At 40.5% G+C, this 72,089-nt stretch overlaps 1 protein-coding gene and 1 long non-coding RNA gene across 3 annotated transcripts in view; one reads left to right on the top strand and one right to left on the bottom strand.

The window, feature by feature from the left end:
* Window positions 1-45,609: 45,609 nt before the first annotated feature.
* LOC116057664 lies at window positions 45,610-68,828 on the bottom strand. Its single transcript, XR_004106863.1, has 3 exons — window positions 68,818-68,828; window positions 56,702-56,706; window positions 45,610-45,706 (listed from the first exon to the last, which is right to left on the bottom strand). It is a non-coding gene; the product is annotated as an uncharacterized LOC116057664 (long non-coding RNA).
* A 3,160-nt stretch (window positions 68,829-71,988) lies between these two features.
* hs6st1a (heparan sulfate 6-O-sulfotransferase 1a) overlaps window positions 71,989-72,089 on the top strand; it is a 61,431-nt gene continuing 61,330 nt past the window's right edge. For both annotated transcript variants that reach the window (XR_004895702.1, XM_031309814.2), the window contains exon 1: window positions 71,989-72,089. This exon is cut by the window's right edge and continues 722 nt beyond it. The gene's annotated coding sequence lies outside the window, so the exon portion shown is untranslated.

Below are 72,089 nucleotides of genomic sequence, written 5' to 3'. Positions count from 1 at the left end.
CGCATAGCTTTTTTTCCCATGGCATAACACTTTCCCACACTTGTATAGGAATGAAAAACGTCTCTTTTAACCAGACTCAATGGCTTGTTTCACTCTTATCAGCCTCCTGCGTCTCTGTGGTTTCTTTGCTGTGAAAGCTCGCCGCTGTTCTGCTTCGCTGAGAGCGCCGAGAGGGCGGGGAGGGGGGGGAGTTCCCAGGTCCTGTGTGCCGGTCTCCCTTCACTGCCCTGGGGGTAAACACTAGCCACTCGACCAGCGGACCTCTATGGCTTTTTACCACCCAGGCCTCCAAACAACGCCTGCAAACATCCAAGGCGAGAATGGGCCCTTTTTACAAGGTCGCTTTGGTGCTCCATCAAAAAAAAGTATATCAATAAATCTCTTTTCGAGTGGGAGAATGAACAGCGTTTTTCTGTTTTTAGTCTGTGTGATTGACTGATCTTCAGAGAGTGGAAATGAGGGTAGAATGCCCTCTAATGATAAGGGTGGGGGGAGTGTGTGGTGGTGGGGATGATGAAGCTGATTAGTTGATTACGTGGTGAGGGCTTCTTCTGAGCAGACTTTAATTTGCACGACTGGAGAAGAAAAGTAATTCATTTCAAACTTCCAAGACCTCTTGGGGCCTTCAAAAGCTCACCAAGAGCAGTAAACAACAAAAACGGCAAGCCTTATTGTGAAAATTAGTTTATTAACTAAATTGGTTGATTGTCTGAGAGGCTTAAATCTGGGATTTCTCGAGCGAGACAATCTTGCAGATTTTTTTTTCTTCCTCGGAAGCTTGTATTCGCGTCCGCTTCTGCTTCTGACGCACCACCAAAGACGGAGCTGTGTTGTAATTTTACAAACATCTGTTTGACATTTCCACAGAGGTTGATAACTTGTCCACGAAAATAAGTCTTTTAAGCGGCTGAAAGGAGGAAAAAAGGGCAGCGCGGAATTGCACAAGATGAGGTGAAAGAGATAAAAAAAAAAGCAGGTGTCTTTTGCTGCTTTTCATCCTCGGTTTCCCTGCTGGTTACTAAACAGTGTCACTGAAAATGAATTCATTTCATTCAAAATTGAAAAAAGCAAGAAGAGGGATGGAAAAGTAAGAAAAAGATGAGGGAAGAGGAAAAATGGTGTGACGAATGGGAGGATAAGATGAAGAAAGAGGAAATGAAAAAAAACGAGATGATGATGGGAGAAGGTTAGGAGAAGGATGAGAGAGATAAAGAGAGGAGACGAGGATATGGAAAGGTTACGAGAGGGAGGGATGCGGGGATGGAGGACAAAAAGTACGAGAAAGAGGAAGGATGTCCCCCGTTGTTTCTGACCAGTAAAGGTTTCATTACGCTGCTGTGCGATAACAGCAGCTGGAGATCGTCTGTGAAATCTAGACCACTCCGTTATCCCTCTGCTTCCCGTATAACAATGCTGTTTACTGCTGTATCGCTTTACCCTAACAGTAACCTACCTCTTCAAATTACACTCAGGAGCACACAAGCACAACAGCAGCTCCACAATGGAACTGATAAGGAAACGGTACACACCGACAAGCACACACATACAGATAGAAACAAGCACGTGTAAAGAAACCTGTATAGTCAAGCCAAGGTATCATTCAAGCTTCTGAGTTGCTAAGTGAGAGCAGTGCAGGAAATTTCTAAATTACTTTTCTTTACTTTTCTCTGCACTGTTACTGCAGTTTGGGCTTTTTAGGCAGTTTAATCAGTCCCTCCAGGATTTCGCGCTAGCAACAATTCACGCGAATTCTTTTCCGCAAATTTGACCAATAACCGGAGCTTCCCGTGACTTCAACCAATCACAGCAGTCCCACGTGCCAAACTTTGCGTCAGTATGTGACGCTGAGAGCCACTGACCAAGCGGGAGTGAGAACGGGTTGATGTAACACACGCACGTCGCCAAATTAATTTCCTTGTTTCTGATATGAAGACGAGACGTGTGTGACTGGAACATCTCACATTTACCAACGAAATGTACAGCAAAAGACATTTCAGACCGTCCTGCCAACCTGTATACATTTTAACATCAATGTACGCCGTAACGGTTTTTCACTCTAAAGTCGCTGAAAGCTACTGCTGTTTCAATCCTGTCGGCTCTCTGCAGTGGGCGGGGCTGCTGCTCAGTTTCTCCCACGACTGACGCACGCACACACACAGACGCACACGGTGGATGCAGGAAAAACCGGAGCTGAGACGTACACGATGACCTAAATTGAGGACAGCTACGCTCGTTATTGTAAGTGCAATGATAAGTTAAAGTCTAATAAGTACTTTATCAAACCGTATGAACGTGTGTCCCAGCCCAGGCCAGGATAGGGAAGTAACTAACAATGTAAAGATCAACAAGCCACTGACAGATATGTTCAAATTTGATTAATTAAATAAATCGTTATTTTTTGTCTTAAATCCAACAGCCAATTTCATATTATACCAATATTTACTGTCTCTCGCAACTTCATTGCAACAAAAATACAAAAGACAAAAAAAAATCAGGCATTTTGGGCCGCAACAATCTCAAAAAAAGGTTGTGAAATCCTGGAGGGACTGATTAATATAATTAAATTGGACTCTTGTGGAAGGCTTGTGGATATTATTAAAATAAATCTTTCAAATGGGAACAATGGAATAAAAAAATACACATTGAGAAGCAGCATTTTCCCCCACTTTGCAGCTGTATTACTGTGTGTTGGCTGGTTTCTGCAGCTATGTGTTGGAGCTACAGATCCTGAGCTCAGGAGCTTTGGCTTTCACAGTCTAACCACCATCACCTCACGGCCCATTCACAGCAATGATGATCTCTGCTTAAGACTTCAATAGATATCCATCTCCTCCTCATTCACCACACATACATGCACCCGATGCCTGGAAGATTTGTTTGTGCCGGTGAGAATATTGTGAGTACATTTATGCAGATGCGTGTGCGTGTGCGTGTGTGTGCGTGTGCGTGTGTGTGTGTGTGTGGATGAAATGGCTTTGACTGCATTTTCCACACAGCAGATAAGGATCAGAGGCGCCCTGATAGTAGGAATTAGGAGCGGGGATCCCATTGATCTCTAATGGACCGCTACAAGCCGTCTGAGAGCCCATCAGTGTATCCAAGGAAACATGACCCCACGCACACACATACAGAAGCACACACACACTCACACAAAACAAATAAGACGGACAAACTCGCTTGTGTTATAAATGCAAGAAATATTACTGCTGGTATTAGGTTACACGGTCAAAATGCCCCCAGAATCAATGATGAAAGCTTAATTACAGAGGGTGAGATATGAGACTATGTGTGTGTGTGTGTGTGTGTGTGTGTGTGTGTTTAAGTGTATATGCATAAGTGTTCATGCACCAATATTGTTTTGCTGCAGAAAAAGAGAAACAGAGGGATAGCTTGTGTTTCAAGGCTGAAAGTTTAAGTGAAACTGGAAGCTCAGTGGACTAGTGGTTGTCCCGAACCTTTGCCAGAAGATAAGGGACAGAAAATCAAATTACCTTTTTCCCACACACACAGTCATGCACAAAACCAGAGTAAAGAGACGATGAAAAATGGCCTCCCAAACGTCTTGATATTGTGTCCCTTGTCTTTCATCGCAAATGAAATGAATGCATCCCTCTTGCCTCTCTTCTCCTCTTCGCTCCTCGCTTTCTCTTGTTTTCTGGCCTACTGGGCACATCTATTACCCTCTGATGAATGACACTGAGAATCGTATCTGTGCTTACAACGCTCACTGTACAGTGTCAGCAATTCATCCTGCGTCTGAAGAAAAACTGTCAGCTGGGCCAGATGTCCTCAGGTCTGCCTCACTACTTCTTAACTTAATTCAAGCAAGCACAGTCTAATAGTCTGTAATAATCAAATAAACACACCGGATTTGGTATAGTTCAATGCAATAATAATTTCACTGTACTGTTAGCACAAATACAGCAAAAGTCAGGGCTGTTTCCCCAGGGAAAGGTGCACTGCATCAACTCTGTTTCTGCTTTCTCTTTTATGCTAGTCAAAAGCCACACCTTTTTGGGGAGTTATGGTGCGTTCATGCCACCTGGGAATATTGGGGACCGCCCCCCGTGATTACGTAGTTTTTCCGACTGCCAGCATTCACATGGTCGGGATGCGTGTTCTTCTTCTTCTGTTATATTGGCATTTGGTATAACAACTTGTTGCATGACTGCCAGCAACTGTTGGGCGTAGCCTAGAGCATCAGGTGTGTGAAAACATGAGAGAACAAAAGATTTGCTGCTGTTTTCTTATGCAAGCATACAAACAGCACATCGCAGGTGTTTGTGTTATCTGCAGGACAACGAACGGCAAAGGACACGGATAAGGTGTTGTTTTTTTATACATAGGCCTATTTATGAATAATTTGAAACATGTTGTCTGTGTATGTTTCTTGGCAGAGGCGTTTGTTCACAATAAACAGTTTATTGTCATTGAAATATTTTCAGTGAACCAAAGTCGCCTACATCAAACGTCAGTTGTCAACAACGCGTGCGTCACCAACTGGGAAAATTAGTTAGCAAAATCTAGCCCCAGTTTCCCACCTCTGATTCCCACATGAAGTGACGTGAATGATGACGTTTTCACTGGGAAAAATGTTTTTCCGATGCCCATGAACGCACGGTTAGCTGTGTCCCTCCCCATCTCCCAAAATGTGAGCTATGTTCCACCATTATATTTTCTTTAACCAATACATAACCTTGGTTTATCATTAACCATATATCATTATAACGTTATGTAACGTTATGTAAGGCGTTAGGTAACGTCATGTACTGTAGACCCCTCAACAGCCTTGACTTCTAAAAAACAGATACCCTTATGTTTGCTTTTCATAGTGGACTCTACCAGATTAGCCTCAAGGAGGCTTTTACTTCATTGTTGGATTAAAACATGGTTTACAACATTGTGTGATTAGATATTGATACAATACAAGCTTTAGGGTTGTATGATCTGCTTCAATAGGACTCTGTTCATCTCTGCAGGGCCAATTAAAAAAAAAAAAAAAAAACATTATCGAAAGGCTTTTCATGGAAATGTTGCAGTGTCCATGAGTTCTGCTGGTTTCAATGGCCAGAGCATGTACAGTTTCAAATGATATTCACTTTTTCATGAGGGTGATATTATGAAATGTCTGAGGCGAGAAAATCAACCTCTCAAGGATAGTGAAAAACCTTTCAAGTTTATATTTAATTAGAGCTTCAGTTTTATCTTCTTGAGATTGAGTTTCTGGAAGGATCTGTAAACAAAAACACTAATTAATATAAAAGAGTAGTACTAGTATGACATTTTGGGAAATGTGCTTCATTCTGTTGCGGAAAGTTAGATGAGAAGATTGATACCACTCTCATGTCAGTATGTTAAATATGAAGCTACCGCCAGCCGCCGACTATCTTAGATTAGCATAAAGACTAGAAACAGCTAGCCTGGCTCTGTATGGTAACACTAATGAGAACACTACATTTTGTTTGTTTAATCTGTACAGAAACCAAACCAGTTTTCAGGGGGGTTATGTGTCAGACTATATCTTGGCTGGGAGCAGTTTCCAGGCTTTTTCTTGTCAGTGTAAATTGAAAATCTTGGGATTTTAGACTGCAGGTCAGACTAAACAAGCAATTTGAAGGCGTAACCTCGGGCTTTGGGAAACTGTGATGGCCATTTCTTCTACAGTTTTCATGTTTTTTATACCAGATGATAAATCATTAAGAAAATAATTGTTAAATGCAGCCTCTAAATGACTACAACAATCTTTATTCCAAAGATAATATCATGATTCTTCATCCTTTTGTTAAATAGTTGCTAAATTGTGCTATGGGACCCAAGTTGGTCTAACTTCAACAAAAGGAATTTACCGGCTGACAAATCAACTCGCTGGTTTCTCATTTGAAATTATAACATCCATGTGTGTATTACGTCAGTGCAGTATAATGGCTGGTAAAACCACGGGTGGGGACCAAATGCGTCTGAACAATCCGAGTGGATTCCCAGCTGAGCCTCTAAGTGCTACTTTTCAATTCTAACTCCACTTTCTTTCCATATTTTCTCCACTTCCCTCTAAAATTACATTGACATGACATTGTGATAACCCAATACTACAATAGAAAAGGCTAATTAGGAGTGTTTAAGCTCCTTTTGTAATTAGCTAACTTGGAGTTTTTTTTCTTCTTACATTTCATCCTCAGAAGTTTCTTTCTTACTCCCATGACACAAGTGGCAGCAGCTGAACCAAGATGAACTTAAAATGATCTTCACATGTTCCTTTCAGGCTTGGCTCTCACAGTCTCTCTTTCGCACTGAGGCTGATTTGACTTCTGAAATTGAGCGTTAAAATGGTTCTGATGGAGGAGTCAAAGGATACTTTGAGTTAATTACAACTTGGGTCTTATTTACTCGTGTAGTTCTGGACATCTTTACTGTCAGTAAAAAAAAAGAAAGAAAAAAAAAGATTACACTTGATTGGAAATAAAGTCGTCTGATGGGACAAAATGAATGAAAACAATGTATTTTAAAATGAGAAAACAAAGCCAGACAGTGAAATTGTTAATCTGTTGCAAACATCCACAGACTGAGTTATTGGTTCAAATATGACCTTCTGCACTTGGCCTAGTTGTACATAGGTTTCCAGCCAGGTATCCCTTGGAATTATTGGATGATTCTGCACCTCTTGAACAATCAGTGCCAATGCATGCAGGGAGTAGCATGCCATTTGGGTAGAGAGCTAAAAAGTAAGGTTAGTGTGGTAATATATGTTTGTTTTTATTTATTTTAGCCATTATGACAGCATGGCCAAAAGGGCTCTAGGGATGATAATGCGGGTCTGTTGATCATTCCACCACTTTGTACCTGATTGAAATATTTCAATAATTTTTAGATGTTTCACCATGAAATTTTGTACGGACAGTCATAGTTCCTAGAAAATGAATCCTACCGACTTAGCTGATTCTCTGGCTCATTCAACTCAAAGCACCGCTGTGCCGCCTCACAGAGTCGCTGACATGACTGATGAAGACTCATAGTATTGTTTAAACAATAATCACAATTATTCCCTCATCCCTAAAGTCTTTTAGTTGTCAAAACTTAAAGGTGCTCTAAGCGATATCATATGTTTTTTAGGCTACAACATTTTTTGTCACATACAGCAAACATCTCCTCACTATCCGTTAGCTGCCTGTTCCCTGAACACACTGTAAAAAAACGCACCCTCAGTAGACAGCCCAGGCTCCACAAACGCCAACAAAAATAAAGTGCACCAACCTGCACCACAAAACATAACCAACAGTGTTCCAGCCAATAACCGACAAGAAGGATTTGGGGGTGGGGGTTGGGGGGTTAGGGGACGGAATGAGGAGGAGGGAGGGGCGAGCTAGCATCCGTTTTGTTTGACAATACTTCGAACGTTAACAAGAAGTGACATCAACCAACATCGCTTAGAGCACCTTTAACAATAGTTTATTTGCCATGACTGAGTTTTCTTGTGCAAATAGTTTTTGCCCTGTCAGACTTTGTTGTAGCAATGTCACCAAGTTACCAGATCACAGCAATCACTTTGGTGAGTACAGCGTTATCATAAGTGACAGAGAAGTTGCCCGAAACATAAAAATAACACCCAATGTTGCAATAAAATATAATTATCCTTAAAGGTATGCGTCTGGTGGCGTATGTTATTTAAATACAGTATCTGTCTTTATTGTAGAGGTGCTTAGATGCTTTAACAATAATGACTCTATGCTCGTTTATATTCAACCTCCACAAGTTAGCTTTGTAAGTAACTTGGGTCATTGCCTGCATTTCTCTGTGATATTGCATATATTTATTACACTGGGATTTATATAGCAAAGTTATTTTAGGCATATCCTTCAGCCACCCTGAGCAACTCTTTTTCATTCTGTTGGACTTTGATTATCATCACACCATCCATCTACTCCTTTATCTACGCCTCACTCACTCTCTTTCATTTTCAGTCTTTTTCACCACCACTTTTTCTCTGTGAGTGCTGGCTTAATTAAACGCGGCAGTTGTCTCCTTTTAATTTCAGAGTTTGCTAATGTCATTAATAATGTATGGATATTCTAATTAGAATCTGCCCCAGTCGCTTTACAGTGTAAACACTATTGATCATCTGTTAATTAAGTTTTGAATATCATTGACGGGACGTGGAATCGCAGGCAAATATGAACATTCTCAACAAGCCTTTCCCATGCATGCGTTCAATGCTCAAAATCTTGCACTAATTAAAAAACACTGCTGATCCATTCACTCAGATAATTTTAGTCTTGAAGTAGTGCTCTTACTGCATGTCCCCAAAGAGATCCAAGCACACACAACACTTAATACAGAGTGCATAACAAAATAGTCCTGATCGGTTATTCAACTGTACATGCATACTACCATTTACTTTCTATGATAAAATACATCTAGGCAAATTTACACACTTGGCCGGGAGACATATGAAGCTTTTAAGATGAGCTCACTGTCGTGCATAACAGCTGGTCTCCCATCACTGAAGGATTAGACCCTGACGCTACAAGAAAGTCAGCGCCATACTCTAGGATCCAGCTTAACAAAACACGCACACCCTGACAAAACCTCACCCACACAAGAATACAAAGATCAAAAACCACTCAAACAAAACATGCATGCACAGACAAAAGCAAAATGATCCCACATATGTACACAGTTATATATATATAACTTAAACAGACATGCTAAGTGGAGGCAGGTAGAGCCACTAACAGCTAAGAGGGAATAGGCTTCACTGGGATTGGGGGCAGAGCCCACTGCATACCAAACAGGCAGGTACAGATGGTAACCTCAAGGCTAAACACACCCCAAGGGCCTGCGTGTATGTGTATGTGTGTGTGTGTGTGTGTGTGTGTGTGTGTGTGTGTGTGTGTGTGTGTGTGTGTGTGTGTGTGTGTGTGTGTGTGTGCCTGCTGTGTGTTGCTAAAGTGAGCTGGAGCAGCATTTGGTGAAAAAAAGGAAGAGGAAAAGGTCAAGTGCTTGTCCTATTGCTAACAGCCACTCCCTGCTCCCTGTCTCCCTGTCTTTATCTACATTCTTCTAACCATCCTCACCCTACAGCTCACACTTTCTCTCTATGGAAAGAGTACATGTGGCAGACATAAACATCTACTGTAGATGTGTCCTGATGTGGCTCAAACTCACACTAATACACACAACAAACAAAAGGGAGTGGAAAACACGATTGAGGTAGATAGGCACATGTACTATCTTTCACAGTTCAAAGGGCAGTTTTGGTTAGATAAATTAGACAAAATAAATAATTCAAGACATGGAGCACAATGCCAAAGTACACTACAAAGCACACACCTCAAATGTACTAAAATCACCCCAAAGACAGTTGGAGCTGGAGAGTTTATTATCGCGCTTGTCAAAACATTCCTAAATTCAAACTCTTCAAGAGTTTTCATCCGCCTCCTGTTGCCTTTAAGTATAAAATCTTATTCAGGTGATGACAAGGGGGTGTGCATACAGGTCGTTGTCTCTTTTCAAATAGAATAGGTAAGTACATTTCTGAATGAACACAAAGTTTCTATGTCAACACTAACTGTTGCCATCCCTTTTATAATGACAACATTAGTTACCTTTTATGCCTTTCTATTGCTTTCTAATGCAAATACATTGATATCCATGCAAACATATGACCCAATACTTTGTGGTTTTCTTGCACAATTACCTTGCACACCAATGAGCCATCATGACCAAGGGCTGGAGGAATGTAAGAGGAGAAGATGCAGCCACAAATGAACTGGTTTAATGAAGAAGTGAAGCGCAACATCCTTTGCCGTGAAAACCCACCATGTGGAAACAATTTAGTGTCATGCCTGCACTCCTGTTACTACCTGTTATGGAAAGGTGACGTTGGATGATGCTCACATGTGATATATGACACCTTGCCGCAGTAAATGTTTTTGATAAAGAACTCATTTGTGTCATCCTACCGGAGATTAAAGCTTGCATATCCTGTTTTTTTCTTGAAAGTATGGAGAATGGCTCTTAATCCTGAATAGACTTTGAAAGTATACAGACAGGAAATTCAATTCAATTCAATTTTATTTATAGTATCAAATCATAACAAGAGTTATCTCGAGACACTTTACAGATAGAGTAGGTCTAGACCACACTCTATAAAGCCCCAACAATTCCAATAGTTCCCCCAAGAGCAAGCATTAGCAGTGGCTATTGCGACAGTGGCGAGGAAAAACTCCCTTTTAGGAAGAAACCTCGGCAGACCCAGACTCTTGGTGGGCGGTGTCTGAAATGCAACTGTTGTCATTGATAAGGCGTTGGTACTAAAACACTACTATCACAGAGTCAATTGACACCCCTAGCACCCAATGGAGTTAATGCACGTAGAAGCTATTTCAACACTTCCGGCTACTGTACCTACTTCTGTCTGTATGATGCATCCAGTGTGTGCAACAGACCTCAAATGACCTGATGGATCTTAATGTGATTCGCTTCTTCAGTAGTGGATCATCTGTTAGATGCCTGCTGTTACGTTGACAGGTTGCAGATGTGGATAAGCACTTCCAGAGGAATGCTCTCCTGACCTGCCATTGTGTTGCCAAATGTTACCACTTTACTTCTCTGAGTCACAGTAGAAGTGAGTAATTGCACTCTTCACCCTCCATACGAGTAAGATTCACTTCCACACAGACATTTCTTAATTTCTGTGTCATGACGATATGTTCCCTCTCAAGTTTGCATCTGAGGGAAGTGAGTTCAGAACCTTATTTTCGTTGCCAGGGAGACGGCACTTTGGCAAAGTGAACGGAAACAGTTGGTGCTACTTCATGTACAGTGAGTGTTTGAGTCAGAGTTCCTGCAGTTACCGTGTTCCCCGTGAGGCCTGAAGGTGGCATTTTGATGGAGACTTTTTTATTATCGTCTCTTGTGTGCTCTGGAATCCTGTTCAGCCCTAATGAACATCGTTTCTTCAGCAGATAATGCTTACTCGAGATCACTGCAAGATGATGTGGAGAATATATATGAATATGTCTTTCTTTGAAAGAGATTTCAGCAGGGTTTTCTTTTACTGTGTTCACAGTAAACACTTAGCTTATTTTAAAAGAAGAGGATGGACCAGACTGCTCGTGGAAGTGGAACAACAGGCATTGTTCGGCACTTGCAAACCCGCCACTGATGTATTATGTTCATTTTGTACAACAAGGCAGTTAAATGTCACTGATTATTCCTTTAAGAGAGTTGCAGCCTTGGGCACCAAAGACATCAAAGGACTCAGAAACAAGCCAATGATCTGTTGACTGCTTATTTGAGGACCACACACACTTCAGTCCTCTGGTTCCAGTCTTTTTTTTTGACAAATCTTTGCCAAAGGCATCTTCACATTCTGTACATTTAACACTGAATTTGCAATTGTTTTGGTACCACACTCATAAGGCATACAATATACATATTACAAGTTATAACTTATGGCTACATCACTAGGTAATTAATCATTTCTAAATGCTTTAAAGGTGAGGAATAAACCATTATAAGAACAAGAGTTATGGAAAAATCCCTTTGGCTTTGGTATTATTCCTCTTCTAGTGTTATGTAAAAAACTTCAGCAGCAGTTTTTTTTATTCATCTGCAGAAGGGCCCCTGCAGACAATTTGACCACCTGCAGAGCTGCAGAGCATCTGGACCACAATCCACTTGCTTATAATTGCAAGCCTGAGGAGAAGAGAACGTCATGACCATTTAGAAGTGGCTTACTCACTTTCAAGCCATCCGGTCTGCAGTGATAAATAAGTCATCATTAGAGGTTGTTTGGGTTTCTCACGTCGTGATAATATTTCAAGGTTAATAAGAGAGCAAGTCACTCTAGAGATATAAGGGGATATACAGTATATATAAATATTGTTCTTATTAATGGCTAATGATCATACATTTAGTTCCCATAAATAGATATTTTTCACAGAAAACATTTTACATGTCGCAATAAGAAAAGCACAGGTGGTAAATCATAGAATGAATGAATGAATAAATGAATGTCTGGTGTTGTGCATGCTGGCTCACTGTCACATTGTTGTGGCTTAGTGGGACAAGTGAATACAATGGATCGTTCATTTTATTAGAAACCCCTGTGCTCTTACTATGACAAGTCAAAATGTGTTAAAAAAAAAGGCCTTTTTGTTAGAAATTATAAACCCTTTGCAGAGTATCATTGGTGGCCTTATTGGTGGTTCATAAATGCACAACACAGACATGTTATCTTATTAAAGCAAATTCCATTCTCTTGTAATAATGCTTATGGAGTGCAAGTAACCATAAGAGGCTACTTGTTGGGTCGATTTCGCCCATGTCTGGAGTTTTTCTGTGACTTGCTGTGTTGCCTCTAAGCTGCATTAACTGGAACATCTGCTTAACCGGACAGATTGAAACTTTGCTCGTTCCTGAGTTCTGTTGGATGACAAAATCAATAACGGTGAAGGGAGGGGGAAAGAAACGCATGGCAGTTGTAGCGGTGAGTGAAGAGATAACAGTTTTCCATGATGGTGTGTTGGACTAAGGTATGAGTGTCTTATTGATTGGTGATGTCATTTATTGTAGCCGCCACTGCTTTTCCCGATGGGCTGGTTTTTATTTCTTATATATTTCTACTGAGGTCACACTGGCATTGGTGGTAGCTCATCAGACTAGTATGTGTCTTTACTTTTAATAAGTGAAGTCAATATAAGCCCTGCCTTTTTCCTCAGTGGCTGTTTTTTTGTTTTCTTTATTCAACCTAAATTGAACAGTGTCTGGTTAGATTGTCTGCCCTATGTTAATTTCATTTAGACCCTTACCCTTTCAGAATTGTCTTTTCTAATATATACCTTAATTACATTATATTAATGGGAATATCAATGAAATTGTAAGATAAATAATTAAGGGATTCAGGAAATATTGAATGGTTCTCACACAAAAACAGTTAAATTTTACTGTTTTTGCTCTGGCCCTCAGCCTTATCATAACACAACATCACACCCCTACACCTGTGGATTCATTTGAAGTCTTACACCCATAACACAGCAACATTGTGTCCTGTTCCACCCAGGTAATCTGTCCACAAGCTCACCTGCTGTTTTATTGCCCACCAGTAGGAGGGGCTGTTGTTGTGGTAACAGTGAAATGCACCTTAGATATCTAAGTCATTCCCCCTGCTGCATGTAGTAGAGGAAAGTTAATGCTGATAAGACCTTTCTCTGCAATCCACACACTCAAACCCCATCTTATCTGTCCGGTAAATCATAATGTATTTGTTGTTCTCTCTCTCTCTCTCTCTCTCTCTCTCTCTCTCTCTCTCTCTCTCTCTCTCTCCCCTGCTGGATCACAAACACTCGTAGTAAGCAATCCCAACTTCTAGGTTTTGTTGCTGCATAAGAAGTGTGTTGATTTGGGAAAAGCTGCTGGTGTTGCAGTTTCCGCCGTGTCTGTTTGTGTGGGCACATGTGTGTGTTTGTCTGTCAGTGTGTGCAAGCCTCTCAGTGAGTGTTATCCTTTGTGCGAACAGGGTTGTTGATGGGGCTGGGACGGTGCAGGTTGAAATAGCGCTGAGTTGCATGGGAAAAGAGAGTGGCGTGCTGTGTTTGTGGACTCAGACAAGCGTGGGGGCAAACCGAGTTCGACAGGAGACATCATAGGCAGAACAACAACAAGATTAGGAATCACCCCTCCCACTTTTTACCCGCTCTTCCCCTCTCCCTTCACCAGCCAGCTGTCCATGAACTCGTCTTTTAACTTCACCCCGTTCTTTCTTTTCAATTCTCTTCACCTCTCTTCCTATCCACCTTTCTTTAGCTCTCCACCTTTGTCCTCTTATTCAACACCACCTCCTCACTGTCTACCTGACAGACCAATTATCCATCTAACTTACCGTCTGCTCTGATCTCACAGACCTTTCTTAATTAATTTAATTTTTACATCATCATGTTCACTATTTACCTGGTATGTATTTGGCGTTTTCTCAAACAGATGGTAATGGTTACGCAACACATTTATCCATGTAAGCGTGAATATGTTTTTGCACATGTCGGGGCTGAATTCAACATTCTCTCTCTCAAGGGAGTCACACTGATCCTCTTTATAGAGGAGGCGATGAAAAGTTTTATTTGCGAGCAGAATCTGCCGCTGTTGACGTTCCAACGAGCCAGGGGCATTTCATTCCATTTTCAATGAGGATTTTTATTTGAGGGATGATACAGAACAAATATGTGACATCACCCATACACTTGCACACATTTTTCTGCCATAAACAATGATTGAAAGTGTTCTTGTACTTCTCCGACCTAGACAGTAAGAAGTTTCCCTCCATGTGTTCTTAATGCAATTTGTGCATTAAGAAGCTGAGTTGAAAATCCAGGAATTTGAAATACCGCAAAAAAAGATTTTCCTGAGGTGGAAAAGGTGGTAAAAAAATCTTGATATCTCGATGCATTTAACTCCTAATATTCACATAACTGTAGTGAATTGAAATGCTCATACAGTACATTTGCATTTTCTTTTGCAGATTTTCTGAAATGCAAGTCAAAGTTTGTATAGAAAGAAACGTGACAAGAAATCTTTCAATTTTCCAAAGCCATTCCTGAATTTCAGAAATTCTATTATGCTGTTGTAGTCTATATTCTAGTTGGAAACTATGCCAATATGAGAGTTAAGGAATCGCATACTGATGTACTTTGGTTACTTTTTTTACAGTTATTTACTAATTATCTGATGTGCATGGACTAATACCGGTACAGTACAACACAACAATCCTGTTTTAATGTGTTATGTATCTACATCGGCGATTTATTGTTCTTTAAATAGGATAGTTGTCCTTTTCCTTAAAAAGACAAATATACAGCTTTAATTTGCCTTTGCATATTATGCACACGACTCGGGAGGGAGGGGGCCAGCGATTGTATCCGGGTGGCCGTGGCCCCCTCCCTGGCTACCCCTTGGCGGTGCCACTGGTGTTGTGGCTCAGACAACCATACAGAAACAGTTTATAATTAAAAGTTCTTTCTCTCATATTATGTTGGTGTCTATTATGAGCCTAGGTTACAAGTTCACAGATAGCCTTTGGCCAGCCATCCATTTCTCAGAGATCACTTTTAAGACTTCTTGTCCATTGTTGCTTTCAGACTAAGGGTTACAGTTAATAATTGTCCTTTGAAACTGGAGCTCCCAGAAAGTATCACGACATTGACATAATTTCTATGTAAAATTTGATAACTTGAGCCTGATATTCAATTAACTTGGTACTAAACTAAAACTTTAAACAGATAATAAAGCATTATTTTCTGCTGAAACCCTTCATTATCTCAAATATAAATTAATCTTGAAGAAAATGAAGATGTTGGAGGATTCTTATTATAATGATCAAGGCAATATTTTGAAGTAAAAACTTTTTTTTTAAAGCTGATGTGTGCCTGGTAACTTAATAATTACCTTGAGGTGTCCTTCCTTCCGTCCTGCCCTCTCCCCCTCACTGGCTAATGACCTTTTACTATGACAGACAGACAGATGACTCCATTTTACCCCCTCTGTGCAAGTGTCAAAGGGATGATGAAATAGAAGAAAGAAAGATGCGATGAAGAGATGAGGAGCTTAGCGGGATTTGACAGAACACTGTTGAAGAGGAGCGGAAGCTGAGAGGATGGATGGATCAGCAAAAAAGCAGACAGGAAGGATAGCAGTTTTTGTTTGTCTCTCTGAACTGGTCTCAATAGCTTCTTTCACACACAGGAAAAACAACCTTTGCCAGATTAAGTTATTGCTTGTTTTCACCTCTGACACCTGTAGCTCAACTCGACTGGTGGAGCTGAAAATAGGTACGGTGGACATTATTTAAAAAAATAACTTTAAAGCGAGGTTTTTCAGTTTAGTATCTAGCACAGATTTTTTCCAATTCAGGGTTACACCAATAAGTCCAGCCCTCTTGTCATGAACACATATTCTAACATCATTTCTGCACACATACAATCTGTATTTATGTATTTATGTTATTGTCAACAAATTGACCAAAACCAAAAATGAATTGATCCTAATAACAAGTGTTGCTTTTATAACCAAAGCTATATAACTCATTCCTCATAGAGATCCAAAACACACCAATGAGCCACACTGTTGCACTAGTTGACATACTTCTTGAATTTCAATAAATCTGGGCACTATAGTTTATTTTGGGTCAATCCCATATACACAATCCTGCTGCCGTAAAACACTCACTAAAGCACCGAATGCACAGCTGAAAGTAGTCCCCAGCAAATACACCATTTACTCCCATTTGAGTTACATTGGCTAAACTACAGTATCCAACTGTTTTAGGAGATTGTTTAGTCTTTCTTAATCATGGAAGTATATATATATTTAAATTTGTGATATATTTTTAAGATTTCAATAGGAATTGATGATGCAGACAGGCAGGGAAAGCTGAAAAGTGTTGAGAGATGGACTTACAGGTTTTGGATTTGTTGACGATAAAAACATAGAATACCGCCAGCCTTATCCTGTTGAATTTTTTTTGACAGGTATGCTACTTTCTTTATACATTTTAAGTATAAGGACATTTTCATCACATTATCACCAATACTTGATTTCATTTTTCCTTCCAATTTGGTAGCGGTGCAGGAACATAACAGGAGGCTGAATAACTTATAGGACACCTGCACTTATTACACACCTGCATACAAGCTCATCAAATGTAGCCTGAATGTAGACAGGATATGGCAACATCTCTGTCTTGGGTCTTTACAATAAAGACATTCAGAAAGAAATGTCAGTGCACACCTTATACTCTATCCCTATACCCCATGGATGCAGAAAAGAACCTTAACCTAACAAATGAATAACTGATAAATAAAGTATTATCGATTTTATGAAAAGAAAAAAAAGTATATGGAAATGGTTATCAAATTAAAAAACAATTTTGGGCTCTATTTCACATTCAGATATGATATTTTTACAGGTAATTTCCATAATATTTACCACAAAGGTTACAGGTGTAAAGGGGGTTGTTGTATGGCTGTCATTTAATGTAATATTAACTGAAAGGTGCCCTCTGTTTTTAGATTGTAGAATCAATATCCACATCTCATTTTCTGGTTTTCCATTTCGCAAGATCCCCAGACCCTGATGGAGGCTGGAGCAACTTAATCAGCAGTTTAAGGAAAACACTTTTGCTCCTCTGGCTGACAATGAAGGACAATGAAGACAGCTGCTGTACCTTTAGTTGTGTGATAGGAGCCCAGTAGGAGCCTGTATTTACATTTCAGTCAATAGAGTATTCACTCATCTGTTTGAATGACCTTGTAACGTCAGTAATCCCTGCTTCACAATGAATAAATACATAAACAATGACATTTCATCTGCTCCTAGTTGCTCATTTTGAAAGAAAGTGAGACAAGGAAAAAAGAGGGAGGTGTGTGTGACTCGGATTTCACAGTAATTCACCGACTGCTAAGTAATTTCACTCTCATATAGAGTAGGGGTGGGCGATACTGGGAATTTTGGTATCGATCTGATACCAAGTAAATACAGGGCTAGTATCGCCGATACCGATACCGATACTTTTTACTTGTAGCGTCACGATCATTGAATAATTGTGATTTTGCCTTAGTTAGTTGATTATGATTATGATAAAACATAGGTCAAAGATTTTAGGCAAATCTAAATGTTTTTATTTACTAACTAGAACAATATAAAACAATGTAACGGTATAAAAATAATAACATAATATAACAAAATATAAATATTACAAAGTCAACAACACAACCAAAAATACCTTCCATTACACACAGATATCTGTGAAAAATAAAGTCAGTTGTGCAAAATAAGTAAACAAAAGTTTGTGAATTTACTTAGGCTTAAGCCACAATGTATAAATATGAACATAACTGTTCTGACTCTCCGCTCTCTGCCTCCGGTAGAGCAGGGAGGGGGAAGAGAAGAGAGAGAGAGAGAGAGAGAGAGAGAGGTGCGCTGTTTGCACACTGCGCACAGACTTGGAGAGACGCTGTGCTTGCATGAACTCGGGAGAGAAACTGCAACAAAAGTATCGATCTCATCACGACAGTATCGATCCGATACCAATACTCATCGATACGCCCAGCCCTAATATAGAGTGCAGATACTATTGTTTGTTACAACGGGGTAGTGACCGTAATAGGCCAATCCATAATGTAGCTTGTACAGCAAACAGAAAGGCAATCAATGTGTCTGACCAATTACCATGCAGCCCCTTATTGCATGTAGTATATGTTGCATTTTCTTAAAGGACAATTCCGGCGCAAATTGAACCTAGGGGTTAATAACATATGTGTACCGAGTCAAACGTTCTCTGGGATCTGTTTTCATGCTAATCGAATGTGTCTCTAGCTTGAAACAAGCAACCGCAAACTGGAGGTTTGCTGCTAACGCTAGCTTTCGGGGCACAGGGTAAATCACTATTTGATACCACTAACAAGGCTCAAAATAGCACCACACTTAAACGGTAGCATAATGATGGTCCCTACATGTAAACCGAAGCATTGAGAACTTTGTAAGTGTACAGTTTATTACAAAGATAGATTATAAAGATAGTAGCGTTAATGTTTACATGCGGCCGCCATCTTGGATAACAGCTTTTCAGTCGAAAAAGCGCCGTGCAACCAGTAACCAGTAACATAGCTCAAACACAGCGTTCGTGATTTGACTGCTCATGACTGTTATCCAAGATGGCAGCCACATGTAAACATTAACGCTACTGTCTTTATAATCTATCTTTGTAATAAACTGTCTGTACACTTACAAAGTTCTCAATGCTTCGGTTTGCATGTAGGGACCATCATTATGCTACTGTTTAAGTGTGGTGCTATTTTGAGCCTTGTTAGTGGTATCAAATAGTGATTTACCCTGTGCCCCGAAAGCTAGCGTTAGCAGCTAACCCCCGGTTTGCGGTAGCTTGTTTCAAGCTAGAGACACATTCGATTAGCATGAAAACAGATCCCAGAGAACGTTTGACTCGGTACACATGTTATCAACCCCTAGGTTCATTTTCCGCCGGAATTGTCCTTTAACAATGAGTTACAGTTTTTCTCAATTGCTTAAACACATTTGCCCACTCTGACATCACATTTTCAAAACAGTTAACACACAGGATAAAACTGAAGCTCAATGGCCAAAATGACTCATTTTGTTAGCAAAATGCTCTAACACTCACAAAACATTAAAAGCATGCAACATAAGCAAATATTTCCATCAAACACCACAACTTGTGGTCAAATTAATTTATTATTTCAATCAATCATTACACAATGGACAACAAAATACAAAATACAGCCATCAATATGAAATATGACACTTTACAAACTCAAATGGATACTGAAAAAAAGAAAAAAAGCTATCAAAGGAAACTTATGGGTGGTAATACCTTTAAAAAAAAAAAAAGATATATTTTATCTTTCACATTTAGTCCATTTGTTCTTGACGATTATGCCACAGGTTCTCATCAACATCGCATTGAATGTTTTCCCTTGCAATGCACCGAGGGAAATACCTCCTTGCATGGCGCATCCATCCCTGGCAGTCCTCTGCACCTATTGCCAGGCAACCAGCATTCATTGCCTCCAGGAGGGGCATCTGCTCATATGGCCGGTGATCATACACCTTCCACCTCCAAGCAGAGAAGAACTCCTCGATTGGGTTCAGAAAAGGGGAGTATGCAGGAAGGAAGTGCATCATAATACGAGGCTGTGCTGCAAACCATTCGTTCACAAGGCGAGAGTGATGGAAAGCCACATTGTCCCAAATTATGACATACAGAGTCATGCCAGGCCTCAACAGCCCTCTCTCTTCGGGTGGAATCAGTATTTCTTTCAATGAATCAAGAAATGTGATGAGGCGTTCTGTATTGTATGGGCCAATGGTTGGTATGTGGCAAAGGACCCCATCATTGGAGATGGCAGCACACATGGTGAGATTGGCACCCCTCTGACCTGGCACTGTGACAGCGGCCCTCTGCCCAATGAGGTTCCTCCCGCGTCTCCTCACTTTACAGAGGTTGAAGCCGGCTTCATCCACAAAAATGAATTTGTGATGTGCCCCCTCAGCTTCAAGCTCCATTATTCTCTAAGAAAAAGTACAAATTCATAAAGCAAATTACAGTATTCCAGTCGCATGTAACTATGGTAAACAAGGTATTACAATAACAAAATCTGTACCTGCACATCCTGGAATCGTGCCTCCTTTACGATGTCAGAGTTTCTTTGAAATGGAACTCGGTACAGCTGCTTCATTCTGACATGGTGTCGTTTAAGGACTCGATCTATAGTTGCCAAACTCACACTGTTTATATTTCTAAATGCTCCCTGATCTGCAATTACTGCTGCCTGGATTTCACGCAGTCTGATTGCATTGTTTGCCACTACCATATCTACCATATCTACAATGGCAGACTCCTGTTCAATACTAAACATCTTTCCTCTGCCACCAGTGTGTGGTAATGTGTGGATCCTATAAAGTAAAAGCAAAAAGCATGTCAAAATTGACATTACTGTATGACAGTCACATAAATGGGATTGATAAAACATCTGCATTACTGTAGACACAGTTTGTTCTGCTAACAGGGCAATACAGTAAAGCTGAAATACACAGTGGTATACATTGGTGGTACACTCTCTAAAGGACCAGCCATGATTGATGACATGGTCAATAATTGTTGCCCCAATTTCATTTGAAACTTGAGCTGGATTTTGTCCTCTTGCTGCTGCAGCTCCTCCACCACGCATACGGGCTCCTCTTCCTCTGGCCCCTCTGGCTCCTCTTCCTCTGGCCCCTCTGCCATGGCCTCTTACTCTATGGCCTCTTTGATCCATGCTTGCAAATAGCAACACAGAGGTGGCATCTTTTATAGATGGATGAGGACTGTTTGCTGATTGAAGAGTTGTGCAAATTAGTTTCACACAGGTGCATAGAGTTTTCTAATTATGCAAGTACTTTCTATCAGCTGTGAATAGATGTTTTCCTTTTGTTCACCACAGTGAATCCAATAGAGTTCGGGGTCTTTCAATGAGATCTGTGGTAACTGTTTTGACAAAGGGTGTGAAAAATGTGTGAAACAAATGAAAAAGTGTTAAAACATTTGCAAGAGAAGACTTCTGCTGTGCTAATAATGTGATGATGAAGATAAAGCGGATCCCAGTTTCATTTAGTGTGTCTTAGCAAATGAGAAAAACTGTAACAGAAAACCCCTAAAACATAAGCTGTGAGTGCAATATGTGTGAGCACTGTCTTTTTTTCTCTTCAGTATTAGTTCCAGCTCTGCAGAACACAGAGGCAAAGGATACAGCAAATTTCAAAGAGCAAAGAGAGAGAGAGAGAGAGAGAGAGAGAGAGAGAGAGTGAGAGAGAGAGAGAGAGAACTGCTTCCAGTGTGCTCTGTCTGCAACCTGATGTTTTATTCAGTGATGAGTTCACTTCACTTCACTCTGCTATAGTGATTTATATATGGCCTGTTTGAACAAATGAGGATTTTTTTTCCCCCCTCCGCAACGCAAAGACAAAGACAAAAGCAGGAGAAAGCTATTTGCAATTTGGAGCATCAATACAAATGCAAATAGTTGGAAACCATTTCTCTGCTGTGACAATGGAGTTGTGGACATTGCAGCGCTCAAAGACAGCGAGACGGATAGACCCGTCCGAATCCCAAACCCAGAATTCTTCATCTTTGAACTGAAACACTCAGACTCACAAAGGAAAGCAAGTGCTGCTGTTTTGTAAAGATGGCCATGGTGGTGGCTATCTCTGCACAGGAGCAGATGTTGGACTGACATTCGTGGTGAAGGTGTGACAATCAGTATGTACAAGGTGTCCTTGAGGAAAAAATCTGGAGAGACAGGTGTTGAAAAGCTCACAGCTACAACATTTTATTGATAAATTGGCAAACTTGTCTTGGCATGTCAGAACACAAGTACTGTTCGTAAGGATGATTTTGAGGTACTTGTACTTGAGTTTTATGCTACTTTATACTTCTACTCCACCAAAATTCATTGTACTTTTCACTCCCCTGTATACCAGGACTAACTAGCGCTACACTGCCTTAAAAGATCAAAGCTGCTTCTTCATTTCCATGTCTCCTACCAACAAAGATCATCAACAGGCAAGGATGCTGGCATTTTGCCTGGGACATGCAGCTCAGGCTTTAATTTATGTGATCATCAAGTGCATAATCAACATGCCTTTTACAGGTTTATTGTTATAAAACAAGTAAGCTGCAAACCGTTTGCCCAAGACTTTTTTAACCAGCTCATATTAATTAGCTAATATTGGCTTAAATAGCTAATGTTAATAGCTGATAAAAACTGCTAGAGACAGCTGTCATTCTGCTGGAAAACAAAAAAGGTTGGTTATTTATGTAGCCCAATATCACAAATTTGCCTCAAGGGGCTATACAATTTGTACAGTATACAACAACCTCTATCCTTTGACCCTTAATTCAGATAAGGAATCCCGAAAAAAATAAATGCTTGGGAAGCTGTCTGAAATCCAGGACCCATTGTTTTAAATAAATTGTAAAGATTTTGGGTGGTAAATCTGCCGCTGCTATCATTTTAAACTGCACATGTGCTGCGCAAGAATGAGCTTAGTCTTTGAGACAAGCAAAGACTACTGGTATCAGTCAGACAATCCATCAGTCAGCGAGCTTTTGCAGGCCTTTTATTCAAAACCTTTTTTTGTTTTTTGTTTTTTAGAACAACACAAGTCCAGGAGCAAGCGTTCACATGAGCAGCGACCTGTGGCACATACGGAGAAAACCAACGCGTTACTTCACAGTACAGTCGCTGTATCGGCTTCTGATAGCAGTGGGGGCATAAACAATGAGGCAGATGCATTAGGAAGCATGTGAAGTCAATGAGAGTTTTTCTTTTCCCTGACTTGGTGTTTCCATGCTCGCTGATTCTACCTCTGTGTGGAGTAAGTGCACAGGTAAGCTTCCAGTTTATTGGTCCAGACTGAGATGGAAGAAATTCTTGATCGGCTCTGACATGCAGCCCAATGATTTTTTGTGTGTGACTGTGCAAACAGAGAAGCAAACGTGGTTGTTTTTCAAGTGTGCGTGCAGACACACACTCACTGAGATCAGAAGGAAAATTCCATCCTTGGGGTGAAAATGTTCTCCACTTATCCTGTTATTCTAAACCGCCTGTCTGCAAAGTTTTGAATATTTCTCTGAATATTATATTGGTAAGGCGCTTATCAGACAATAACAACAACAAAGTCACAACTCCTACATCACCTCTGAAATATTACGTGAAACCTACAAGTCACACTGGAGCACTCTTGACCCCCAGGGGAATTTAGGGATTAAACATAATCTCTTTCATTTCCAAAAACCTTCCTGTCCCTTTCTTATATTTTGTGTAATTTCCTTCCTCCACTCTCCGATCTGTGTGAATGCATTTATGCACATAAAATGTATTCATGCGTATACAATGTGTGCAAAGATTTCCAACGTGCATAGACTACAAACTCTGCTGTAAGCCCTACCTTTCTGTTAACTGCCTGTGTCTGTGTGCATGTGTAAGAAAGTGTGTGTCCTCACTGGCTGGCAGTAATGCACTAGAGTTTAGGCAGAGTGAATGATCACTCTGTTTATAGGGATTTGATTGCAACCCAGAAACCAGCCCACATTCTCCGTCTGTCAGCTGCCAGCGAGCAGCCTGGCGTCAACATTTTACTCCCTGAATTTCTGCCTTCCTTTCCCCTTTCGCTTCTCACTGCTTCTCTCTCCTTCTCTCTCCTTTCTCCTAATTCTGTTTCCCGCTACCCTCCCTTTCTCAACAAATTTATTTATTTGTACCCCCGCACCCTCATTCTTTCTGTATGCTCTGATTTCCCTGCACTGAAAAAAGTCTAACATTGCTGTTGTTCGTTTAATGTGTATTTTCTCGTTGAAATAGCTGAAAATTATTAGTTTTTTCATTTAAAGTAAACATTCTAGTTTATGTTTATGGTTGAATCCATTTTCATTATATGGATACAATATAAATTGGCAGCGGGACATTAAACTGAATTCATTCATTTGATCAGAGCATTTTTATTAGATCTGTTGAAATTCTCGAGAAGCCAAACTCACGACACGCGTTCGTCCAATCAGCTGCCGGTCAGGGGCGTGGCACATCAACCATGGATGTATGACATCGCGACACCGCGCTTCAGTCGTGTCGGGCATATGGATCTCTACCGTAAGGCTCACATCTGAATTATAAAATGTATGTCCTGGTAAATTCACCATGGGTACTGCATGATGTCTTAGGAGTTGTGCTACTATTCACAGCTCCATGATTTATCCTCTGATGACATCAATAGTCTTGTTTTGGGTGTTCAGCTGACGCAGACTGTTTCTCTTCATACATTTGAAACAGATGTTCAATTTTATCAATTTATTAAACAATAAATATAAATGTGTTCTAAAGGAAAGTGTTCTGAGTAGTCACTGATCAAAATGTATTAAAATCAGTTTTTTCAAATTTGATTTACTATACGTTTGAAATAATGACAACTGTTGATACATACACACATGATTATTCCATGTGGATTACCTGGGAATGACGAGGTCTGGATATCATAATTTAAATATTTGTTTAGTCAGAGCTCCCAGTCCCCCAGTATGTGGTAACAGAAGTTTATGAGACCAAATTAATTATCTGTGCCAGTTCCCACAGGACAAGAAAAACAAACGGCTCATCACAAATTTGTACAGAAGATTGAAATGTTAGTCCCCTCTGACCTGAAGCAATGCTGTGTGTCTGCAACTATGTATGTGTGTGTCACTCTGTGCGTCTCTTTTTGGCACAAATGTACGTATGTTGTGCGGAGGAACTTCTGGCCTCTATTGTAATTACTTTTGTCTAGTGCCGCGGTTCAACTTTCCTTTTTTGGAACTATTTCTGCACAATTACCGGATGTTGAGACAATTGTTAGTTATTCAACAGCAAAGCTTACTGGGTAGATACTCAAGAATGTCATCAATGTGTTTAAGGAAAGTAATAAAAGAATGCATTGAAATGCAGACACGCACACACACACACACACACACACACACACACTCACACACACAAAGTGGCCATCATCCACTCCTACTGAACCAGAAATAGGCATGCATCCCTTCTCTGCTGTCTCAACACAACATTGATATACGAGTTAGCTGTGATGTGTGAGGTTAAGTACAAAGACAGTTGATGCTGACGGCAGCTCATGGTGGGCGGGGAGGAGGGGGGTTGCAGGTAGGTAGCGAGGGAGAGGTTAGGAGAGTGGGTGTCCTCAATGATTCATACAAGCTTCTCCCAGAACCACTGCGGTACTCAACACCAGCAGTGGGATATGATAGCGTCTATTGATGTAAAGAGTTTGTCTCTTCTCCCATGTTGGAAAGATCAGAGTTATTGATTTGGCCAGAGAGCTCACTCAGAGTAGGTGTTCCAGATACCTGGCCTACCAGCTCATTTTATTTTAACGCAGCAACGCAGGACCATTAACTGTGACGGAGTGGTGCGATATCACAAAGAAAGTCTTTATCCCTCGGATTCATTGCTTCGTTTCTATTCATCTACATTGTTTCCCACCTCTGCTGGCCTTTCTTGCTCTTGTTCTCCCTGCTCCCTCCTTCCCAGGCCGCGTATAGTATGAGATAAAGAGTCGGTTACAGAGGGTAGGCTGGCAGGACCACTGTTTATGGACGTTTGAGCCCAGTCTCTGGGAAAGGTAATTTCACGCTTGCTGGTTCGGACTCCAGTCCCAACGTTGTCCCTGTGATTAATTAGGCTTTTTAAACGAACAAACCAGGAGCCAGGTGAAGATGTTAATTATCTCACCGTTATGCAGATAGAATATAGTCACAGCCCTGCAGCGTTAGTTAGCACGGACGTACCCATATGCATACATAAAGGCTGACATAGAACTTCTTGCACAGAAACATACACTCATATACAAATCAACATATAAAAGAGAGTGTGATGTCAGACATAGAGATAACACTCTTCAAATACTTGCCACAAGCAGCCTTATATCATTAGGCAATTAGAAGCGACACTGCACTGACTTCAACAATATCAGTAATGATCCAAACACACCACAGAGTGCAATATCTGAGCCATCCAAAGAAACAAACAAGCATACAAGCGTTCTTTTATAACAGGCTGGAAACCTGAATCATCCACTCACAGTCATCCTTATTATATAACATCAATAAGATATATCTGTCTGGGTTGTTGGACTTAATATAAAAAGGGAAAATGGATAATGTAGGATGCGTTGTAATTGTTTCTAGGAAAAGAGTGATGTTTTCTTCATTAGTTGTGTGCCGTTACAAATTTTTATTTTTACTAGTATTTGTTATATTTTGATTAACTTCTTTTTCTATAATGTATTTACAAACCAAGTCACACACATACAACTGGCAACTGAGCAAACACACCCACTGCTGAAGACTGGGTGATAAATCTCTGGAAAAAGTTAGTAAAGGACCTTCAGTTGGGATCGTTTGATCAAACTACTGTTTCCAGGGATGTTTCGTGTAGGGACGATGTGAGTCCCTACACAATGTGCAGTACAGCTGCCATCTTTGACAGCTAGCTACGGCAACACCACTTGGACAAATCATAGTTACCGTCTGACGCGATACGAAGCGCAAAATATATATAAACATAGGCCTATCTATATATTATATTTTCCTATTATTTTTTATGGGAAGTTGGTAGTTGTTTTAAGCCGCTACAGAGCTCCGCAACGCCGGTTACAGAGCTCCATCGTATTAGCGGCAGTTGGTAGTTTATGGGCTGAAATATGTGCCACCAGAAACTGAATTTTAATCATTTATATTTGAATTTGAATTGCTAAACTTGAATAATTGCATTGAAAAACTGAATTTGAATCACATAATTTGAAATTGTATTGTTTAATTTGAATCATTGCATTGAAAAACTGAATCTGAATAGTATAATTTGAAATTGAATTTATTTGTTTGGAACTGAAGTCCAATAAAATTTGATCCTCACTGAAAATTCAACTCTCTATATATCTTCACATTCAGTTCTCACAAATCAAATTCAGTTCTCAAAATTCAATTTCAAGTTACTGTGACAGACATCCGGGTAGTTGAAGGATGAAGAAAGAGCAATCAAGTGCAGATTGAAAGATAGAGTTCTGTGGCGCAGATACACAGGACTCCTCTTCGGCCAATCAGCACCTACGTTTTGGAGCACAGTACCTGCCATGAAACGAGGAAGAAGTGCTTACCTTGCCTTGACCCAGAGACTGGCGTGAGCTGCGTGACCACCATGGATTCGGCTGGGACAAATATGATAATGACAATTTAACATATATCTACAATCTAACAATCTTTTGTTAAACTGTTTTTAATGTTATAGCTATTTTGTAGAAACGTTTTGTTTCATCCGCTAGCATAAACAAATCATGTTTACAATTACATTAGACGACTAGCACATTAGCATTATTTCAGCTATCATTTTAGCAACGCAGCAACGAGCGCTGGAGCTAGTCTACAAACAGCAGTGCGTACAATAACGACACATTTTTTTACTGTCAGTGAATAGTAGCTCATAGTGAATTATGCTAGCGGATGAAACGAGTGAATGAATTTGAATTGTGAAAACTGAATGTGAAGATATATAGAGAGTTGAATTTTCAGTGATGATCAAATTTTATTGGTCTTCAGTTCCAAACAAATAAATTCAATTTCAAATTATACTATTCAGATCCTTTCAGGGGCTGTGGCAGTTGAGTTTAGGCCAGAAAAAGTCAGCGTCATTTAGCCACGACAGTTGGTTAACTTTAGAAAGTTAGTTAAGTTTAGAAAAAAAAGATCATGGTTTGGATTAAAACACTCCCGAGGAACAAACACACATTTCCTGGGTGAAAGTATTTAGTTTTCAAGTGGTGTTGCCGTAGCTAGCTGTTAAAGATGGCGGCCGTTCTGCACATGCGTGACTCACATCGTGTAGGGGACTCACATCGTGTCTTGACACGGTGGATTAAAAAAACATAATGGACTCTTCAGAAGATGTAATTCTCTTCACTCGAGCTTCTGCACGGGAAAGTCGCCGGACGACACAGTCTTCCAAACTCATTTGGCAATGGCTTGAATGTAACGGACGTTTATTAATATCAAAAATGTACGCAATATTGGACAACAAATTCAATGATAGTGATTACAAATAAGAAAAACCCAAGATATCATAAACAAGAGTTAAACCACAGGTGTTGTAAAGACGAATTAAACTGGATTTACACAAGTATTGACTAACTGTCAAATTACTTACACTGCCCCCAAATGGCTGGAAGAAACAAAGTGAATGATCAACATTAAAGGTTCCCTGTGGAGTTATTGACCTCTATAGTGCTACGGAGCTGTTTAAGTGGGTCCCCCATTGGTTTCACATTATTCCACTAATCTGCAGGTGGACTATGACATGCCAAGAAAAGCTGCAATGCGCCAGCTATGGTGCTGTGTTTTGTTCCCGACTGCAACAACAAAGTGCTTTGAATTCTGACTGGATTCTCCTCCATAACAACAGGGGCCGAGGCTCATGGGAATTGTAGTATTTAGACCTTATCCAACATGCCAAACTGATGGAAAGAAAACACGATTTTGGATCATTATTCTTTATCCAAAATCCCACGACGCAATGTGTCACATTTTACAGATTGGGAAATTTGTGCAAAAAGTATCGTCTATTACATAGGGAGTAGTAAAAATGAGCTAATGAGGGAGTGATTTTGAACACAGCCAAAATGTAACCTATATTCCTGGAGCTCAAGTTAACTCAAAACTTTAATTATTCACTTAAGAGATATTCTCTCAGCACTAGTTTTATCACAGTAGGTGCCCGTTTTGTTATTACAAAAAGTTTTAAGATTAAACTGATGAAAGTACAGTATTTATAACTTCTTTTTCTCACTTTGACTAAGACTATCACATGGGACTAAAATTTTAATCAATGCACCAAAACTTAAAGAATTGAGTGCAGCTTTAATGAGCAGGTTCTCTGATCTGCTCTCAATCATTCTCACTGTGCACCTCTGAGAAAAACAAGTGTAGGTCTTTTTTAGCAAAGCGGAAAGTTTATCACTACATTTTCTCTAGATGAACAAAAAAACAAAATCCTTTTTAGTGGGTTTAATTAACAAACAACATGTTTAATGCTGTTGATCCAGCCACACAGAGAGTGACCTTTCAAGACGAGTCCAGCTGACGCTGGTGTGTTGTTTGGAGTGTGACTCTGCCTCGCTCAGTGTGAACTAGCAGCAAGCAGACATCAGACAGCCTATTAAAGACTCAATTAGACTGCCTGCGTATTGGATTCCTGTGGCTATCTGTCCTATTGAAATACCATTACAGGGAGACAGAGGAGGGAAACGAGAGATAAAGAGCAGAAGATAGAGGCAAACACGCAGAGGCAAAGAGAGAAAGAGACAGAGAGAGAGAGAGAGAGAGAGAGAGAGAGAGAGAGAGAGAGAGAGAGAGATGGATAAAGACACAGGGGGGAGGCTGAATGAAGCGCCTCTGGCATCAAAGAATGATTAGAGCTTGGCCAACATAATGTGATCTCACACACAGAAGTTATGGCCTCGGTTTTTCTCATGTCGCAGTACAAAAGCTGACATTACAGATAGCTGGGTGGTAATCCAGTAATGCACTGTAAGAACGATACAGTCTTCCAATTCAATAAAAGCCTCACTGATGTATTTTGATGACTTATAACAAATGACTTTTATGAGAAAAAGCTTGAACATGTGCAGTACATTCTGTCAAAGTGAAAAACTACAGAATTTAACAATTAACAATAATAGGAATATGTGTTTTCAGAGCTCCTTTTTTTGCAAAGTTGAGGTGTCTGTCTTTGTCACTCCTCTCTGCTTTTCTCTCGCTCACTTTGTTTCTATTTTTGACGCCAAATTAGCAGCTGTCTCTCATTCGTTCCCAACTCCCAACTTTGTCGAGAACTGCAAAGTACATTCCCCTGTGGACCTTTTCTCGTTTTCTTGTTGTACAACACAGAAATGTCAAAGTGAAAATAAATACTATTTGATTAAAGTAAGTGCAAATATAAAACACAAAATAATTAGTTGCATACATTTTTACTCCATTCATGGCAATATTTAGTTGTTACGTTGACGCTGCAAGTGATTTTTAAATTTTTTTTAAATCCTGCAGCAAATTTTGGTTTAGACTGAGGCCAGGACTTTTACTTGACCACTCCAGGACATTTACATTCTTGCTTCCATGTAATTCCTGCGTAGTTTTTGACTTTATGTTTTTGAGCGTTTATTCTTGATGGCTTCTCCTTGAGCCGCTGTGGCTTGGATTGCAATTGTATGTCAATTTGGGCAAAATAATCTGCAGAATGATTAAAAGTTTAGGTAACACTTTACTTTAAGGTATCTACATAAGAGTGACATGACACTGTCATGACACATGAACCATAACCCTAACTCTAACTCTAACCCTAACCTTAACGTGTCATGACAAAAACCGAATAACACTTAATGACGGAAGTGTTATGTCATAAACGTTTATGACTTGTTTATAATGTTTATGACACGTTCATGACAGTGTCATGTCACTCTTATGTAGATACCTTCAAGTAAAGTGTAACCAAAGTTTATGTCTTGCTGATAAATCCTCTTCTGCACAGTTCTATTGCAGGCAGCAGTAGGTTTTCCCTTTATTTTGCTGTATTCTTTTGTGGTTGCAGAGAAAGAATCCTCACAGCATGATGCTACCACCACCACCAAGTTGTTTGTCTGTGCCATCATAAGAGATCAAATTTGGTTTCCGATGGCTTCGTTTCCATTACGCAATCTTCTTCAACAATGGTTACAATAATAAACACGGTTAGTTTAAGTAACTGAAGCGATCGTGGTCATGCTTTAAAAACAATCTGTGTTTTGTTAACCATCCATTCACCCCAACCTCCTTCCTATGTGGACTCTGTCGCCCTATAATGTCATCTGACTTTGGTGAAAAAACTTTTTCTGTCGTTCCTCTTTGGAAGTTCTTGAGTCTTGCTGTTTAGCTTATACTAAGTATGAAGTTTAGCATTAGTTAGTTTTAGAAAGATGTTCATTCTATACAATTGAAAATCAACCTCTCCTTCTATACATGGCCCCTGGGTGGATGAGGTGATAGTTAGTTGGACGTTGGAAAAGCTTAAATGCACTACACAGGGCGGTTAATATATGTATGTATGTAAGTATGGCAGCCATTCCTGGAATATCATAAAAATATCTCTACTACAAGAAATCTATTGCTTTAAACATGACAACTTTGTAAAATCATTGTAGGATCCCGTTTTTTGTGCTTTTACTTTATTATTGGAATGTCCAGACGATTATACAGTAGATTGCTCTCAGACATTAGACATAATTTTTTTCCATTGGGTTAGTTTTTTTTCTCGTTGAGTTAAATGTATATATGTTTGAAAACACTATAAAATGTTGAATACATTTTATATTCATGCAGGTTTTCATTGTGGGCATTATGACCTGATACTTTTTTACTAAAATTTTATGTTTACGTGTGTTAATTAAGGAGGATTAGCTCCCTCAAAGAGCAGAACCCTTTCAACCAAATGTAACTTTCCACCATTTTATATAAATGTTAAGGTTCTGGACATAAGTGTAAATGCATGGCCGGCCCAAGACTTTTGGAGGCCCTAAGGGACTGTTCTTTATTTAATTAAGGGGCCACCAGAGGAGTTTGACCCACCCCTCGTCAGTAATAATTTTCCTATGACCCTCCAAAATGATCTGAAAAAGAGGAATGACCCTCCCCTTGCGTGCAAGTTTGCACTTAGCAAAGAAGTACAGATACAATTAGATTTTTACAGCCATGATGTAAAGGAGTTAACCTCTGCATTCTCATCTTACACATTACACTCCTCTGTTATGGTGTGGTGGCCATTTCAGTAGATTTACTCACTAACATTGTTGTGGAAACACAATAAGCATGGAAACTAGATGCACACTTCATGTATTACTGCATTACTTCAAATACTAAGTTACTCCTCTAGTAAACTAGTATTCATATGAAATAGAACAATAAAACATTGAGACCATTCAGCAAAGGACGCTGGGATATAGGCTAACCAATTCAACGCTGGTTGCTATGGACTCGTCACTATCGTCATTGTATATTTTAGCACATAGGTAAAGCTGCCGAAGCTGAACATTATATTCCATCGTCAGACCATCTGCTAGGGGGCCGAGACTGAGAGCTACATGGATAAATATGCACCAAACAAGCCACTTTGAAATTTTGCTCTTTTCATGAATAAAAAAGTTGGGTGATCCCCCCACCCACACTAAAAAATGTTGGATGACCCTCCCCTCAGCATAAAATAAAAAGACATGACCCTCCCCTATTTTCCTCCGGTGGTCCATTCCATAAATACCGAACAGTCCCTAAGCAGGATTTGGTTTGGGGACTCTCCACATTGTAACGTGTTGCCACTGCACTTGGCACTAAACCAACTTGTGTATTGTAAATATTAGTTTAAGCACTCATAATGTACAAATAAGTATTTAAAGACTAATGTGAGACCAATTAGCAACAACACTATCTTTAAATAGACTGGCTCTGTTATAAGCTCAACTGTGAGACATTTCAAGTGTCTCACAGTTGGGGGCCCTCTGGTAGCCACAGGGCCCTAAGCAGCCGCTTAGTTTGCTTATGCGTCGGGCTGGCTCTTAAAGTGTCTCTGACTGAAGTAACATTAACTGTAATGGCCAGGGTGTTTGTGAGTCTCTGGCACGCTTTCTGGCACACTAGCCAAAATAACTACTATTGGCCTTACTGTACTCTAAGGGCTAGTGCCTTGGACATTTTCCTCTATCCTTCCCTTGACTGTAGGGGTGGAACGGTACATGTATTTGTATTTAACCGAAACGGTACGGGCGTGACATGAATTTACACGGAGAATACATGGTATAAAAATACATAAAACTTGCGTGCAAATGAATTAATGTAATGCGGAACTACTGTTAGATACGCGTTTCTTTAGGGACACCTAATCTGTAGCCCCGTGGCGACCCACAACAGTTAGAAAGTGATGGATAAGATGAGGACTGTGTCGGCGTTGTTCAGCAGTCGGGTATGTGAGTGGAAATACATCTAACATGCTAACGCATATCCGACGCCATCACCCAGATGTGCCAATCACTGGAACGAGACAAAAAAACTGTCCGACTTCTCCTCCCTTCTCGTGCTACGGAAAGCTATCCCACGGTGACTGCTCATTTTATTGACTGAGTGGGAAATGAAAGCATCAGTGTAACAGACTCGGCCCCTTTATGAGCAGCACACAAGCAGAGAAGGTCATGGCCAGTTGGCAAAGGTATGCCTGTCCCACTTAATAGTAAAAAGACTTTTGTGTGGGGGAATGGTTTAGTTTGTTATTATTCTACGTAATTTGCACTTTCATAAATAAGAGATGCTGTATTTTTAGTTTTATAGCTGATTGTCTTATTTTGTTTACAAGTTACAGATGGAGTCTGGAGATGATGTGGGGTACTTATTGTTTACTGTTTACATCTTACTTTACATACTTCAGGCTGTTGCAGCTAGCTCAGGGGAGAGACTGTATGACACTAGGTGGTACAGCCTGAGACATGCACAATAAAAAAACATTGCCTTCTGCATTTTTGTTTTGCTTTTCCCTCCATTGTACTGAACCGAACCGTGATGTCTGAACGGAGGTGTGAACCGAACCATGACTTCTGTGTACCGTTCCACCCCTACTTGACTGGTACTTTTCACTTACCGTGTCTCTGATCTTTTTGGTTCTTTTGACCTTACGATATAGTTTTTGGCAGGAAATGTACTAACTAATTGCATGTTGCCCCCTCCTGACACAGGTGTACTTAGCTTAAACTCAACTGTTAGTTTTACTTTCAATCTTCATTTAGCTTATTATACGGCCTCTAAAAAAACAACTGGCAGCTGTACCAGTAATGATTAAGGTTTGTCACAGTAATGGCAGTAAATACTTATTCAATCATTTATTTCCTGTTTAATAATTGTAATCTTCCCTGTTGATCAGTTTCAAAGAAGAATAAAACATGAAAAAGTTCAACACAGTACAGTTCTTCAGGACTCAACCTTTTTGCTCTCCCTCTCATGCCGCTCTCCTCCCCTCCTGCCCCCTTGCATTACCACATTAAGGCTTCCTAGTTCCTATAGCAACCCATCCTCATCTCTCTATCACGGTGTATATACATAGCCAGTCTCCGGGGTATTCGTTCTCCAGCTCAGCAAAGATATTAGCAATTATGTGCTTGTTAGGAGTGAGCCGGAGATAAGAAAGATGTGTCTTGTGTCTGATTACTTTTGCTCTGTGTTCCTGGGAGAAGCCGGGGAGTCCTCGGGGGGACAGTGCCAAACCCCCTCTGCTAATCTAACCGGCCCCTGGTGGAAATATTCCACTTTTGCTTGTATTGGATCATTCATGCATGACACATTGAGTAAATGGGAATGTGGGAGAGCTCTTATGTGAGGTAATAGTTGCAACATTAGGCAGCCCCAGTCCTCTTAATGTTGTTTTCCCCTCTCTTTGGACAGTTTGAACAGGCACTTATGGGCATGGATACCTCCCATGCTTCATTGTGTGGAAAAATGCTTGACCAGATAAGAGTTTTGGTGCAAATCAGTGCTCAGTGTGGGTAAGGGGTTTGGGATTTTGATAAAAATGTCAAGGTCAGAACCTCACAATGCTCACAATAATCTCACACACACACACACACACACGCACATAAACCATCAGCTGTGCTATGTGTTGATGAGACAGGAGCATGAGGACTGTATGTGCATCCCTAATGTAATTCTATCCCACCAGATGGCCTGGGTTCTTGCAAAAAACACAGTTTTTTTTTTCTAACTCTTCCCCCATCTTCGCTCATCCTCTCCCTCATCCCTCCTCCTCCTGCACTTCTCTTTCTCTCTTCCGCTCCATCCTTCACATCCTTTTTTTTTCCTTTTCACCCTTAGATGTGATTTTCCACCTATATTAAACCTGTGGCTTCACCTCTTGTTTTCATTCCTCTTTGTCGGTCTTCTTCAGAACCCATTTTTCAGTTTGTCCCCTCTCTCTTTCACTTCCTCTCTCTTCCCCATCATGTGGACTTAAACAGGACTCATTATCATCAATCAATGGCTGAAGTCCTTACACAGCAACTCTCCAGTCAAGTATTCTGCAATGCCGATCCTCTCACACACACACACACACACACACACACACACACACACATAGAAAAGCCTGCTGAAGCCACAGCTCCGTGGCTATCTTTGCGGCTGTCTGATCAGTCAGATAGAGAGTGTGTCAGACATTAGGCTGACATGTTTCCTATATGCTCAGAGCTTTCCTCCAGAGGCATGGCAATCACAAACGCTTATTTGATTGAATTGATGCTGCGGGCTTATAGCACAGGGCTGGCTGACTGATGGCCAGGCTGATTATAATGCACTGCAGCATGTGTCAAACATGCCAACCAAAGATACTGTACGCCCCCCTTTTCCACTTTACCTGCTGCCCTTGAGCAAACACCCACGTCAGAACTCATCTTCAGAGAGCCGTGCAGGAGAATTGACTGTTGGGGTGTTTTCTGTTCCCCGCCTCGTCATCGAAAAGCACCATTAGGGTTGTAGCGTCAAGGGTACAGTGAAGGAGGTTTTTGTTTTGGAGCGCAGCCATGCAGCAGAGTATTCAGGGGAGCTGGGGATTTGAATCGCATTACATTATAGAGCACAGCAAGGCAGGTGATAAACCTAGGTTTTCCTCTTTTGTTGTTCCTCATTTTTTGTGCCTGAGCATTATGACTCCAAAATGTGTTTTGGTGGCATTAAAAAAGGAGACTCCAGTGTGTTTTTTTTCTCTTTTATTTAGCTCAGGAGGTTTTCAAAATAAATGTGGTGATGTCATGTTAAGTCTTGAGTGTGAGCTCCTTTCCTCTATACCCCCACCAAATGTATTCTTACTGAGCTATGCACAAGTGCTGATTTATTCTAGTGTTTTCAGTTTCCACCAGCAAAATATATAGTGTAAATGAAAGAAATCAGATGTAAATTGTCTGCAGATTTCATATCTTTAAAAAAAATGAAGCTTCTATCGTCAGACTGTCATTCAAAGTTAAATGCCCTTTTCTCCTAAAACGGTAATGTTTGTCATAGTCGGGAGATGTTATTCCACACCTGGCTCTCGTCGCCTTTACGTAATTTCCCCTCAGTTTTTCATTTCTATTTCATTTTTTAAATGAGCACCTAGAAAACAACAACAGTTCATTCAACAGGAGCAGAGAGGTGAACACAAAATGTTTTAAGATCAGCTGTAAAAGCTTGGCACAACACTTGCTCTGTGAATCAGATTTATTGTTCAACATTTAATATCCTAGTAATCTACACCTTCATCAGACCTTCTATTCACCTCTTCTCATTCTCTTTAGTTGGTTTTATTTGCCTCCAGTTGTTTCCTGGGAGATTTGAGCTCATTTCATACACTGTGCACAACCAGCAGACACTCATCATTGTGTAAGACACTCAACTTACACATTATTGATGAAATATACACTCTGTTGAGCAACCCAGTCTACTACAAAATACGTTTATGTACTAATAATTTGCTTTGCCAAATACATCTGGGAAAATGAAAGTCCTGCCTGGATTATGAATACTAGCAAAAAAAAATTCAGTCCAGGATGTGTGACATTGTTATACTGCAGAGAAGTCACAGGATGGAGGTTGGGGTGGTTGGTTGGATGCATCTTGTGACCCACCCGTGATTACATTAAAAAAAACTTGATTACGGTTAGGGAAAGATCATCTTTTGGTTAAAAGTTTTAAAAAAATTAAAGCTGCACTAATCTTTTTTTTTTTTACATTTTTATTAAAGGAAATATGCTTGTTAGTTTTCCAGCCAGGAGGATGAGAAGATTGATACCACTCTTCATGTTTGTCTGTTAAATATGAAGATGGAACCAGGAGATGGTTAACTTAGCTTAGTAACTGAGCATAAAGACTGGAAACACGGGAAAAGTTAGATTGGCTCTGTTCAAAGATTAAAAACGAGAGACAAAACTCCATCTACCACCACTTCTAAAGCTCACTGAATAATAAGTCATATATCATTTGTTTAATCTGTACAAAGTTGGAAGAGTAAAAATGACAAGTTATGTTTTTTCTGATGCTAATTAGTTGTATACGAACATTTTTCGAAGACAGGGTTGGCTCTCACCTATAAACAAGAGATACAGCTAAAGACATGATACATCAGTGCCAGATTACATTACAGTATCACATATACATCAACATATGCATCACCTGTGAACCTGTGCATGCAGGCGCACATACAAAGCAGTGAATAAAGCCAATCAGTGGAGTTTGTCATGGCTGACAGTGAAGTAGAGCCAGTCTCCCTGAGGCCAGATGAAAAAATATGAGATGTATATGATGTACACTCAAAGTTCACTTCAAAATCCCCCTCTCTTGCTGTCACTTCACATGACTCATACCATCTCTCTCTTTTTCTCAGACACACCTTTACACACACACACACACACACACACACACACACACACACACCTGTTCCTGAGGTAGAAAGAGGTTCTGACTAGCCACAGAGGAATCTATTGTATTTCCTGCACATCTTTCGTACTGTACCTGGAGACGCTCCCACATGCCTGAGCCTTTTTAATATTCTCTTTCCTGCCCGCCTGTCCTCTCTCACTGCCTCTCTCCATCGCCTTTATTTTATCTAATATAATAGGATAATCGTGTCAGTGACCCTGACTGCTCAAAGCCCTCAGGCGGTTATGAAGATGAAACAAAGTGGTTTACATAATTCTGTTGACCTGTCAACTTTGTGTGTGTGTGTGTGTGTGTGTGTGTGTGTGTGTGTGTGTGTGTGTGTGTGTGTGTGTGTGTGTGGATTACACATACCTGTATTTGCTTTTTAATGGCATATAATGTGTGACCTTGTGTCAAGGAGTTATCAGCATTTCCCCAGTTAAGCCAACATATCTGAATACAAAATAGGTCTGTTGGACTTGGGAATACAAGCACAGAATTTCTCCCCCCCACACACACATACACACACATACACACTCTCTCACTCTGTCCCCCCTGTTTCCCTCTACGGGTCTCTCTCTAATGGTTTGTGTGAGAATTAGCAAGGTTGTTTTTCAGCGCTGCATAGTTGCAGGCTATTATAGAAGCAATACCACCCAGGGGATGTAGGCATTATGAGTGTTGGAACAGCTAAGAGCCAAAGAACAGATGAGTTCTCCCCTGGCTGTGTCTATATCCATGCTTGATGCTGCTCCTGTGGGCATTCAGCCTCCAAAAACACACATACTGTATAAGGCTATTCTAAGATTTGCCCTATTCTTCCACCCTGCACCTCCAAGACTAATGCTGTTTAATAAATCCGTTGGCTTGGTCATATGTGTGTGTGTTTTTTTTAACTGGAGAACGGCCATCTGAGTGCCCCCCCCCCCCCGTGTTTTAGTTATATTGATTATGACGTGGGCTCACAATTCCAATAGTCCCGCACATTTTTGAATTAGGCTGTTTTGATAAAACACGAAGAAAACATGACAGACTTTGAGATATCCCATTCTGAGATTTCTGCCCTCACATCAATACTACAGTCTCCAAAAGAACTGACGCTAAACCAAAAACGCTGCAAAAAACAAACACAATGTTTTCAACAGAGCAGACAAACTTATGAATAAATGGTTTGTGGTTCATTGCATTAACTACCTGTCGATGATATTGTAAAATAAGCAAACAATCAAAGTGTATTTTGCCGTAGTTTGAATGCACAGTATTTTTAACCCTCACATGACCAACTCTATATATAATATTATTATATTATTAAACAGGCCAAGATTTACCTACTGCATTTGACACAAATCCAAGGTAAAAATTATCTAGACAGCACTAGAAGTAAGAGAGCAGTGTAATTTTATTGTATATAATTTCAGTGAGCCGACCTTTATACTGGACTGTGATTGTTGGCCTTTTTTGGTTGATTCACTAGAAAGCAGCAAGGACTAATTCGATTGTCAAGTCTACCCACCCTTTAAATGATCCACGGTTTACCACCCACAGCTTCAAATACCATGCAGAAATAAGCAATGCACCAACACCTCCTCATGTTACCATATTTTGTCATGTTTCATTTGTTTGCTCTTAGCATCAAATACTAGCCTGACAAGCCAAACCCACATCAAGATGTTGGGTCTGAGAACTCACCATTGGCAGGGCTCAATCCGAGGGGTGGGATAAACGGTTGTCTGTCAAATTCCCTCTGCACGCAATAGGATAGCGCTACAACCAACCAGAGCAACGAAGAAGGTAGCGGAGCTAGTTGATAGATTAAACTTTTACCGTATCCGGTCGGCAAAACTCCAAACACATCTTCCTTTTTTAAGAATGACTTGCCGTGCCGTTCTTTGTTCTTTTCTCAAAGAAAAGCTTAACTCCAAGTCTTCCAGAGTCGCGGCCAAAGCCAATTCGAAAGACCGCTGTTTGCCAGCAGCAACAGCCATAAGCCCGCCCACCGACTCTATACACGATGTGATTGGCCAGTCCAGAGTTTGGTTTTTCCAGCTCGCAAGCCAACGGAGAGTTGCTAGACCCCCTGGCTGCAAATTACATTTGCTGCCGCTAGGGTGCATCTAGATTTCTAGGCTAATCAAATACAAATGACAGCTGTAAACAACTGGCTCTCCACCCCCAACCCCTCTCTCTATCTCTCTATCTCTCTCTCTCTCTCTCTCTCTCGCTCTCTCTCTCTCTCTCTGTAGGTTATGAACTGGAGAGGGTATAATTTATCATGAACATGACAAATTACTTTTGGTGGTGTTGAGGAGTGGATTGGTGGGCTGTGTGTGTGTGTGTGTGTGTGTGTGTGTGTGTGTGTGTGTGTGTGTGTGTGTGTGTGTGTGTGTGTGTGTGTGTGTGTGTGTGGAGGAAAGGGGGCGGGGGGTTGTGGCACAGGGCCTATAAAATGACATGCAGCATCTTGGCTCTGCAAGGTGGAAGTTGGGAACAGATTTGAATTATTGCTTTGTTCTTGACGTGCTGGTGTGTTAAGAACCACTCTAACCACATGCGGTCACAGATCACAATCAGCCCTTATACTGTACAACCGTGTGTGGTGTGTGTGTGTATGTGTGTGTGTGTGTGTGTGTGTGTGTGTGTGTGTGTGTGTGTGTGTGTGTGTGTGTGTGTGTGTGTGTGTGTGCGCGCACGCACGCACGTGTGCGTGTGCGTGTGCGTGTCCATTTGTGTTTAATAGCCTACCTGAATATTGTGTGATTTACATGTGATTTGCTCTAAGTGCTTATTATGCATTACTGTGTTTACAACATAGAAATAGAACAAAAGTAGAATGGATATTTGCCGTGGTCATTTGACTAGTTCAAGAGAAAATGGCAATTGTTATTATGGTGACAACACATGTCAGTGGGGCCGTAAAGTGCGTCACAGTCACAGTGTGTTTTCCCTTTGTCTGTCTCTTGCTGAAGCAATTCAATTTAGCAATCCTCAATTCCTGTCTAGCAGCAAGGCAACGGACATAGGGCACAGAAGACACCTCCCATGCTTCGTACTTCTCTACTGCATTTGTCGCAGCACCTCAGTGAGTCTGGGACTTTCCACAAGTCGGTTTATATGGAAGTTATTGCAGAGGTTAGCCCACTACAACAGTCACAGTACTTTACAGGTATACATAAAAATGGCCGCTCTCACCATCCAGTTATGTTGATTTGAATGGCAATGTCCATTCTATTTTCATTTTATTTCTATGGTTTATATGTTTTATTACAGTAATAACCATGTATCTCCAACCTTTGTGACTTAGTTTTCAGATAAACTGTGGGATGAAGTGTTCCTTCATGGGTTGAGAAAATTCCCATACTTCTAAACAATGTCGGCTAGTATAGCCTCAAGCGGAGATGAGAAGTGGGCTACTGAGGTCTGGTAAGCTCAGTACTTAACTCCAAACCCCCAGATTTCTTTTTCTTTTTCAAACTTAAAGTCTTCAACCCCAACCGACGCTACTTCACACAACTTTTCACATACGCAGTAGTACTCCCCAAGACCTGTGAACAGACTTTTATGTGTAAAATCAGCAGACTTCCTCTATAAGCTGAATAATCCATAAAGAAAATCACAGAATTAACGCAAAAATGTGTTCACAACAAAAATGTACTGCATGTGTTTAATAGATATGTATGTACTTACATGTGCACGGTTGTGCCTGTTTGTTTTAAGTTTTCATGCAGATGTTTATCACCTCTTCTCACCCATCATGTGCTGATCTTTCCCCAACAACGGGTGTGTTTTTGTTTTGCAGATGTCGCTTTCCATACGGGTATGTTGAGCTCCATAACAACCAGGAGTCAGTTAGCAGACACTGGCTCTTTTCCCTGCCAAAGTAAGCAGTGCTGACCAGATAGGAACAGAACAACAGAGGCCGAGCCAAAAGGATAATAGGGGCTCTGTGATGATACACAACAACTGGCTTTCATCACCCAGTCAGTCATGCTTTTTGTAATGGGAGTTAGATAAGACATTTTCCACCAACAAATCCCCCAGACAAAGAAGAACAATTATATATGATTATGCCAGGAGAACATTTATCTTGCTGTAAAACAGACAGTGACATAAACACAACGTTTAGGTTCTTGTTTTGAGGTCTAATAGAGATTTGCATGCTCGTTCAGTTTGTTGTGTCACAACCATAGACTATAAAAATAGTGGACACAGCATCCGTGACGTTACCCATTGGACTGCCGTTTTGAAGCCTCGAGTTTTGCAATACTGGCAACGCTATCTTGTTTTTTGCAAACGGATGTGACGATTTTCAACCCTTCTGAAGAGAGTCATCCAGCAGAGGTTTACCAGTGGATATACACGGACCTCCGGGTACTGCCACCATTCATCTGTAAAATCGGCAAACTTTCCCTTTTACCAAGTTACCAGCTAACACTAGCGTTAGCTAGCTAGCTTGGTTGGCATAACGCTAAACACTTTTTAGGCGACCAAATGTTCCAATTAACTTTAATGAAGTGAAACACAAAGTGAGAGGGTCAAAGTTTAAAGTTTAATACCAAAACATGAACAACACCCAAAAACAAGTTTGCTGCTATGTTAATGTACACAGTACCATCGATATGCGTTGCTAAGCCTCTGTCATGATCGACAGGTTGGTGTGTAGCCACGCCCCTAAAGCATCCCCTGCTTTTATCGTCAATTTTAAAATAAGTAGGAACATAATTCACAAAATGAACATCATGCTATATTAAAGAAGACTTGAAACTAGCGATGGAGACCATAAACACGTTATGAAAATGTTTATTTAGGTAATAAATCGAGTGAGAAGTAGGGTCATTTTCTCATTTTCTCAGACTTCTACAGAAACTGACTTCTTTTTGCAACCAGTGGAGTCGCCCCCTGCTGGAAATTAAATAGAATGCAGGTTTAAGGCACTTCTGCATTGGCTTCACTTTTCAGGCACTAAAGCTTCATTCATTATTTTTACAGTCTATGGTCACACCCAGCTCAAGTTGCAAAGAGGGGAGTTTAAACTTTTGATCTTAGGGTAACCATTCATACCAGCTGTTCAGTGTGCAGGACTCTTCGTGCATATTGACGAGTGGTGGTGATGGCGCAGTGGATATGACACATACCTTTGGTGTGGGAGATCTGGGTTCAATTCCAACTGCAATACATCAACCAGTGTGTCCCTGAGCAAGACACTTAACCCATAGATGCTCCAGAAGCGTGTTACCTCTGACATATATAGCAATTGTAAGTCGCTTTGGATAAAAGCGTCAGCTAAATGACATGTAATGTTGTGTTTGGCACTGATTGTGTGGAGCAAGAGTTAGACAGTACAGTATACCAGCCAAGAAAATGGAAGATGCTTTCAGTGTTGATTTTTGGAAAAACAGCTGCAATATTGCATTACCTCTATTTCCAGGGGCATTAGAGTATTTCAATGTTGTCTGTATTTTTGAGCTCCAGTTGAGATAAGAATCAATGATGGTACCAAGATAACAACAATATTGGACCACTTCTATGATAACTGCATTGATTTGTACATGAGTTGGATCACCATATTTTTTGATAATTTCCTTAGTTTTATTAGAGAAACAGTGCCAGTTTACAATACAATGTTTGTGTATGCACAAGGGTCTGCCACTCCAGACAGACAGTTCCACATACCGTACAAACAGAACAAAAGAAAAGTTTGAAGATGAGGAAGATTTCACCCAAGTTTAAAAAAAAAAATCACAATTTGAGCCATTGGGTCCAAAAAGGTTTTAAAGACCCACAATGAACTTTATCCGTTTGTTATTTTTGTGCAGGGAACCAGCTGGTTCAGCCAGAGAAGGAGTTTGATGCACATGTATTACTCAAACATTTGTAAGCCTGAAAAACTTTTTCGGGAGTGATCATTTGTAAACAAGTTAACAATTTGTCCAGATTATCTAAACCACTCCATTTTGCACATTAAAAAAACTGTGAGCACACACAACTACAGTAACAATGATTGGTAAAATGTAAACCAGGAAGTTGTTTAGAACAGAGAGTTAAGGTAATTTTATCATTTGTTTATTTTTTTTTAGCCACATCGTTGTGTTCCCAGATCCCTTTTTTTACTTGGTGTGTACATTGTGTCTTATTTACACGTTTGCTCAGTCATTAGTGCACAGTGTAAACAGACACTGCAGGGAATGTACTGGATATGAATGGAGAGAGAGCAGAGTTAACTGGAACATGAACACTCCCATACAGTCACAAACAACTCCAGCTACAAATAAATTGCTCTGTCTCACACACACACGCACACGTACACACACACACACACGCACACGCGCGCGCGCGCGCACACACACACACAGACACACACACACACACACACACACACACACACACACGCACAAAAGGTATAAGAAACAATGTATGGAGCCAAAACCCATCAGCACCAGTCGCTTTATCACACAGGCAGGAAAAAAAACTCCAGCAGGAGGACAGGGAGAGCGGAGGAGGATCGATATTCCAATACTCCCCTGTCTGCTCCACTGGCCCCCGACGTTATCCCACATCATCACAGCGGACACAGAAAAGACAAATGACTCCCATGTCGGGAACATGGGACTGGTTGAGGGGAGGGTGTGATGCAGGGTAGTTGTGGGCTGATGGGTCACAAGATGTACTGTACATCCCTAACACCTGCACTGCCACTGACGATGTCTTCCCAGACATGGAGGCGCGAGTGTGTCTGCAAAAATCTAAGTGACAGGAAAGAGCCTGGGTGTGCTAAAGTAATTGGGAAGAAGATTGCCTGCGAGATGCAACTAAAAGTATATGACCCAGAAATGAGAAGACAAATAGACAAACAGAATATACTGCATGTCTTTATCAGCTGTGCACCAACGTACATACTGCGCAAATTGCACTGCCTGCCACAAAACCCTCAAGGGATGCGCATATATACATGCAGACATACTTAGACACACTCATACACACCCAGAGCCAGATCTCTTCCCTGCGGTAGGTAGATGGATATAGATAGTTCAGGTAGGTAAGACAAGTTAGGGGCCTGTATGTGACAGTTCACAGAGTGACAGACTGGTTGCGAAGAAAAGGTGCAGGATTGAGGGAAGATGGATGAAGGGGAGAAACACTCCCTTTGTACCACAAAGAGCCCTCTGTTGTTTTTGATCTGCTTTGACATCAAAGTGCAAAAGTCTGTTTTTATTCCTGGCAGAACTCCCTCTGTTGCCTTATCACACATCTCATTTGTGGGGCTCCAGACAAACAGACAGCCGCACAGGGTTGAGGGCCCTGTTAGATTGAGGTTTGACAAATTAGATTTCGCAGTGATTGATGCTAAATCAACAGCTGAAACAAAGTCGAGTAAGGAGGGTGGGCTGAGAGAGAGAGAGGACATAATGATGTGAAGAGGAAGGAAGGACAGAACTAAAAGAAATAAAACAGAATAGACTGAGAGAGAAAAAGAAAGAAAATGTCTCACAATATTTATTTACATCATCCATTTCACAAGAACTCAGCCAGGCAGAATGACACCCATATTTATTGACAATGTCAGATTGCTGTTGTAATTTGTGGGCCAGGACTCAGGGGCGTTATGACTGCAACTTGAAATTAGATTTATTGAAGCTTGTGTGTGTGTGTGTGTGTGTGTGTGTGTGTGTGTGTGTGTGTGTGTGTGTGTGTGTGTGTGTGTGTGTGTGTGTGTAATTAGAAGTTATTGAAATGTGGGGTCCCTGTAGCCCAACTATTACAGCTTAATCAATATTAATCAAAAACACAACTGAAAGAGCAACAAATAAAGAATTCAACGAAAAAGAGAGACAGAAAGTTGGAGTGAAAGTGAGAAAGATGCGGAGAAAGGAGAGATAGTCGACAGCATTATAAAATGGTGAAGACGGAATAAGTAAGTAAGTAAGTAATTAAAATGTATTTATACAGCACTTTTCACAGACAGGGTCAAAAAGTGCTTTACAATGTGCATAGACGATAAAAACATTGTAAAAATAGTCAGTAGAATAAACTACAAATACAACAGATACAATTATCAATAAATAAAAGACATAGGCTACCCAAAAGCTAGCCTGAACAAGTGAGTCTTCACTTGTCCCTTAAAACAGTCCACATTCTCAGCAAACCTAATGCTGGTTGACAGAGCATTCCAGAGTCTGGGTGCCATAGCAGCAAAGGCTCTATCCCCACGTCTTCAGACGAGTGTGTGGCGTGGATAACAGATTTTGATTGACAGACCTGAGAGACCGGGAGGGGGTGTGTAGGTGAATTATGTTGGCAAGATAATCAGGGGTGTCTGACCGTGTAGAGCCCTATAGGTTATGGTGAGAATTTTGAATTGGATCCTGTAGGTTACAGGAAGCCGGTGAAGGGAGCAGAGTAGAGGCGTAATATGGGTGCGCCTGTTTGATCTAGTAAGAAGCCTAGCAGCAGCGTTTTGAATGGATTGCAGGCGGTGAAGGACAGATTTGTTGAGTGAGAAGAAAAGTGAATTGCAATAATCAATACGGGAGGAAATGAAGGCATGGATGAGCATCTCTAGTTCTGACTGAGAGACCACAGCCCTTAATTTGCTAATAGAAACCATAAAGAAAAGCTTCTCAGGTCCATTTTGTCTTCCGCTGTAGATAGAATCCGATTGGACTTACCCCTTTTGATAGAGTCTAGTGACACCAGCATTTAAAACGGTGAAATTTTGCAGCAAAATCAATTTTGTCAACTTTGTAAACTTTGACACACAAACTTGCACCAATAACTAATAGCAAAGTGTCTCGACAGTGCTGACCTTTGAGGGAACAGAGAGCAGAGTCCCAAATGGAGGACGCAATCGTAGCTTATTAGTGATTTTGCACCTTCCAGTTTTATTAAACCTCCTCTGTTGGAGAATAACATGGTCCACAAAAGAGGAATGGTGTGTGCACTTATGTGATACTAGTTAGCATAACACTTGCAGCAGGTAACATTAACCTATACCGTTAGCTAATAGCGAGCTTAAACATGGTTAAAAAGCTTAAGGCTTAACAGTCTAAAGCTGGTTTCACACTGCCACGGGGCAACCTCCTTGACAATCGCCTGCCTGCAAGAGTGTTTCCCAAAAAAAGCAAAGAGTTTTTAAAAGCGGTCTGCCCGGCGATTACCGCCAGAAGTTCAGCACGGTGAACTCTGGGCGGCAGAGCAGAATCTGTGTACGTTCATGTAGGCAGCAACTGCTTCATAACCCTAGCGTCGTGATTAAAACTGCTTCCCCTCTGTCACCTTCCCCTCATTCAAATGACTGGAGGGGGCGAGTTACTGCATGGTGGTATGAAAGCCCTTAAAGTGTGGCTGTATTTCACATGAAAGGACTCCAAAACTGGGAGTCCCGGTCCGGGACATGCCGGTCTGTAGCTAAAGACACATTGTAGCTTATTGGTAGCCTGCAGCTGTCAGAGAAAAATCCTCACCTTTCCTAGACGTCCTCTGTGAAGCACATCATTGTGACAACATTTTGCCCTCCCCTTGAGTTATTTAAACAAACCACGAATGGAAAAGCGTGTGGGCACCGACTGGACCTAATGGTGCATTCAGGTACACATCATAAAGTCATGATGCATTCAAGTGCAAATAATGCATGTTTTCAGAGTAATTCTTAGAACTGGAATGGTATTATTACGTAAGTAGTCATATAGGTACTTGGAATTGGCAAGTACCGAAATGTAAGTACTTGTAAAAAAAAAAAAAAAAGTGGTATCGGTGTATCCCTAGCTGTAACACCTGAACACCACATGGGAGCGTGTGAAAACTACAAGCAGAGAAGTTGAAACAGTTAGCTAAAAGTATTGACTGAATGGTGAGAAGAGTAAGGCAAAAGTAATGGATTAATGTAATTGTTAAAATAGTCAGTAAAAGTTAAGTAAAAAAGTAATAGTAACAGTTCAAATGGTAATAATGGATAAATGGTTTAAATAAATGACAACTGTCCGTAAAGGGTTACTTGATTTAATCTGACTGTGGGAGTACATCTGACAAAATAGATTGCTAACCACTGGAGTAACCGAAAGTACAAAGAAAATAGCAAGAAGACGGCAAAGCTTTTTTGACTGACTAGTGCCAGCATGTTCCTTTCTGGCTAGCGTGTTAGCGGTTAGCTTGTCAGCCACAGTAGTTTACCAGCAAGCCCTACGAATCTAAGTGTCACTTTGGAACCACATATTTTGCAAAGACGTGTAGAAATGGTTGGCACTTTCTGGTGTGACGGAGTCTTTAGTCTCCACTATTTCACCCAACTCTTTCCTTCCTACCTCTCTTCTTACTTTACCTGCTGTTTAACCTGCTCCTATATACAGTACTTCCCCACACTGTGTGTGTGTGTGTGTGTGTGTGTGTGTGTGTGTGTGTGTGTGTGTGTGTGTGTGTGTGTGTGTGTGTGTGTGTGTTTGTGTGTGTGTGTGTGTGTGTGTGTGTGTGTGTGTGTTTGTTGTGTTGCATTTGTGACAGGGCCAACATTACAGCCTGTTTTATAGGGTGGCGGACAGAGTCTCTTTGCCAAGGTCAGGCTGACAGAGTGCATTATGGGAAAGTAATTCACGAGTTTACAATAGAGTGCATTTACACACTCAGTGCAGTCTGCAGGCTGGGAATGACTCAGTCATATTTAAAGGGTGGTTTTTACATCACGTTATTGAGTTATTTCCACGAAGCACAAGAACACGCGCGCGCGCGCGTGTGTGTGTGTGTGTGTGTGTGTGTGTGTGTGTGTGTGTGTGTGTTACACATGTAGATGTGGTGACATTTGCTACAGCGTGTGATCAATTATCTTATACAGCTTGGATAAATTGTGACAGGTGTTAGACATTTCCTTAGGATTAGGAGGGTGGGAGGAAGACAGGAAAGGGGGTTGAGAGTTGGATTGCAGAGGTGTATGATAGATAGGGATGAACATGACCGAGTCTCAAGAATATCATGTGACCGTGTGTGTGTGTGTGTGTGTGTGTGTGTGTGTGTGTGTGTGTGTGTGTGTGTGTGTGTGTGTGTGTGTGTGCATGCATGCGTGCGTGTGAGAGAAAGAGATTTCCCTCCATCTTGTTTGGAGCAATTATCACTCAATTCCAATCCATGTTGATGTCTGAGTATAATCGTCTGTAAACACTAGTGCGGCTAGACCTTGTTTAATGAGACTGCCACACACACAAAAACACAGACATACACACACTCACACAAGCCATTAATATTGTCTGATGGCAGTTAGCAGCATTATCATCCTCTCCTCCCTCTGCCTTGCAGGAAAGTAAGGGGGTGGTCGACACAGACTGGAGTAAAGTACTTCTAATAAGTCACACAGAGGCGTAGCACAAAATTCCGGGCCCTGTAGAAAGGCTCATTCTAGCATCTTTTTGGGCCCTCCTCACATGAGGGCCCTGGGTACTCAGTCCCCTTTTTCCCCCCAGTCCAACGCCCCTGAAGTCACGAAAGCATCGGTGGTGTGATGTAAACACACCTGGAGCGGCGTTGGAAAATTAAATAACCTTTTTATTTTTTTTAAAGGTGTTTCTCTCTGTAGAATCTAGAAAGATTGTTATGATTTAAAGGTGTCATACTGTATGTGTGGTTCAGCTCTATTATGTGCAGTGTTGGGGGCGTTACTGTAATCAGATTACATTTGTCTGTAACGCAATAATGTAATGCATTACTGTTGATAACTCAGTAATCACATTACAGTTATTTATCAAATAATTATTGCCTTACTTGCGTTACTGGTAAGGGGCAGTAACTGCTAGTATAGTGGGCGGTTTCAAATACAGCCGTTGTTTTCATTACCAAGCCAAATATATTTATAAAGAATAAATGATGAGTGATTTGATTAACTTGATTATTTGAATGTTTAGTCATTATCTCATGATCTATGTGTGTAAGGTGGTCGTACATAGGGGGGAGATCCTAACCCCTGTGTTACGTAAATATGAAATAGTGGACATTGTGATATGTGAAGGATTCTTTTTTTTTTTATCTTTCTGCCATTTAAGAATTAACTTTTAAACTCAAATTAATAAGTAGCCTAATTTAGTCTGTCTTGACCAACAGTCCAAATCCCAAAGTTATACAATAAACAATTTTATAAAATACGAAATAGAAGCAAATCCTCATGCAAGAACATTTTTATATTCTTATCCTAAATCTCTCTTTCTTGTTCCAAGCTGGAGTCACTAAACTAGACAAACGTATCATAGATCACTCGTTCATGGGATTTGATCATTAGCATAATCAATATAAAATCAAATAAAATTATGATGTTAACAGAATATTACTTTTGAGTTAAATTTGTCTTAGTTATATATGTATTCATTTATTTAGATGAGGCTAGTATAAAGTTTAAATCAAACGTCAAAAGTATTTTTTCCCCATGTTCATGACTCTAACGTCAGATCTGGACCACTGGTGAATTTCTTTTGAACCTCAGAGAAAATCCAAAGTAAGAGAAAATTGATAAGTGCTGTATGTTCCACTTAAGAACAAATCTGTTTGTGTTTGGCATTTTTTGCTTGATAAATAAATGAAATGATGACTTGTTGACTGTCAGTTTTCTGGTAATTATATCACCATTTAATCAGCTAACATTTCACCACTAATTGAAAAAGATCTGTGGCCGGTTAGCTCAGTTGGTAGAGCGGGTTCCCATGTGCAGAGGTTTATCCTCGATGCAGAAGGTCCAGGTTTCAAATCCAACCTGTGACAGTTTTCCTGCATGTCTTCCCCCCTCTCTCTCTCCTTTCATGTCTCAGCTTTTCTATCCAATAAAAGCAGAAATGCCCAAAAATAAAAAAATAAAAAAAAATAAAAAAAAAGATCTAAAAATGTTTTGTAGAAAGACAGTATCTCCAAAGATGGCAGCCGCCTGTATACGAAAACGTGACTGTCTTTATAATCTATCTTTTTAATAAACTGTCTGTACACTTACAAAGGCTTCGGTTAACATTTAGGGACCCTCATTATGCTACCGTTGAAGTGTGGTGATATTTTGAGCCTTTTTAGTGGTATAAATAGCGTTTTGTTTTTACTTTCCCTGTGCCCCGAATACTAGCGTTGTAAGCTAATCAGCGGTCCTTGCTAGCTTGTTTCAAGCTACAAACACATTCGATTAGCATGAAAACATGTCCCAGAGAACGACAGAGTGGGTACGCATCTGTTATTAACCCCTAGGTTCATTTTGCGCCAGAATTGTCCTTTAAGCCTACCCAAATACTCCATCCTGCAAATATGGACAAGCAGCTATCCTTGATAAACCTGAACACTAAATCAAACCCACAACACTAAAACCCAGGTAACATAAATGCACACCCAAACATTACCAGAACATCATTAAAACATACTTCGACGAAGTCAGGAACCCGTTCAGAACACAGTCCCATGAGCCTTTGCAGTGCTTCAGCGCAGAGCACAACGGCGTCCTGTCAGCTGTTACAGAATTGTGCACACAACTTCGCAAAAGTTAAAGCATACAAACCCCCATGTATTCCCTGTATTACCCTACTGCTTTTGTTGCTATGACCACCTTCTCCACCTTTAGCATTTATTTACATATTTTGAATGCGCCTCTGAAGCACTGTGGCCACTCTTTGTGTTCGTCTGTTTGGTTTGGTAATCAAAGGCAGTGTCGGGAAAGGGGGAATGGGTGATTCGGGAGTGGACTAAAAAATAATCAGGCTACATAAAATATATTGATGACAATGTCATGACAATATTTGTCAACACTGAGCCACTGAGAAGTGGAGAGTGACCTCACAGAAAAAAGTCTAAGCAGAAGAGATAATTGATGCTTACGATGCCAAAAAGAACTTTTAAAACGATTCCAATTCCTAAACTGATTCTTGAAAATGTGTATTGTAATATGTTTACTAGCGATCACGTGCAGTGAATGGTTAATATGCTTTTACATCCGTTTTGGTGAGCCCAGAGGGAAAATATGGCATTTTAAGAGTAGCCTACATTCACGGTAGCTAGCTAACGGTAGACTACAGAGAAAGTGTGATATTTGTATGTCCATTTCGGAGCGACAGAGGGAAAATATTTCAGTCGACACATTAAGTGGAACCAAAATGAAGAACCGAAATTTGCGTTCTAATCCGGTCCCATAGTGGAACCGGGTTTCGGTACCCAACCCTAATGCGGACTAGGCCATCCGAATCTACCTCCCTCCCACATCAGCCTACCCAAACCTCCACCTCACACGCTGCCTATGCTGATATGTCACATTGATATCATATTGTAATGTTTACAGCTTCCCTGTGACCACTGTAAATGAACAGGTTCCCATGTTCTTTATATCTCCTGTTCCACCTGAGGACACACATACACCCCACAAGCACACATTTCTGCTGATTGCAAAGCGTGATAACCACTGATAAAACCCATAAAAGGTGGTAGTGTGCCAATAACGAGGATCTGCTCTGTGACGCATTTTTCACCTGTTTTGAATGCAGTGTTATCGGCTGGTTACCACCCACTGACAACCTTCTCTTCCTGTCCCTCAGTCTCAGCTTTTCTCTCCATCTTTAGACATGCCTAGCAAACTGTTTCACGCTATGTCTGTTCAACGACGCCTGAGAAACGCTCTCCTGTAGACAGATATGCCTGGCTCTATCCAGCACCTTTCCCTAATAGAAACCTGTTTTTCTACCAAACACTAATACCCACCCCCCCAATCAGAGAATCTGTATCTTCCTAACCATCATCTTTCTTGGCTCTGACACCTCTAAAAGCCTAACCACTTTATCTTTGTGCATTCAGCACATTTGCAGGTGGAAATCAAGTGGAATGGTGTTTTGATGAAAACTAATTTAGTGCTGTTTGTGGCACTGCCGGCATGTATTTGGACCAATTAGATGGGAACGAAGGAGACGGATAGAGAGCGGGAAGTGATGTGAGGGGAGGCAAAAGAAAAGGATAAGAATATTTTAAAGTCCAATGGAAGTCATTTCCTCATTTTGGAGTCATTGAAGCTGTAAGTGTGTGTGTGTGTGTGTGTGTGTGTGTGTGTGTGTGTGTGTGTGTGTGTGTGTGTGTGTGTGTGTGTGTGTGTGTGTGTGTGTGTGTGTGTGTGTGTGTGTGCTTGTTTAACTATATTCGTGGGGTCCAAAATCCGGGAATACAGTATACTTGTGGGGTCCCGACAGCTTTGTGGGGCCAAAATGCTGGACCCCACAAGTTCAAAGGTCTGTTTGAGGGTTAAGACTTGGTTGTAGGATTAGAGATAGAATTAGGTTATGGTTAGGGTGAGGGTAAGGGTTAAGGTTAGGCATTTAATTATGATGGTTAAGGTTAAGGTAAGGGGCTAGGGAATGCATTATGTCAATGACGGGTCCCCACAAAGATAGTGCCACAAGTTGTGTGTGTGTGTGTGTGTATGTGTGTGTGTGTGTGTGTGTGTGTGTGTGTGTGTGTGTGTGTGTGTGTGTGTGTGTGTGTGTGTGTGTGTGTGTGTGTATGTGTGTGTGTGTGTGTGTGTGTGTGTGTGTGTGCCCCTGTGTATGTGCATGTGATTGGCTTTGCATTATGATGAATGTACGGGGGTGGCGGAGTGTTGACATGCAGAGCACAATGCCTCCATAAGCAACAGGATAATGAATGCATTCGGGCTCCTACATTCAAACACAACTAGCGAGGCTGTTTACTCTTTTAATAAACAATGTCCCTCTCTTTTTCTAATTTTCTAATTTGCCTTCAAGTGGCTGACCAGGTGTAGGCCTACGCACTGGGAGAAGCAGGTGCAGATTTGTATTTGTGTGTGTGTGTATGTGTGTGTGTGTGTGTGTGTGTGTGTGTGTGTGTGTGTGTGTGTGTGTGTGTGTGTGTGTGTGTGTGTGTACTACTAGCTGCCAGGCACAGAAACTCATTTAGGCTGCAGCTTCAGTTCGGAAGAGGCCCGAGGCAGCAGTTCCTTCAGGCTGACGCCGTGGATGGCTCACATTTCTACCTCGTTATCAGAGCTCCTCTCCCGGCTGAACCTTGCGGGGGACTGGCTGCCTCGCCGTTCCTCCAGGCAAGACAGATAGCAACCAATCACTGGCACCAAAGAGACTTCCCCATGGCTCTCGCTGCAGACTTACATTAGCATAGGCTATCCAGGTGTGTGTGTGTGTGTGTGTGTGTGTGTGTGTGTGTGTGTGTGTGTGTGTGTGTGTGTGTGTGTGTGTGTGTGTGTGCGCACTAATCAAAATGCAGTAGGCTACGGCTGCTTAGTGTGCAACGTGGGTGGGCTTAGCCTGAGCTTAATTCCCGGTCAAATCGTCGTGATCATATTTTGTTTACTTTTGTCACCTTTATCATCTGAAAAATACACACAAACATTCCTACGCACACACACAAACAGACAAAGCTTAATCACAGCAGCGCATGTGAGCACTGCATGCCTTGCTCCTTCTCATCTATCTCCATAGCACATGATTAATGTGAAAATGATTTGCCGCTACAAACACACACTCTCCAGGATGCACACACTAACGCACACAGTCCGTCATCGTATTTATGACAACAGCGCCGCTGTGCCAAGGGGATATTGGACTTTCTCTTCAGTTATCAATGTTTCGCTTTTGATTGATGACCTTTATTGTAATTATTTATTGAAAGGCAGGAACAGGATAATTAGAAAAGGTCTGGAGGGGAGGAAAGTGCTGATCCAGTGGGAATTCTGAGGAGGAAACCGAAACGCTGAAGGTGATAAAGTTCACGGATCTCCTCAGAATTCCGTGTCAGCGAACGGGGAGGAGGGGGGAGAGCTGCAGGAGGAATCAATGATCAGAGCTAATGGCATACTAATGATGTAACTACTCATCCATACAGCACAGGCAGAGGGAGGAAGAGGGGAGGAGGGAAGCAGTGAGAGAGCAAGAAGGTGATGGAAAGAAAGAAAAAGGAAGAACATTTATTCATAGAGACACTGAGGTCATAAAATGAGCACTTATCAAAAAAGGTTACAGACACAGTAAACTAGAGGTCACTTGTTGCATGCATCACTTTCAACACAACATGCTGATGTATAATGTTGAAGGTATAATACATAATATTTCTGCATTAAAATGTCTAAAAATGACTAAACCTTATATATATATATATATATATATATATATATATATATATATATATATATATATATATATATATATATATATATATATATATTTTGGTTAGTTGTGTACTTAAATTATCCCAAATGTTTCCCAACAATGTTCAACTGACAGCCAAAAAAATACAGTGAGGCTCTTTGAAAAACAAAGCCAAATTCAGTTTGTTATTAACTGGCAAATATGTTTTATCTGTTGCCTTCCATGGATGACTGGCAATTCAACCTAATAAGATGGATATCAAATTACATAGGCCTTTTTCTGTGTAAAGTCATTTCATATTCATTTCATTTTCTTTATCTATAAGGATGACAGACATTAATTAGCATTTCTGTAAATGTGTCAGTGTTGGCCAGCCGGCTCAATTTCAACTGCAGTCTTTGGGCATTGCTGTTCTAAAACCAGTGAAGTGACAGGCTAAGAAAAACAAACAGGACAGTAGGATGTGGAAATGACAGCTTTCTCAAGATAATAGACAGGCAAAGCAACAGGACGCAGCATTGACGAAATAATGTAATGATCATATCCACTATTCAATCAGGGAAAACATATTTCAGTATTACTGTACTTTAATTGATATTAAAAGTGGATATTGAGATGTTTGGATAACATTTTCTTGAGAAACAGTGAATCGGACTATGTCTTTTCATGCACTGCAATAACTTGGTTAGAGTAAAACCTGTGTCTAAATGCAGCTGGTCAGTAATCACATTTCTCCTGCTATCATGAACAAAGCATTTGTTGCATTTGAACTGATGGCACAGTGGGAGGACAGGCTCTGCTGAGCACCGTTTTACTTTCTGTTTGATGCAGTGGCGATTTTAGACCCTTTTTAGGGGGGCAATTTCATCTCAGCCCCCCTAAAAATTATAATAATAAAAAAACTAATTTTTTTAAGTCAATTTTAATGCTTCAAGCCAGAGTTTGCGAACCTGTCTGTTAGTGACAGAGGACAAACAATTACAGGTTCAAAGAAATAGGTGTAATATCCTATGTCGCTGTCGCCAATGCTATGCACCTGTAACCCAGTTAGTTGTTGTTTACACCTCATTATCATTTCATTTGATTCTGGTAGTCCATAAAGGGACTTTCATAATTTTTTCATATGTTCAATATTTTGCAATTATCCCCCCCTAAATACATATATTCATTGTTATCCAATGAAATTACTGATTTAGCAGGGGGAGGGGGTGGGGGGTGGCGGTTAACACAATCGCCCCTGGTTTGATGTGTCTGAATTTGACAAATTACCTTACTGTAGATATTCAGTTTTAGTCAGACTTTGGATTGAATTATAGTGGCTACGGCTACACGTGATCTTTTGTTTCATCCATTATAGTCCTTTCTCTCTCTGTGAGGTATTTTTCTCACACGTGCACATGTAAATACACAGTTAGAAACCTAGTCAGGCATATACATTGCCATACATTTGATATCCTCAGCTGAAATGTAGCTGTGGGTACCCATTTAGGGAAATCAGGTTATTCATTATCTTGACATCAAATGAGGTTACTACAGAGAGCTCACAATAACCAGGTTACTTGGTTTATTATCCTTTGACATGTTGATGGATTAAGCGAAACATGGTTATCCAATGTAAATTCCTCCTGGAGAAGCCTGATACTTAGGCCATGCATACACTTACTGTAAACTCGTGCTTTTCAAAGAGATTGTAAGTGTGTGAATCGCACACTTGGTGGGATGAAAGGGAAAACGAGTACTTGTCGCTGTGCATTGTTGCATCCAAAATAATTTTCAATCTAAATGCCAGCTGAGACCAAACGACATTGTGTTGAATTTACTTGTAGAAACTGTCAAGTTGAACCACTAAATGAGTCAATTTCCACAGCTGAAGAGTAGGCTTTATAAAACCCCAAAACATGGGCACAGTAATGAAAAACTCTCCCACAGTAGAGACTGTCGCCTCATCCTCTCACTGCACCATCAGTCCGAATAAATCTCTTAAAGCAGCCGCCTCATCAAACATAACGGATCCTTCAAATGGAGCCTTCAGTCGGGCTCAATGACTGACCAGAACTGCTTGTTCTTTGTCTGGTCGATCATTGTTTAACTGTCATTTGATTGCTACCATGCTTCATATTGACAAAGGGACATCCATCAATGCTAATTAACTCTCTGACTGAACATAATGGTCGCATGAACCGCAACGTAAGGAAGGAACATCCTCCTGTTATAGTGCCATGGTGGCACTATAACAGTTGTGGTTTGTTTTTCTTTGCTCATGAATATTTCTTACTAACATTTTCAGTAAAAAAAAAAAAAAAAAAAAAAAATCAAATGAGAAGAAATAAAGAACTCCCTACATTTGATTCAAGAAATATGAGACGGACACGGTAACAATTTCAAGTGCACGCAGTGGATTTATGGACCCAGGGTGTCACTGGTGCAGTTATTGTAACTAAAACTGCACATGTATGAAGAAGATAAAGGATGGGGTTTGATTTAAAACCAGGGACCAAAAAACATCTGTCGACTGCCAGGTGTAGCATTCTGGTCACGGTAGGGGAACATGCAGTTCCCAAACAACTGTAATGGATGAATGGATTCATTGGGTCTGTGTGTTGTAGCAATCTCAGTTGTTTCTGTTGTTTGCTTGGAGTCGTGTAGTGGACACAAATTGTGACTTATTTTACATCATGCACCTTCAAATTACCAAGAAAATCACCTACAGTTTGGCCTGGTTTGAACTGTTATTTTTTTCTCTTCAGATGCACAGCAACATGTCTCACAAACATTGAGGAAAAAGCCAGTGAAATATTGAAGTATTTGTGCGTTTACAAACTGTACCAACCACAAACAGAATTTGTTCTCACCAAAGAACATTTCAAAATTAAGAAAATATGGATGAGTGGGGAAACAAATAAACGTTACATGAATTAGTCCCCTGGTCTTTGACCATGTATTTCATCCTGTACCAGAGTAAACAGAAGCCTAATCTAGTCTAAATGAAGTCTACCCCATGGCAATAAAGAGGTTAATTTACTTTATCTACAGGGGAAGCACAGTTTTTATTATTTCCTTATTTCTTTCATAATGAAAAAGTGTAGTTACATGCGGTTTTATGTGCTCGGGCATATTATTTTTTAATACCATACTTAAGACATGGAACTGTCGCAAAAACACAAAATTAGCACAAGATTAGGGCACGTTCCTTGCCACCCTAAAGAAATAAAAAATAAAACACACAGTAAAAAGCATTAATTTCCTCTGAAACATACTTATTTCCTGTGGGGTAGGAAGGGAGATAAGGGGAAGACCGCGGCAAAAGAAAACCACAAAGAGGTACACCGAAGATAAATACACCAGAATTTCCTCAACTTTTCTGTATGAACACTTACCTGCTGTTTCTATCCTCCCTTTCTCCAAAAGAACTTTTTCCTCATGCCCCACTTGGCTTTTATCTGACTGGCTGTTGAGAAAAGGTGCATGTGGCTGCCTCAGTAATGTGACATTTAGACAAATTCACCAGACCTACCGGTCAGATGCTGCCTCCACTATACATCAATGTGTGCAAATGTCTGCAAAAGGTGTGAGTGTGAGTGCAGTGGGTTTTTTCATATAGGGTGTGCTTAAACATTGGGTAGACAATCTGCCTAACGAGGAGAGGTGCATACTCTGCGTTAGGTGCACACACGCTGTTTTGGCATCTAGCAGACGAGCTGCAGCTCTTTTGATGTCAGTGTTCTCGGTGATCTTATAGTCAGAAGACAGCGCAGGAGGCCTCAGATGCTGCTGAAACAGAGCGTTTCTCTTTGAAAACGTACATGATCCAATGTGTTACTGGACCAGCACTCATTCTCTCTTTGCAGGAATATCACTACTTGTTTTCCTGCCTTTTCCTCCATGTTTCACTCCGTCTGTCTCTCCATGTCTTTGCCCTCACTTCCCTCTGTCACCACAAAACTCCATCATCAGATCTGTCTGGCTGTGAACCTTGAGCAGCCCGAGACAGACGGTCATGGCGAATTGGTAATATGATTCATAGCTGAGTATTGGAAACATGACAGCCTTCCGGTTTTTCCGCACAGAGCTTTCAAAAACTCCTTTCTGAAGAGTTTTTTTTTTTTCTCAAAAATGTAACAAAACACACTGAGGTACAGAGCAGAGAAACTCACACAGACACAACTGAATATAACCACAATGCAGTGTTTAAAATGTCCAGGCTGAGAGGATGTAAAGTGGGTAGACGCTGAGCAGTTGGAAATTTATTCAGATATATCGGCAGAGGAAAGAAGCGATGCAATGAAATTAGGATCGAGAGACAACTAAAGTGGGTACCTTAACCCGAGTGAGAAAAGGGAGAAACTCAAAGAGGGAAAATTAAGAGGGAAAGGTGTGTGTGTGTGTGTGTGTGTGTGTGTGTGTGTGTGTGTGTGTGTGTGTGTGTGTGTGTGCGCGTGCGTGCGTGCGTGAGTGAGCGTGAGAGAGGGGAAACCAAGTGTGCAAAATCAAAGTGCTTGCACCTCAATCAGTGAGAGTTCAGATGGAGGGTGACAGAGAGTGTAGCAAAGGGGAGGACGAAGAGAGGAAGAAAATTAGATGAATCAGTGAAGTCGTCTCTCAGGTTTTTTTCTTTTTTTTTAATCTTTTGGGGTCAGTTCTATTCCATTACTGTTCGTCCTAAATCACACAGGTTTTGCATCGTACCAAAGCTGCAAAAAAAACATGGGGGTGAATTTAATTTCTCAATTTCCAAATTGATTTATTTGAACCTACTGGAGTCTTCAAACTGACCTCTGAAGTTGGCTTTATTGTGCTTCTGCTTTGCACTGTCAAACAGACGGGATTTCAGATCAGCGCAGAGTTATGACCTGACTACGCTAAGATGATAAGATGATTAAATATCTAATTCACTTTAGATCATTAACTTTAATCTGCTTATACTTAGGACGGCAGAAGAGGCGGTGGGGGAGTGGAGGGGAGGAGCTCAGCGCTCTGGCTTCCATCTTTCAATATCCCATCATGGATTTTATCTTTTGCTTCCATCTGACAAAAGGCGGAAAAAGAAACAACTAAAATGCTACAGGGGGAAATGTATGTTATTTTTTCTATTCCCAGATCCATCTGCTGTTGCATTTCCTGTGTGATCTAAATGATGCCACCCCACCTCATTTTCCAAAAAATTGTTGACTAAAGCCTTCGTCATTTTCCTAAAGGAACATACCAGTGTTTTGGCCCATTGACTACAAAGCGTGTATACTTTATTTCATTACCAACCATTTTCTACTATATTATAGATTTTTAGATTGATTGCATTTGTTTTCCAGTCATTTCATGAAAATCAATTTGCAGATGCTGGGAAATTGCTGAGAGATACAAAAAAAAAAGAATATTTGCAGAGAACGTTTAGTCAATATAATCATTCAAGTTAAAATGACACTTGTGATAATTCGATTGAAAATGCATGATGTTTAAATCATGTTTAGTGTGCTCATGTGCTGATGGGAAGCTCAAACATCCAATAGTTCAATACCACTCTAATGTATTTAAAAAAAATGTTGCTACAGCCATTAGGCAATGAGTTTATCTACTGTAACTACTCGTAAAAAAACAACACACGTTGTTTACACGTTGGTTTTTGAATGGGTTAATTAAGTGTTGTCTTCCCTTCAACCTTGAAAAAAACTTTTTTTTCTGACATTTTTGACGCCTTTTTTTCCACAATTTGTTTTTGCTTTTTCCAATGTTTTAAATTTTTAAAATTTTTCTTCTACACATTTTCAGCACTTATTTCTACGTCCCATATTTTCTGATATAAAACAGAAATTTAAAACGGGTCAATGTGACCCGAAGTCAAAACATGACATGTTAATAAGTGAGCTTTAGAGGTGCTGGCAGGTGTATTTTGTTTTGGACACAGCCAAGCTAGCTGTTTCCCCCTTGTTTCCTGTCTTTATCTAAGCTAATCGGCTCCTGGCTGTAGCTTTTTATTTAATGGACAGAAATGTGTGCTATAAATCTTCTTATCTAACTCTCGATAAGAAACCGACTAGTTTTGCAAAAAAAAAGAGTATTCCTTAATCAAATGTTCATGTATGCTTTGAGTTTGATTTTCCTTCAATATAGCTTGAGCTTTCTAAGTTTAGAGGGCAGCTCTCAAATGTCAGCTGTCACTCCAGTCCCTGAAACATCCACTGATAGATCATCCTTCTTTAGAAATGATTACATCTAAATGTTTTTAAGTCTGTGTTTTACTTAACGCACAGACATGAAAGTATCTTACTCTCTCAGCAAGAGAACAAGCGTATTTCCCAAACTGTCAAAGTGCGTATTGTGTGATAAACTCTACCTACATGGATTAGGGGTATATGTTTATACACCATCTGAATGCAATGAACGCTTTTGAAAATACCCCAAAATGAAGGTACTGCATCTTGGCAGTGATGACAGCTGACCATAATCAACTAGAACCACACTGAGAGGCAGACATTTGTTTTCATGTCCAGAGAAGATACCTTGGCAGGTCCATTGCATGATTTGGTTACAATCTGCTCATGGCAGAGAGGCAATACTGAAGCCAGACACTGCAGCTATCTTTGGAACAATATTGTATTTGCCAATCAGTCATGCCAATAATGTGTAATTGACATGAGGTGGAAGTTGAGTTAGAGGGTAGAAGCAAGGGGGTAAGCGAGCCTCCACAAAGCATACCTCCTATGGAGCCATTTTGATGCTATCAAGCCATCACCTACCGTTAGCGTGGCAGGTGCCATTCATTTTGGCGTCACTTTGACAGCGAATAACTTTACATCTGAAGCGTTTAAAGACTCTATTAGTCCATTGTTTTTTTCTAAAGAAACACAACAATGTATAAAAGGCTCCATTACCTTGTATCTCACGTTATGGCTCCGTCACGTTATGGCTCCAGCTTTGTCGTCAGCAGATGCGACTTTCTGTCACATAGTAGACAAATTACCGTACAGGCAGGAGAAGCTCGTAGGCAGTTTCAACTTACATTAGCTGTTTAAGTTGAATTACTAATGTTAACTAGCATTTTAGTTAGCAATAATTAGCCTGTGCCTATGTTATCTCCTTACATATACCTACGCTCTCCGTCTCTGCAAGATTCGGAATGATTGAGATTTCTCTTGGCACAGCTACCAGAAGACTTCCAAGTTTTAGACACGTTGTTCACGTCACATTTATGTCTTCAAGCTCAGTTGGAGGCTGCGCAGTAACGCTCAGCCCTCACCGGAAAAGTGCTTCTAATAGACTTCACTCGTCTCCGTGGAAATCTACGGCGTCGCTTTGTCCATTAATTTTATGTCTATGGGTATGAGGTGTTTGAGGCTCAGATGAAACAGCTGAAACAGACGGGAGGAGGAAACGTGGGACCGGTGAGGTGAAAACCACCAACAGCCCAGTAATTATTGTCCATTTATTTCAAAGTGGATACGCGTTGTGATAGAGCATAGTGTAGATTTCTCTTTGTGAGAACCGTATGTGGCTTTCAATGAAAGGAAGGAAGGCTGTGGCGAGGGGAGAGAAAGAGTGGTAGAAGAGACGAGGAGGGAGTAAGGAGGAAAGAGAGTGAGACAGTGTGAGGTTACGCGGCTTCCATTAGCCGTCCGTTGTCTTCCAAGAACTGGAGCAGCAGCTAGATCAGATTGCACTCCACTCAAACAAAGAGCTTTGGTTATTTGAGTCCTCTGCCATTGTACCAGCTAAATTTCCCAAGGCAAATGTTGACAGAGAAAATTGATATTGAGTGCAATATTATTCTTCACCGATCACAATGCATTTCCTTCACGAAAGTTAGGATCTGTGATGTCTGTGCTGCGTTCAGCAGTCACATTAGACTAAGCCTCTGTCTGCTGCCATGGTGGAAGAATATCTTTTACTTAACCCTTGTGTTGTCTTTCCCTCGATGATGAAAAAAACAGTTTTGGTGTCCCTATCTCAATGTTTTGTTGCTTTTTTCAACAGCAATTTTTTGTTATTTTTTTTCAACATTTTTATTGTCCCCAATTGTCCAATTTTCAATGTTTTAGCCGCTTTTTCCAAAGTTTTTGACGCTTACTTCCGGTGTTTTTGAAGTTTTTTTCGTAGTTTTTGTCACTTTTTCGACATTTTCGTCGCTTATTTTTCGACCTCCCATATTTCTGATATAAAAAAACTTGGAAACAGGTCAAATTTCACCCCAGGACAACATGAGGGTTAAAGGTCCCATGGCATGAAAATGTCACTTTATGAGGTTTTTTTAACATTAATATGAGTTCCCCCAGCCTGCCTATGGTCCCCCAGTGGCTAGAAATGGCGATAGGTGTAAACCGAGCCCTGGGTATCCTGCTCTGTCTTTGAGAAAATGAAAGCTCAGATGGGCCGATCTGGAATCTTCTCTTTATGACATCATAAGGGGAAAGGTTACCTCCCCTTTCTCTGCTTTGCCCGCCCAGAGAATTTGGCCCACCCATGAGAAAGAGAGAGACATCATGGCTTGAAAACAAGCGAAGCATGGCAGTTGGTCAAGGCCACACCCCCACTCTCCACCTTGCCCCCCCTCTCTCCTCCTCAAGAGCATTTAAAGCTACAGACACAGAAATGGCACATACTAAGGAAAGCTCATTGTGGGACTGGCTCTAGTGGCTGTAATTCTGCACCAAGGCTGAATTTCGGGAAAGAGACTTCAAATACAGTATTAGGGGACCACTAAGGCCTATATAAAAGCATCCAAAAAGCAGCATGACATAGGACCTTTAAGATAGTAAGATATCAGAGAGTTATATTAAGGAGCATTTTAATGTTACAGATGGTGGACTGTACTACTTTGTACACTTTTGGATAGTTTAATATGTAGCACAGTATCATATTTGATAAATTCATTATATATGTTTTGTTTGTAGAATCTGAATCTGTAAAGTAACTCTAGCTGTCCGATAAATGTAGTGGAGTAAAAAGTTTATTTCCCTCTAAAATTAAATGGAGTAGAAGTATGTAAAGCATAAGCATACATTTAGGTACTCAAGTAAAGTAAAAGTACCTCAAAATTATACTTAAGTACAGAACTTTAGTACTTCTAACTTACTAGCATGAAAATAAAACTTACTTTGCTGCGTAAAGGTCTTTTACTTACTCACCACAGTAACCAGTCCTTCCAGAAAAATGCAGAGTTTTTTTGTGATTGTTGCGGGCAAAAATCCTTGATTATGCGGCACGTTTTCTTAAAAAATGCGATGGAATATGCAGGATATTTATGCAATTTTATGCGATGAAATTGCGGGAACTTGCTAAAATTGCGGGAATTTGCTAAAATTGCGGGAATTTGCAAAAACTGCGGTTTCATCATGGCTTCATCATGGGGTTTGCGGCTTTTTGATGATGTTCATGTCGCGTAATCACATCACTTCATAACGTTCCCATGGCAACAGGGGAAAATGGCTGCTCTTGTGTGAAGTAAACGCAACATTTTTCAACTTTCTGCTAAGATACATGTGACTTTTTTGCAACGAAAATGCGGGGATTATGAAATCATGCAAACCCCGCATATTTTGCGCGGAAATCTGCAATTTATGCGGCGAAAGTGCAGCGTATTTGAAAAAATGCGGCCCCCGCATAAATATGCGGACTTTGGCTGATTATGCATTGAATTATGCGATCGCATAATCGCATTTTTCTGGAGGGAAAAATTTGTATCTCCGGTGAACCTGTTTACCTGATATATACTTTTTTACAAAACAATTGAATTCAGTCTTGTTTGTGAGTCATCATCAATTAAGCCCAAGTAATCTCCACAAATCAATACATGCTCACTGGCCAGTAGACTGTGGTTATGCGCAGCATTTTAAATACAGCCTTAATCATTAGCAACTGCCTTGAAACATGAGCTAATCCAATTCCCTATGCACACACGCCTATGGACTTAAATCCCTCATGGCTGTGAGAAAGAATTGTGGTGAACCTGATACACCCATTGAAAACATATGTCCTCTGGCAAAATGTCTAAGGGTCAACTTGTCACTAGAAAATAACAACCCAACAGAGAAAAGTACAGCAATCGCATGCTCACGTGCTCATAAAGGTGCGCACACACACGCACAAAGGAATGTTTAGGCAGACAGATGACATGAGGAAGGTTAAGCCTGGAGAATGCTTGAAATGAACCAGTGTCGTCAAAAAGTGTTTGTACTTGTTCTGAATGGCCACACTCAAATGTGGGGCAACTGCTTTGATAGAAGAAGAGGGGCCAGAAGAGATGATTTGTAGTCTCTCCTTAAAGGCATTCATAGGGTTGCACTCAATTGTAAACACCAAAAGTATGAAAATAGTTTTGTAAAGCATGAAAAAAGGAGAGCTTGGGAGAAAAGTTTAGAAGCGACTTTCCCCCCTTGCATACACCTGAACGATTGCTGCATAAAGGGGGCATGCTCGTCGGATTGTTGGTTTACAAAACCTACAAAATTACAAAACTTTCTCAGACACATTGCCCCTATCCAAAGTCCCAGAGGTGTAGAGGGACAGAGTTTCAGACAAGCACTTTGTTTGAAGCATGGCGATGCTTTCAGTGAGGTGGAAAAGGTCTCTGTCTACCTGCATTACTAATCTTATTGAGGCTTGATTGAAAAAAGCTAAATTTAAGCAAAGAATCCTTTATTGTTGTTGGCAACCAAAGGCATTCAGAGTATGTTGCAGTCTATCTTATTTGCTGGTACAGTCATAAGGCTTAGTAGTAATTCAATTCCCTAGACCTACAATAAATCATTTTACCAGTACTACCTGTGCTGTGACAGCATACTGAATGTATCTGCAAAAAAATTGTATTTCATTTGTTTTCCACTTGCAATACAATATCCACATGATTACTGTTTCTTATGGTTATGTTAAGTCACTTAAAGTGCTTGGAAAAGAGATCATGGTGTGGGTTGAAAACTGAAAAAGTCAATCAGTTACAGTAATAAAGTCAAGACTTTAATGCCGTCTCCAGTGTCAAGGTCTATTATATTCATTTACACAAATGCAAATTCACTTGTACACACGGACAACATGTTAACATGCTGCCAAAGTACAAACACACACACCTGTATGCACGCATTTACATCCGTATGGTGCGCATGCACACACACACACACACACACAAACTCAAATCTAACATTATGTATAAACACACACACACACACACACACACACACACACACACACACAATCTCAAACACTAACAGACTCTGGAATGTAGGAAATAGATGGTGCTCAGTTTTGTTTTCTTTCTACAGTGTGCACTTCCCCCCTAAGGCACATCCAAAGAAAATATTTGTGTCTGAAACTCTCCGAAGGTTCAGGGAATAATTCATTTCAGGGCTCCATGATGAAAACAGATTGGTAATTCTTTTGACTTCATTTCTGCCTGTTTATTTATAAAGAACAAATATACTGCTGTATTCACACAACAATTTAAGTTCACTACAGAGTTGGGAAAATTAGTTTTGTGTGTGTGTTAGTTTTAAATACCCTATTGCCTTTTGTTTTTGTGTTTTTCCCTCGGTGGAATTTGGCCCTGGCCGCTGGCTGAATGAAAAATAAAGCACAAACAGACGGGGCATGTCTGAGCATGATGTGTGTGTGTGTGTGTGTGTGTGTGTGTGTGTGTGTGTGTGTGTGTGTGTGTGTGTGTGTGTGTGTGTGTGTGTGTGTGTGTGTGTGTGTGTGTGTCTGTGTGTGCAGGGCATACATTAGTAGGCTGAGAGCAGATTCCTACAAATCAAGACAAAGATGCAAGCACCACGTACGAACCCTGTTTAGCTTGTGTCAACATGAGAACCAGCTATAATCCAGTGACCACCTGTTTATTTATCAAAACAGAATGTTGGGGGCATTACAAGGGCCTCCTACATATGTAAATATGTGTATGCATGTGTCCATGCGCTTGTTTAGTGTTTGTTTCTTTTTATAAACATATGCGACTCTAATATCGTTATCACAAGACAAACCACATTGAGAAAAAATGTGTCAGAAATACATTACAAGCACAGAAGAAAGACACAATGTGTGCATGTGAGACACAGAGGCAGGACATAATACACAGCTTAAAGCATCTGGTAACAGTGTGAACATATCCATCTAAACAGGATCATTATGCAAAAGCAACAATAAACTGGTTCTGATGATAAACAGACTGTCATATCTCTATACCCGAGCCAGAGGGCAATACACTCTGTGACATTCATCTTCTTTGAGTAACGCCGCTCATTATGACACTGCGCACGGTGAGAGGAAAACACACATACACACGTGCCAAAGTCCCATTATGAACACACACAAGTTAACACTTGCAAACACAGAGTATTAATATTCTCAGTTGCTTTCTCTCTGTCTAACAAACACAGCAAGACACGCTCACACACACATACACTCTCACAAAAATCTCCCAGTATTTAATACAACTGGGTAATGCCAGGGGCGAGGCAGAAGTCATAATCATGAGTGTGTTTAACAGCAGTGTGACAGGCGGATGCTGCTTCAGTGTAAGTAAAGATGTAAATAAGCAGGGCTGAATTATTCAAGACTGAGACCGGCTCACACACGCTGGTTGCCCTCACCCGCTCATCTGCAGTCGTGCTGGGATAATCTCAGGAAGGGAAAGGGTTGTCTTCTTCCGTCAAGGTGCAACACAGTCCAAACACGAGACTGAGCCAAGCAGGAGTTTTGTTATTCGACAAATGTATTCAACTCACGTGACATGATTGTAAATACAGGGTTTGGTGAAGTCATGGGGATGCACATGTGGTGGCCACAAGGCTGTGGTAAGCTCAGAGGAGATGTGGTGGATGCGGGAGTATAACAACAGAAGAGTTCACCAGATGGAAAGAAAAGGTGAAATGATAAGTCGATTAATTGATGGGTTGATTGATCGAAAATTAGCCAGCACCCATTTTGATTATTGAATAAGCAAAAATGACGATACTTTAGTTCCAGCTTCTCAAATGTAAAATTTGCTGTTTTTCTCCATCTCACATCATAGTTAACAATACACATTTAGGTTTGAAACTGTTGTTAAAACAAAACTATAAGCTGAAAACATCATGGGCTGTGGGAAATTGTGTGAGTGGCATTAGTCACCATTTCCAGACATTTTATAGAGCAAATAATCAGTAAATCCTCCCCCCCCCTCTCTCTCTCTCTCTCCCTCCCTCCATATTTCCTGTCTATGTCTACACTATAAGCATGGCCTGATTAACCCTGAGCAGGCCCCTATGAACCCCCATACCTGAGCCCAGATTTGCTGTCTGTTAATTTGATTAAAGTAATTCATTTAGGAATGTGCAGTATGTAATCTAAAAACTAAACTTTTAACAGATGGATCTTCTTCAAGACCCGCCTTCGTCATATCAGTTAATATTGAGATTTAGTGCCACATATTACCAGTACAAACCAGTCCGTAAGAAATCGGTGTTTGGTGTTTTAAAGTGCTCATATTATTCTAATTTTCAGGTTCATAATTGTATTTAGAGGTTGTACCAGAATAGGTTTATGTAGATTAATTTAAAAAAAACACATACCATAACACTACTAACATATTTTTGTTGTACTGCATATTGCTGCAGCTCCTCTTTTCACCCTGTGTGTTGAGCTCTCTGTTTTAGCTACAGAGTGAGACATCTCAATTCTGTTCCATCTTTGTTGGGAGTCACACATGCACAGTAAGTACTGCTAGCTAGTCAGTTGCAGAGTATGAGGGAGTGCCATGCTAGCAGCTAGGCGAGCATTATAATGTACATTACAAAGTGACGCACGTTCGTCACAGAAGTAAAGGCTGGACTACAATAGAGCTGTTTGGAGCAGTTTGTGAACAGTGTTTTCTGTTGGAGATGGTAAGTCCCTTTGGGGTGGACTTTGGGCTTTTTCACTTTGTAAACCTATAACGTGCACTAAAAGATATATAACACAATAAAGGAAAGGGAAAAAGCCAAAAAGCATAATATTAGCACTTTAAGCCCCCAACGTAGACTTCCAGGCAGCGCTACCTGGAAGGCACTAGGATTAGGCAATGGTTAGGGTTAGGTCAAGGGGGTAAGCTTCGCTTCAGAGCTCGAACCTCCTATGGCGCCATTTTAATGCTACAAAGTGATCACCCGACGTTAGCATTCCATTGACTGCCATTCATTTTGACGTCACTATGACAGCGAATAACTTTACATCTGAAGCGTTTAAAAACTTTATTTGTCCATTGTTTATTTCTAAAGAAACACGACAATGTATAAAAGGCTCCATTACCTTGTACCTCACGTTATGGCTCCGTAGCAGACGTTTTTGTAAAAATAGGCTAACGATTGTGTCATAACCACGGGACTTACTGTCGCATAGTAGAGGAATTACCGTATAGTACAGGAGAAGCTCGCAGGCAGTTTTGACTTACATTAGCTGTTTAAGTTGAATTACTAATGTTAACTAGCATTTTAGTTAGCAATAATTAGCCTGTGTCCATGTCCACCATCGAGCCAAGAAATCCAGCCTTGGCTTCAAACTGTCCAATAAAGGCAAAATGCCAAAACATAATCTTTAAAAAAATGTTTAGTTTCAGCCGGTGAGAAAAGGACATTTTCATTATTTATAATCTGTCTTTCATAAAGGCCAAGTTTGCATCTTAAAATTGCTTCTTATTTTGTCTATCACAATAATATGCAACACAGAAAAACAGTGAATCCTCACATTTTAGAAGCTCCAATAGAGGGAGCATAAAGATCATGCACACATCACATGTAGGTGAAAGGCATTGGAAAACCACCATCATTGAAAAGAGGAAATGCCACACAACAATTGATTAAAATAGAAAGAACTTTTTGATCCAAAAAGGGCTGTGACTGGGATCTAAATATCTTGCACAAGCAAAATGTCTTGCTTTTTAGCTTAATAAATTACTTTTACTGTAATAGAATTAATACTATTTTGTACCACTTTCTAATAAGTCACCCTTTATAAAGGGTTTGTGAGTTGGAACAAATGGCTTTATCAGTGGCTTATAAATAATTTACTAATGCTTTATAGATCCGCTACAAGTCATTAATCAGAACAACCTTTGTGTTGCCATGGTTGTGAAAAATTCCTTTAATTTACCTCCAACCTAACCTTAACTCTATCATTTTTAGCACTTTAACTCATCAGTAACTCATCACCCTCTAACTATAAATTGCATGTGTATAACTGCAGACTTGATAGATTATTAGAAAGCGTGAGATCCACAAGCTTATACAAAAATGTATAACCATAAAGCCATTTATAAAGGGGGACTTCAATGGTGACTGCTTATCGTTTTAGCTTTAACACACTACAACAGTTTTTAAAGTGTGGTTGACTTATCGGTGTATCTGAAAATCATGAACACCTGGTCTACCTAAAAAACTACCTGAGATAAATTAAAAGTTTTGACAGGTTTCAAGAAGAGACTGAGCTCAGGCCTTAAGAGAGCCACATCCAGCTGGGAAATCATGGAAGCTGAAACTGTGGATAAGCACACGGGCAATTACAGCCTGACTAAACACACATCACATCATCAACCCAAACCACTCAAAGTGAAAATGTACCCTCATCCCTTACCAACCTCATTTGCCACCAGCCACAACCAACTGCTGCTTTCACACCCCCGGGCCTGCTGATTGGGCTGATCTTACTGATTAAGCTTCATTTAAGAAACATGTGGGAATCTCGCCTGGTAGCTTACCAAGATTGCACTCAGCCAGTCTATTCGCTCTGCCCTATTACCACAATAAGCATCTGCAATAACAAATGCCTGAGAAATTGCAGTTAAACCTCAGGGGCACTGGTGGAAAGAAAAAAAAACATTTAAAGCACACTGTCAGCTGGTTGAACCAGTCTTATCTGAACAACATTCAGCCGTTGCAACATGTTTCTCTCTTCCACTCGTAGATGTGATTACTCAAAATATGTTCGACAGTAATCGCCCATGGGAATCACATAAAATATGCCTGACAAGTTGTTCAGCTGCATTAAAGAAGAAACAGCAGGACTCAGTGCTGACCACCAGCGGTAGCAACGGGAAAAGCAACGTGAACCAACAGGAACTGGTTGATCTCATGGTTGTCTGATGTTTGAGCTTTCTTGTAAAGTTTGGAGCTTTTGCACCACTCCAACTGTTTTCAACATTTGTTTTACTTCTTATTTTGCTATTTGGATTTCTTGTAATAGTAATTTGGAAAGTTGCATTCAAATGGAGCAATTCATTGATTTGACAATAGCTGATTAGCTGATGAGTTTCTATTACTTCCAATTTTGTCCAACAAGTTCTACATAGACTGCATTTATTAGTTCCACTTTTCACTCAGGAGAACAACTGTGTGTGCATTAAACTGACTTTATATAATCGGAGGGCAGTGTGTTAGCTTTGAGATACAGATAATGTTTGTTTTCCATTCAGTCTCTAGCAATTTAGGCTGTGTTAATGAACAATAAGTGGTTTCTGTAATGTCTGAGAAAAACCTTTCTTAAGAAGTTCATCATCATGTACAGTTTTCCTTGCCTAGTAATGCATTGTATTTTAAAAGCTAATATTGCATACTTTTGTGACAATTGCATATAGCCACAGGCACTTTGTAAAACCACTTAAATGTTTTTTGTGACATAGTTATAGCCTAGTGAAATGTATTGTTATAATAGCATAAGTAGGCCTAGAGAATAATCACAAATTTAGAAAACTGACTCAATAAGGTCAGTTATATTATTATTGCAATAGCCTATATCTATTAAAAAGATTTCACCTTAAGCTACCGCCTACCGGTCATACAAGCATCAAAACCTGTGAGTGTGTTAGGCCTACATTGTAGTTTTATTACTTATAAATTCAACTATCTATCTATCTATCTATCTATCTATCTGTCTGTCTGTCTGTCTGTCTGTCTGTCTATCTATCTATCTATCTGTCTGTCTGTCTGTCTGTCTGTCTGTCTGTCTGTCTATCTATCTATCTATCTATCTGTCTGTCTATCTATCTATCTATCTATCTATCTATCTATCTGTCTGTCTGTCTGTCTATCTATCTATCTATCTATCTGTCTGTCTATCTATATATATATCTATCTATCTATCTATCTATCTGTCTAAGACCATTTGCTATTGGCTACTAGCGGATGACGCGGTTGTTACGTGTCAACCAATAAATTAAAACCACTCTCCTCGTTTTTCAGAGAGAGAGAGAGAGAGAGAGAGAGAGAGAGAGAGAGAGAGAGAGAGAGAGAGAGAGAGAGAGAGAGAGAGAGAGCGAGCGAGCGAGCGAGCGAGCGAGCGAGCGACGTTGTAAAAGTAGAGGTCGCGCTGCATCTTGGGTACATAACTCCATGGTGATGCAGTGAGCCTGTTGTGTAGACTGGAAACCAAAGTAAGGTAAACGGGGGAGGGTCGGCTACGGGGGGGCT

The sequence above is a fragment of the Sander lucioperca genome, chromosome 18 (assembly GCF_008315115.2).
Source record: "Sander lucioperca isolate FBNREF2018 chromosome 18, SLUC_FBN_1.2, whole genome shotgun sequence".
Classification (NCBI taxonomy): domain Eukaryota; kingdom Metazoa; phylum Chordata; class Actinopteri; order Perciformes; family Percidae; genus Sander; species Sander lucioperca.
The sequence above is the reverse complement of the archived record's forward strand: the minus strand, read 5'-3'. Positions and strand labels throughout refer to the sequence as shown.